Source organism: Pelodiscus sinensis, chromosome 27 (assembly GCF_049634645.1).
Source record: "Pelodiscus sinensis isolate JC-2024 chromosome 27, ASM4963464v1, whole genome shotgun sequence".
Classification (NCBI taxonomy): domain Eukaryota; kingdom Metazoa; phylum Chordata; order Testudines; family Trionychidae; genus Pelodiscus; species Pelodiscus sinensis.
In genome coordinates, this window is record NC_134737.1 from 17,468,458 (window position 1) to 17,540,243 (window position 71,786).

The 71,786-nt window shown below is 47.9% G+C and overlaps 1 protein-coding gene across 4 annotated transcripts; it reads left to right on the forward strand.

The window, feature by feature from the left end:
• Positions 1 to 15,711: 15,711 nt before the first annotated feature.
• LOC102452231 (potassium voltage-gated channel subfamily A member 2) lies at positions 15,712 to 48,363 on the forward strand. Of its 4 annotated transcripts, XM_025185747.2 has the most exons (3): positions 15,712 to 15,963; positions 33,786 to 33,893; positions 34,791 to 48,363. In XM_025185747.2, the coding sequence occupies exon 3, from the start codon at positions 34,954 to 34,956 to the stop codon at positions 36,451 to 36,453; it is 1,500 nt and encodes a 499-aa protein (XP_025041532.1). In that variant the 5' UTR covers positions 15,712 to 15,963; positions 33,786 to 33,893; positions 34,791 to 34,953; the 3' UTR covers positions 36,454 to 48,363. The 4 variants fall into 4 exon arrangements, with proteins under 4 accessions (XP_025041532.1, XP_075766174.1, XP_014430185.1 ...); XM_075910059.1 differs by having other exon boundaries at positions 33,786 to 48,363; XM_014574699.3 differs by lacking the exon at positions 15,712 to 15,963 and having other exon boundaries at positions 32,711 to 34,125.
• Positions 48,364 to 71,786: the final 23,423 nt, after the last annotated feature.

A 71,786-nucleotide genomic window follows, 5' to 3' on the forward strand; every position in this document is an offset into this window, starting at 1 on the left:
GGGACCCAGGGCCAAAGCCTGAGCCCTGCTGCCTGGCCCAAAGTCAAAGCCTGAGTTGCCTCACGTGGGGCCAAAGCCCAAAGACGTCAGTTCTGGGGAGTGTGGTTCTGACTTAGTCTTCAGCCCTGGACAGCAGAACTCAGATTACAGGCTCCCTGCCTGGGGCTGATCCTTAGGCTTGGGCCCCCCACCCAGCGTGGTGGGACTCAGGCTTCCCTCACCTGGGGTAGTGGGTCACTGGCTGGCTCAGCCTTCACTTCTCCCTGGGAGTGTGTTGTGATTTTTGTTGTAAGACGGGGCAATGGAGTTTGAGAACCCCTGCACTCAATAAAGCCCAGATTTTAGGGCAGATCTACACTTACCAGGAGATCGAATCTGCAGTGATCGATCACCCCGAGGTTGATTTAGTGGGTCTAGTAAAGACATGCTAACTCAACCGCAGATCGCTCTCTTATCGACTCCATTGGAATGATGAATGTGTAAGGGAAGTCGAGGGGAGAGTTTCTCCCGCAGACCCCCCACAGTAGAGACCCTGCGGCAACTCTTCACATAGTTGAAGGTGTGAACCTTAGGTCAACATTGCCCTGCAGTGCAGACCTGCCCTTAGTTTATGCCTGAGGAGAATAGGGCCTAAATCAGGGGATGGGGTGTGAAAAGATAGGGTAAAGCTTCCTTTTCCATTCCCACTGGTCTCATTCAAGTTATGCTGCCTGCAAAGAACTTGGGAGCTATTTAGATAGCAAATAAATAGGTAGAGCTTTGTGTGGATACACATTTTGTATCCGCATCTGAGACTGCAGAAATGAGCTGCGACCATCTGCACCGATGTTCACAGATGTGGATTGTCACGGATAGAAAGTGGATTTGCAGGGCTTTACAGATGGTGGTGGCTGGCCCAGATCAACTGACTCTGGGTCACGGGCCCCAGGCTACAAAATTGCTGTGTACCTGTTTGGGCTAACAAGCTGCTTGGGATTGGGAATGCAGAGAAGTCCTGAGTACACCTCCTATGCTGCTGCCAGTGGTAAAAGGGGGGGCCTAGGTGCTGTTGACTGACTTTGTGACCTCAGAGTGTCCCCTACACTGGTTACACCAGCCCTTGCTCTTTTGTCAGCAGCTGCACTTTGCATCTGAGAAACTAACTGAAACCCTGCTCAGTCGCATAGGACGTCAGCGCAGCATCGTCTGCTCTGGAATGTCTGCTCAGATGCCAGCACGGGGGCTGGACTGGAAGGTGTGCTGCTCTGCAAGGCACTTCTGGAATTGGAGCCCTCCGCTTTCTAGCCATGGGTATCTGCATCCATGGCTGTCAGTGCGGAGATCCGTGGATCGGCTCCATTTTGCAGATGTGGATACAGATTTTACATCCGCACAGGGCTCTAACTATAATCACTGCTTGATGGGAAAATAACGACTAGGCTTTCTCCTTCTCTCCTTTCCCCTACTAATATATATCATACCCAGCTGCATTCTAAGCAACAGCTTCTTTGCCCCTGTCCAGAAGCATAGCCCCCTGGGAGATCAGATGCATGGGTGTGAGACGCTAGTTTCTCTCTGCTCTACGATGTTTTTCCCAGGACAAGCAGCGAGGAGTCCTGTGGCACCTTATAGACTAACCGAAGTGTTGGAGCAGAAGCTTTCATGGGCAAAGACCCACTTCGTCAGATGCATGTTCCCAGGACAGTTCAGCAAAATAGCAGCTCTCTGGACTTTTGATTATAACCTTTAAGCAAAGTCGAACTGCAAAGAGGCACACCGACCCAGCCGTGTTGCTTGAAAAGGCTCTTTTGCCGCTAGGCTGCTTTCAGACATCATACATCTGCGTAGCTCCGCCAGACCGAACCCACATGGGTTACGATTGCAATAGGCTTGGAGTTTTGTACGAAAGCTTCGCAGAGAGGGCCTGATCCAAAGTCCATTGAAGCCAATGGGATTCAGAGGAGGAGCTTCATGGCATTACTTAAAAAAAAGGGCTTGTTTATTTGTAACCACATCACAGCAGCTGTTTTCCGCCCCAGATTGGCCTGGTGGATCCGGAGAGGAGGCAGAAACAACCACAGCAGAACCACTGACGCCTGACGAGGAAATAGCAAGAGCAGAGGCATTGAAAGCCCAAGGAGTGGGCTCTCCACTGGGGCTGTTACTCTCTTGTGGATCAGCATCACCAGGGATTTTCAATGTGGGTTCAATTCAGATGTTACAGGAAGCAGATTAAAGACCCAATGGTTCTGTCCAACCGCACAGACAGACGGCCGCCTTTCTGAAGACACGAGGAGTCATTCTTCCTCTCTACCCTGCGCTGGTTAGGCCTCAGCTGGAGTACTGGGTCCGTTCTGGGCACCGCATTTCAAGAAAGATGTGGAGAAATTGTTGAGGGTCCAGAGAAGAGCAACGAGAATGATGAAAACATGAGCTATGAGGGAAGACTGAAAGCATTGGGCTTGTTTAGTTTAGAAAAGAGAAGACAGAGGGGACATGAGAGCAGTTTTCAGGTATCTAAAAGGGTGTTACAAGGAGGAGGGAGAAAAATTGTTCTCTTTGGCCTCTGAGGATAGAACAAGAAGCAATGGGCTTAAACTGCAGCAGGGGAGGTTTAGGTTGGACATTAGGAAAAACTTCCCAACTGTCAGGGTAGTTAAACACTGAAATAAATTGTCTTGGGAGGTTGTGGAATCTCCATCACTGGAGAGATTTAAGAGCAGATTAGACAGACACCTGTCAGGGATGATCTAGACAGTGCTTGTCCCTGCCATGAGGGCAGAGGACTGGACTCGATAACCTCTTGAGGTCCCTCCTAGTTCTGTGAAGATCTCTGTGAAGAGTGCTCAGGTGTGCTTGGTGCTGGGTCAGGCGTGAGAAATGCTGCAGAATTGGGCTGTACGCTGGGAAAAACATTTTCAAACAGAAACATCCTCCCCGTCCCGGCCCACAGGCTGTAAAACCAAACGTTACTTCAGAGAGTTCTTGGGCTGGGAAGTCGGCCAGTTGGTCTGTGTATTTCCATTTGCAAGAGAGCCCTGGAGAGAAACCAAACTCAAGGTGGCATCTGCAAAACCCTGGGTTTGGGCTGGATGGATAGAGGTCAGTCTGTAGTTAATAGTCATTACTCTGGTCTGATTGTGACGTCTGGCTGTGATAGGTGCCTTCTAACGCACAGCAGGTGCTTCATTTATAATATTGGCTGTTGGGGGCAAGGAGTTACTGCCTTGAAGGGATGCTGCCTACCTTGTTTGGGCCTCAACAGTTATCTACCTGAAAACTGTCCAGGCTTTTACAAACAAAACACCCCCCCCCCACACACACACAAAAACCCTTTTCTAAAATTCCTTCGGTCCATCCCACAAAGTAAAGAAATATTCCTGCTAGCATCAGCAAGCCAGTGACCGCAGCACCGAATGCCCATGTACTGTCACCCTCCCCATTCACTGAGGCAGGTCTTGTGGTTCTGGAAGACAGAAGTAGCTGGAGTCGCACAGGTGGCCAGCCGAGGGTGCGAAGGAGCCCTGAGGAGGGTGGGTCAGGATTTTTGGGTTGAGCTAGAGGCCTGGTGGTAGAAACAGAAGGGAGGAAGCAATTGGCCAGGAAAGAGACTGTTTGCTTGGGCATAAAGCTGAAAGGGAAGGAGGGAGACTTTGGGAAAGGATGGGCCCTGCAGGTAACATTTCAAGAGCAGCTGAGTAATTCATGAATCCCACTGAGCTTCAGCACAATGCAAGTTTCCAAATCTCTTAGGTGCTTTTGAAAAATCTCCTTCTAGAGACTGAAGTCCTGGTTAGCCACAGACCAGCATGGCCTAGTGGATGAAAGGTTCTGTTTTCCATTACCAGTCAAGGAAGCATCTAATCCCAGAAACTCTGCTTTAAGTAGAGAGGCCTAGCAAACTTTAAATGCACTGGAGCGTGGCTGATTTACATCGGTGATTTACACCGTCTGGCCTTAACTAAACCCATATCCCTTTAACTTGCTCTATATATTTTATTCCTAGCCATAGATTTCCACTGGCCTTCTGTCAATTCCAGCTCCTTCCCAGGGAATGGCACCTATTAAAGCCCATGGGTCCTTACAGGGTTTACAACAAAGCTGGGTTATGTGATCTGAGCCTGGTAGGTAACATTCCCACCAAGTATCTCACCACAGTGAAGACTTACAGGGTCAGACCCCCTATGGTTCTTGTGTGTAGGATGTTTCAGATGGAAAGGAGGTAGCCCTTGTGCACAGTGGGCAGGATTCTCAGAAAGTCCTAGATCACTTAGCAGCACACACACCATGGGGTGGAGGGGAGGGGAATCCAGTCGCCTTGGATTTAGAGCGGGAGATTTTTCAAAGTGGCCTAAGTGAGGTAGGCACCCAAACCACAGTGAAATGCAGTGAGAACTGCTCACCTCGCACCCTTAGGCTGCCAAAAGCAACTGTAAGATGAAACCTTCCAAGCCCCTGGTATGACTGGTCAGAGGATTTGTGTCCAACACAGAGATTGTCTTGCTCTGCACCCAGCCAACATTACATATCAAAAGATCTGAGGCAGCAGACGGGAGCGGGGGAGGGGGGGGGAGAAGGGGGCAGATTCTGATCCCATTTCCATCAGCATAAGCCAGAGTAAATCCATGGACTTCAGGGGAGCTGCTTCTGATGTAGCTGAGATCAGAACTGGGGCCACAGATCTTGAATGGGTGTAATTTACGACCTCGCTGTCAAATGCTTAAATGAATGTGCTGAAATGTTTGTGTACCATGTTTCCTGCTGCTTAATATGTTTGCGGGGTTGGACTCCAGAGACTCAAAAGGAAAGAACAGAGGCTCCAGCAGATGTGAAAGGTGCCAAATCCCGCTTATAACTGGCTCAGAAATCATTTGTTCGCCCCGTGAGCAGTCAGGAATCAATTGGATTGCAAATCAGGCTGAGTACAAAGCTCGAGTCTGACCCAGCAGCTCGCTAGTCACATGAGCAGTCCCTGTTCACACCCATCAGCCCACTGTCTTAAGTAAGGTTACTCACATGAGTAATGAGGACAGATGGGAGCCACACATGGGCAGCGGGAAAGATTGATTCCTACAATGTATCTTCTCACCAAGTCTGTGAGCCATGGTGACTGCCAATCCCAAAGGGTTCAGAGGGATAGCTGAATTAGTCTGTAACTGGAAAAACTTAAACAACAAATAGTCTTGCAGCACCTTCACAAAACATGTAGATGATATCATGAACTTTTGTGGGTACAACCCACTTCTTCAGATGAAAGATCCCAAAGGGGTTACCTGAGTCTTAAGGGGTTTCTTTTGGAACACTGTAAAGTATTCCTTAAAATGCAGAGAGGAAATCCTTGTACTCGTGGTTTTATTTTTCCGTCATGTTATGGAGTAGTCGTTATCTAACATGTATGTATCACATTATACCTCATACATTTGCAATAGCAGCAAATTTTGTGGGAGTGTCTCTCCAGCCTGGTTTGAAGTATATATTTTGACTAGCAAGGTGATTAAAAACGAGATTCGCTTTGCCTGGGTTTGTTGAGTCAGACTGTTCTATTCAAAACGTTACATTCCAAGAACAAGTCACAATCCCACGTATGTAAGGCTGTGATGGTCTCTGTCAAGTAGCAAATTCACCTGGTGACAGACATCACAGCAGATAAAATCTTGCCAAATTTCATACTATTTTCATTACTGTACATAGAGTTAATGTTGAAACTGATATTTGGTAAATGTTTTCAAGATGTGTTTGATGATGTTTCATTGGGTTGTTTTACAAGCTCGCTGTTGGTGTGCTTTTCTAACTCATCCAGAAGACTTGATACTTAAGTGCAATGTACCACTTGGATTAATGCTGATGATAGCTTTGTGCGTTTTAAGAGAATATACCATTTTAAACACAAAGGCTGTATTGCATTTTGCAAGCGAAGGCAAAGTAAAAGTGTAGCCAGTCACTCCTCCTAAAGGAGATGTAATTACTGCCGATATCTGCAAAAAAGCAGGAAACTAGAGCAGAGTCATTCTACTCATCTTTATTCATAGCCTTTCAAAGCCACATTCTGCAAGAAGCTGGAAGAATATATATTGTAGGTGATCTTTAGAAATGACGCACCATGCAGTTCTCCTTTGAGCCCCAACCAACAATGGTCTTCATCGAGTTTAAGGTCAGAAGGACCATCAGATCATCTTGTGTCATCTCATATACACATACCCGAGGTCACCAATACCACCTCCTCACTATACCCAAGAACCAACATTAGACCAAGGGATCATGGCTCAGTCTACACTACACGCTTCTTGCGCAAGAGCATGTCCACACCTCAAAGCACATTGCAAAAGGGATGTGCTTTTGCGCAGGAGAGCGTCCACACTCCAGGGATGCTCTTGCACAAGAAAGCTCTGATGGCCATTCACAGAACGGCCGTCAGAGAGCCCATGCTTTCTCCCCTCTGGAGTGTCCACACTTGCCTTTTTGTGAATAGCTGTAGTGCAAAAAGGAGTTATGCCCGTAAAAGGAGGTTTACCACTGCCAGAAAAAGCCCTCTCTTCTGCCGTTTTATTGCTGATTTACTTGCAGTGCATTTGAGGTGTGGACGCTCCACGGGTTTTTGCGCAAAAACCTTGCAGTGTAGAGGTAGCCTTAAGGTATAATGGGGGCAGGTGGGAACCGTAGCATGTGTGCAGCCAGCTTTAAGCCCTTGCTCCCCCTCCATTCCCTGCATATAACTGTGAACCCACTAAAATTTTCAGCAGTTACTCAGTTACATAATTAAACACATTTTAACATTCCTACCCTGGACTACAATAAAGTAACGCATCTGAATACAGGCAGTCAAGATGTCCTGTCTGTCACACTCAAAATCTGATCTATGGGGGCAAATGCTTAGCTGTAAGACACTTGTGTAAAGCAAAACATTTCTAAGTACATGTGTCAGTCACCCTATACAGGTTGTGGTAAGCGCTCCCTGGACATAATGTCTCTGATGCTACAGCTACACTAGAAGCTTTTTCCGGAACAGGAAATGCAAATGGAGCGCTTATTTGCATATGTTGCACTCTCATTTGTATTTTCTCTTCCGATCCTTTTTGCGGAAGAGGTTTCTGTGCAAAAAAGTGCTGTGTAGATGGTGCCTTTTCGTGCAATACCCCCCTTTTGAACAAGGGCTACATTCCTCAACTATACACACAGGCAGGGTTCCCTGTAAGATGAGTGTTTGGGCTGCCACCCAGGAGAGTTTTAAATGCCACCCAACTGATTAGCAGAGCACCCAGAGCTGGCAGCACATGTTTCTACTGATGGTGCACATCCGCACATGCCTCAGTGCACATAAACTGTATTCTGCACATGGACAGAAAAGATTAGAGGGAACACTTCTCACAGGTATAATACTTTACAAATGTTAATCAAGACTCAACATACATCCTATTAAAATCCTTGGATTAAACAAATGTTCTGTGTATAAAAGGATTAGATATTTTTCAATTGAAATCAATATTTTTCTTCTAAAACTGAGAAACTTTACAGGAATTCAAGCTTCCACTCAATACGGAAATTTTTTTTGAAGCCAACACATTCTAAATCATCTGCTGTACAGGTTGAACCTCTGTAGTCTGGCACCCTTAGGACCTGACCAGTGCTGAATCAGAGAATTTGCTGAACCACAGGAGATCAATATAATCTAGACTCATTCCCAGCACTGCCACTGTTTACTGATGACCATGGATGTTGCTAGATTAGAGTGCCAGATTACAGAGATTCGCCCTGTAATATCTTTTTTCTAGAAATAGGTCTCTATATTGCTTAAAAGATTGGAACAATGATCCTAGGCGAGTCTGATTTTCTGACCTGTCACCTTTTGATACAGGTGAAGAAGACAATGTACAATTTGTCTTAGTTATTTCTCTTCTCTTCCCCCTTAAAGAAACTCTTAAAAAGTAAATCCCAAACCATTTGATTGATTTTCTGACCTGTCACCTTTTGATACAGGTGAAGAAGACAATGTACAATTTGTCTTGGTTATTTCTCTTCTCTTCCCCCTTAAAGAAACTCTTAAAAAGTAAATCCCAAACCATTTGATAGATTATGGCTATGTGATACCTGCTCACAGTAATATTTGCAAGCTCATATTCCAAAAGTAACTGATCAGCAAAATAAGCTAGAGTATGGATTTAATGTGCAGAAGCTATCCTGTACTAACTCCCTATGCAGGGAGGACCTGGTATTTACCAGGGGTGGTTTTTAACCTGGTAAACACGTGGGAATTATTCCCCCAAGCAAATTTAGACCCAAGTCAAGGTACTTTCTATATTAAAACCTGCTTGATTAACAGGCACCACGTTGCACTTCGGTTCAGTTCCACTATCAGATTGTGGTTGCGCAAGGAAGTAGGCTTGGAGATTTTATTTGTACAACCCTAAAGTAAAGCACAACTGCAATAAGTGTAAGCGAATGCTGGCAATCTAATACCGATGATTGGAATGTCTGCATCCATTTCCGCATGGTATTTTCTCAAGGGAGTGATACTTCTTATGACTCCTATTTCAGTTTTCAGGATTAATATCACATATGCAGCAAAATCAAATGGCTAAATATTTGTCCGTAATATATTCCAATCATCATTGTATTTCCCTCAGTTTAAGCCCGTGTTTGCCAGTGCCCTGTCCTAGCCTAGCGTTTCCCCAGGAAACTGCAACCCTATCCCCATGTGCACACCCTTATTCTGCACAAGCAGGCTGCACTCCAACTAGTCGGCGACGAGCGGTGAGGACGTGGCCTCGGTGTCAGGGCTGCACATGCATGCCTGGCTCCTTGGTATACATTTCCATTTCCAGCCTGTGGGGAAGCCCGCCCTGCAGTGTCCTCACTGCTGCTTGTCATGAGCTAGCCAGATTAAAACCAAGTGTGGCTACGTCCCTGTGAGCTGCAGTGAGCCCCGCACTCCCATTGCAGTGTAGATTTATTTTCAGAGCACGGATTAACCTAAGCCCCACACAGGCACTTTTAGCGCAGAATAAGACAATCCACAGTCAGAGCTAGTGCACAATACCCCTTCTAAGCAACTCCCCTGCCATACAAGCCCTATGAGCGTATTAAGATACAGAAATGGAAAAGACCTGATTTTCAGCAGTGCCGGGTGCCTGATTCTCCCATTTTCCACACAGGGATTTGTGCAAAATGAGAGAGGTAGGTGCTGGAGAAAGCCAGACACGTTCCTGTAGGGGTCTGTGTCTGGAAAAAGGTTGGCTTAAGTGCTCTGCTCAGGCTCAAAGACCTGGCATCAGAGCTAAGGCTAGAACTGGGCTCCTAACAGTGAGTCTCATGTTCTAACCACTAGCACTGGGGTGTGTCTAGACTACATGGCTCCATCGACGGAGCCATGTGGATTAGGCTGATCGGCAGAGGGAAATGAAGCCGCAATTTAAATGATCGCGGCTTCATTTACATTTAAATGGCTGCCGCCCTGGGCCGACAAACAGCTGATCAGCTGATTATTTAAATCGCGGCTTCATTTCCCTTTGCCAAACAAACAAATCTACATGGCTCCGTTGACGGAGCCATGTAGTTTAGACATACCCACTGTGTCCTCAGATACAAGCACATACTTGTACTTCACAATCCAGCCCAGTCACCCATTCTTCCTGCTGCCATTGATTTCATCCTCAGCCCTTAAAGAACTCCTTCCATTATTCCTTTCCTGTATCAGAGCTGCACTAAAGGCCATTGTGATACATACTATCTGCTGGGGATAAATAGCATTTTCACCTGTAAATAGAGCTTTCAAGATAAAGCAAAATCACCACAATATGTTACAGTCCACAGGGCAAAGCCTCCAAAAAGCAACCACTTTGAATGACCCACCTAAAGGGGAGGGGAGAGTCTCGCCCTCGCCGACCCCCCCCCCCCCACTCCAGCCATACTAGGAGCTGGGCCTAGTGTGCAACTCATTGGTGGCCAGACACTTTTAAAAACACCACTTGTAACATCTTATTGCAAAGATCCCCATGTCCCCAGCCAGAAAATACTAACCCTCCAACCACTGAAAGGGTGAAGTTCTCTCTTCCCTTCATCATGCAGAACATGTCCATTGTGCTCTCCTAGGACTAACGACGACTGGATATATTTTTGCCTTTGCTTTCCCTAGTTAGACCTAACAGTCCTGTGATGTACACACACTGAGTAGTATCCTGCAACATCTCTTTCTAGCTATATCTGAACATATATGGATGCATTTTGGCAGAACTTTCAAGCTTGGCTTGAAGTACCGGTACTGCCTTTTGAGATTCTGTAGTTAAGATAGATTAAAAACCAAACATGCATCGTGTTAAAAAAGTTGATCATTCATGAGTAGGTGCCACAAGAACCTTATCGAAACAATGTAATTCAACCCTGTTGTTTTGTTCCGTTTTTTTAACTCCAATTTTGACAGTAAGTCATGTTAAAGTTGTTCCGTTGATACCAAACTGAATCAAGCTGTTACATGCCATGTTCTAAAATGTAAATGCCATTGTAGTATGGGACCTTGTGTTAAGTTACCAGTAAACACAAGTGTTTTTTTGGTTGTGTGATTTTTTTACCTAATGTTGAATTTATTTTTTTAATGTTTTGCATTAGAACTTACAAATATTAAATGATTTCATATGCAAAGATCAATAAAATGTTTAAAACATGTTCCCTGTTGACTCTTTGACTCTTTCATGACCAACATTACTGTAACACATATGAAGTGTGCATGCGTGTGTGTGTGTAAGAATAGCATGGTTACAAACTATCTTATAAGCATTACAGTTGAAATATCTAGTCTCCTGGAAACAGGTACTTACATCCCCTGGGCCCACTCAATTTATTCATGTCTGAAAGATGAGAAGCTGATTACCCTGAAATCCAGTGGGGTGAAGTTTGTCCCTGTATGGCAAGACTTAGTACATCTAGGGTGCGTCTAGACTGGCAAGTTTTGCACAAAAGCAACCGCTTTTGCGCAAAATCTTGCCGCCTGTCTACACTGGCCGTGAGTATTTGTGCAAGAACACTGACTGTGTACTGTACAAAATCAGTGGTTCTTGCGCAAGAGGGCCAGTGGAGACAGCCAAGTTAATTTCTTGCTCAAGAGAGCGTCCACACTGGCATGGATGCTTTTGTGCAAAAGCAAACCTTTTGTGCAAAGGCACATGCCAGTGTCGACGCTCTCTTGCACAAATACTTTTAATGGAAAAACTTTTCCGTTCAAAGTATTTGCGCAAATCATGCCAGTCTAGATGCAGCCCTAGACTGCTTCCCTCTTCCGAAAGAGGAAATGCAAACAAAGCACCGATAAGCATATCTCGCACTCCATTTGCATATCCTCTTCCGACCCTTTTTGCGGAAGAGGTTTTTTCGAAGTCTAGACTGTATTTTTTGGCAAAAAAGCCTCTTCCGCAAAAAGGGTCAGGAGAGGATATGGAAATGGAGTGTGAGATATGCTAATCAGCTCTTCATTTGCATTTCCTCTTTCGGAAGAGGAGAGCAGTCTAGATGTACCCTATAGGCATCATCTGAGTCCCACTTAAGCCCTGTTGGTTAGAGTTCCCAGAGCACTCCACTCCACCGGCACTTAAGTAAATGGTCAATCTTCCAGAGAGCTCCCCAAGCTGAGTGCGTGCTGTAATCCAAGCCCTTGGGACAGTCAGGCCAATTGGTGTCCCAAGCGGAGCTGGTGAGTGCTGAGTGTCTCTGAACATTGCATGACTTATCAAGTGCCTAAACTGCAGCTGAGCTGTTCTGAAAACCTCACCGCCCACAGGCAGGGCTCGCCTTTGGAAATCTGGCCCAGAGCTCTTTGGAAAAGTTGGCCATTCGTGTCTCATAAAGTCAGTGCAGTCCCCTCTGCACATGGATGAACATGGACGAGCCGTGTTAATTGTGACTTAAAAAAAACAGAGTTTTGGGAGCTGTCCTGTCCATGGGCATCACAAGTACATGCCAGTGCACAGGGTGAGCAAGGGCAGAGGAGAATGCAAACAGGCACACGCAACTCCCTCTTCTGAGAGCGATCGTCTCCCCTGGGACACCTGGCAGTGGCAAAGGCCCTTGAAGGCTGAAACGGGCCGTCAGGTGCAGAGTGAAAGCACGCTGGTGTGCACCGGTAAGAGTGGCCGGCTGAAGGCAGGGCACTGGATGTTGCCGGCCACCACACAGGGGAACGGTTCCCATGCATGTGCTGGGTAGGAGCAGACCGTTCCTCCCGTTCTGGCCCCTTCCCCCACAGGAGCCCAAACCATGCCCAGACAGGTGGGCCCAAGGTGAGGTCCCAGCCCTGGTGGGCCCAAGCCAGAACAGGGCAACACTCACAGCTCCTGGAGGCAAGGCCACTGTACACCCAGGCTCCAGCCCTGAAACTCGGGCAGTTGCGAAGCATGGTCCCTGCCACCTGGCCAGCCCCAGGGATCCAGCTGCCAGCATTGTGGTCCCCGCTACCCTACAGATCCAGCAGCTGGGCAGCACAATCCCTGCTGCTTTTGTCAGCACCCCACTGCCTAGGAAAAGTTGGCCATTCGTTCCTAGGAATAAGGGATCTTCCAGAAAAGGGTTTATTTTCCGCAAAATCCCTTCTAGACCGGCGCTTTTCTCCGGCAAAACCACGAGCCGGAAAAAAGCGGCAGCCATGTTCATGCAAATGCCGCGGGGGAGATTTAAATCCCCCGCGGCATTTGCAATTCCAAAGTGTCTCATTAGCATCCCTTTTCCGGAAAGGGGTGCCAGTGTAGACACAGCCCTAGTGTAAATGTATGCTAAGACTTAAGCAGTGCCTAGGCCTGCAGTTAGGACGTGTGATCTGTAAGGGGCTGTCCAAAGGCATCAGGCGATGAAAGGAAGGAATGGAGGGGTACTGACAAGCCCCCTTCTCTGCAGGGAAAGAACAACCCAGTTACAAAGTTCACAAAGCTCCTGCTCTAAATAACTGATGAGTAGCCGGCGATCTCACTCCTCCCCCAGGCTGCCAAGGTGTGTGGGCTGGTGCATTGTCGAGTGTTAGGCCATGTGGAGAGAATCCCAGCATGCAATGCCAAGTGAGCAGGGGGGAGGGGGACCCAAGCTGTAATGTCACATGCAGAAATGTGATGACATGCAGGGGTGATCTCAGAGTGTGATGTCATGTGACAATGCGGGTGGAGGAGACCCCTCAGTGGGGATGTAGGGGGATGCCTGGCGGGGACGGCACAGGTTCTCCGAGCCGCTCCTCACATGAAAACAGATGCACAGTGGGTAGTGGGAGCAACAAGCAAATAGCGACAGGGGAAGGATTCAAGCTTCCTGCTCTGCAGCGACAGTGACAAATAATGACCCTGTCTCTGACCCTAACCAGAGGTGATTTACTGCACAGCCACTGGCGCCTTCTCACCTGGTTTGGATCAATATGGAGCCTGTGCTGCAGGGAATTTCAGTGGCATTTCAGAGACAGTCCACTAGGTCAAAACCAACCAATGGGCTGGTAGCACTTCCTAGACTAACAAAACATGGAGATGGCAGCGTGAGCTTTCATGGCACCGCCCACTTCGTCAGATGACCCGAGTTATGAGTACGGGATTTGAACCCCCCTTATGTCATTTCACAAGGCATAAAGGATCTGCCAACGAAGGGTTCTGGGGTCGGCAGATCCCCGTCTTGACTGCCGCGCTGAGCTGACAATCAGCTGATCGGCACAGTGTGGCGGCCATTTTGATTGAAATGAAGCGGCAATTATTTAAATCCCGGCTTCATTTCCCTTTGCCGTCCTGACTAATCGGAGCCATGTGGTCGAGACACACCCTACAAGTTTTGTTAGTCTATAAAGCGCTACCAGACCATTTGCTGTTTTTTGGTAACAGACTAACTCGGCTGTAGGTCAACGTGGGCAGCCACAAACCAAGACACATATGGTTGCAAAACAACTTCACTTCCTAGAGGTCTTCATGCCTTTAATACCATTAGTAAGATGCCAGGCTTGACCGGACTGCATGTGTCAAATAAATCACTGAACTATCTAGAGGCTCCAGCCAAGATCCGGGCACTAAGTACTGCATAAGACAGTCCCCTTGTCTAATTTGTCAAGGCAGATTTACTGCTCCCCTCTGGCAGATGGGGAACTGAGGCACAGAGAGGGTAAGTGACACAGGTAACCTGTTTTGGTATCAGGGATAGGGATGTAGCAGGCTGCATCTAGACTGGCAAGATTTTGCGCAAATACTTTTAACGGAAAAGTTTTTCCGTTAAAAGTATTTGCGCAAGAGAGCGTCTACACTGGCATGTGCTTTTGCGCAAGAGCATCCTTGCCAGTGTAGATGCTCTCTTGCGCAAGAAAGCTCCGATGGCCATTTTAGCCATTGGGCTTTCTTGCGCAAGAAATTAACCTGGCTGTCTACACTGGCTCTCTTGCACAAGAATTCTTGTGCAAGAGGGCTTATCCCTGAGCGGGAGCGTCAGAGTATTAGCTCAAGAACCACTGATTTTGTACAGTACAAGGTCAGAGTTCTTGCGCAAATACTCGCGGCCAGTATAGACAGGCGGCAAGATTTTGCGCAAAATCTTGCCAGTTTAGACGCACCCATTGTGGAGTTGATTAACTGATGAGCAAAAGCTACATGCATTTCCCTTCCACCCCCTTGCCAGTACATTTTTTAACAGGCTGCTCAACAGCCTGATTTAGTCCTGGCTTGTGACGGGTCCAGGACCTACCCCTGCTGCGGCTCTGCATTTGAAGTGTATTGGGAGCTGAGTGGGCAAGCTGAGTGGGAGCACAGACCCCTCCCTCCTAAACAGGGGCTGCTGTCACCCTGTGCTGCTGCCTCTTTACCAGAGGCAGCAGCACAAGGCAACAGGCAGCCGGTCCGCGAGGGGGGCCGGTTTTTAAATTGGCTCCTCTCATGGACCAGCTCCTGCCTGGCACCCCCGCTGCTGCCTCTGATACAAAGTCAGCAGTGCGCAGTGGCAGGGGCTCCTCAGGAGTGAGGCCGGAGCACCCTGGCTGCTGGCCCCGCCCCCAGGGTCTATAGCATAGACGAGTAACCACTAAGAATTTATGAGGCTACTCGACGATTCAGTTAATCCATATTTAACATCCCTAAGCAGGGACAGAACCCAGAGCTCCCGAGTCCTTAACCACAAAGCAATCCTTCCCCGTCTAGGCCACCCTCCACTGAAGGAGCTCAGAGTGCTCTACAGTCATTGGTTAATACTCACACCACCACCCTTTGTGTGGCAGGGAAATATCTGGATACCTACTTTGGAAGGTGGGGAAACTGAGGCATGATTGAAATGACTTTTCCAAGACCAGTGACAGAACTGGGTGTGGAACTCAAGACCTCCTAAATCCTAGCAAGCCACTGATCTGCGCACTAGACAGCACTGCCTCTCATAAAAGCAAGCTAGAGAACAACTGACTTGGATTTCTTCCCAGAAACCTTCCTCCTCCCTCCACACTTCTGAGACATTTCACACCTGAGGTTTGCCCTTCTTGAGGAGCAGCCTGGCTCTTGCAACCAGCCTGCAAGCAAAGTAAGTGTGTGAAGTGGCAGTTTCCGAAGGAGGCTTGCAGACAGCACAAAACAGGCCGTCAGTATCCTGCTGATACAGGAAACGACCTACTCAGAACAGGAGTGCAGGGGAAGCTACGTGGCTATAAATAGTCACTTGCCAAAGAAGCATCTGAAAATAGCTGAGACAAAGAAAAGGGGTTTCCATGACAACTAGGAAGAGAGGGAGGGAGACAACGAAATAGTAAATAAGACAGAAGAAGGACAAGGAAGCGGAAATGACATAGTGATGCAAACTGAATGCTACCAAGACTAGTGGGACTAGCTGAAAACCACGTGCCAGCTGCACCAGGCCTGTCCGCTGGAATGGGCACATGCTGCAGCTAGACTACATATGCTGCTTTCCTGTTATTACAGAGTGAGCGCTTCTAGCCCTGGTGGGCAGCGTGGCTGAATAACGCACAGGAGGCTTGGGGCCTAGTTCTCCTGCTACTGACTTGTGAGGCCCAGGGTGAGTGACTGTTTCTCTCTCGCATTTGTGTTATTCTAGTATCCCAGTCATTGTGCTAGGGGCTGTACAGACTCAAGACTATGAGATGGCTCCTGCCCCAAAGAACATAAATTCCAGCTCCTCCCCTGCTCCCCTGCCTAGTTTGCGGAGCCTGTCAGCTCTTCAGCGCATCAACTGCTTCTCATTATGCACCGTGCGCAACGGGGCCCCAGTCTCAGTTGGGCATCTTGGTTCTGTCTTAAAACAAATGAATCTTTCCTGTTCAGCTGCGTGATAGCGGCGCAGCTACATTCACCCACCACATATCACATGGGTGACACCAAATCATTTCTGCATCTGCATGCTAGTGGCATGACTGTCAGTCAGACTTAGGAGTTAAGGCATGGCACCTGATCCTGTGCCCTTTGAAGTTAAAGGTGTTTAGGTGCTAGATCCTATTGATTTCAGTGGATCTGGACCATTGAGTGTCTGGGACTTAATGATTAGGGAAAGGTCCCTCAGGGACTTGTTAACACTCTGCTGCAGTGTGGAATCCCGACTGTAATGGCAGATCATGGCAAAGTGTTTCCATATTTCTCTGGGCTGATTTTTCAAAATAGCTCAGTGACGAGAGCTGTGCTGGGAACTTCTGCTGACAGTGCGAGGTGCTATAGAACCCTGCTGCAAAAGACAGAGAGGTTATAGAGGGTGATACAGGTAGCACCTCTTTATTGTCTCATTTGTCTGTAAGCTGTTAGATCTCAGACTTTGGCCAGAAGTAGAGCTGGTGGAAGAATGGTATTTCAATGAACATTTTTTAAAAATGCTCTGGTTTTCCCATGAGAAACTGACACATTTTCATTGATTTTCAATTTTCAAAAACTAAAACATGTTTGGTTTTCCACAGAACATCTGGAAAATTAGGAAAGAAGCAGGCTGTGAAAAAAAAGTGTTTCAACCAAAAATTTTGACCAGCTCCAATGGGCAGGCAGATCCCTGACAGACAAAACTTAAAAAGGGTGAACCCCATCCTGAAAATTTTCATTGCGTAGTGCAAGTCATGTGATCAGAATAAAGCACTATGCTTGTAGTAAGCAGTTGTTGGATTGGATCAAATACCTAAGAACCCAGGATCTTCAAAGGTAGTTAGGTGCATAACGCCCACTGACATCAATGGGAGCTAGGTGCCTACATATTTTTGTTATTTAACACCATATTATTCATCTCTAGAAGACCTTCTGACAAAGTCCAGTAGAAAAAGCAAACATGCAGCCAGCGGGGTTCAATGGAATTTCCTCGAAAAGCGTTATCATACAGGAGAGAGCATACAGCATTTGAGCTTTTCCTTTAACCGTCCTATAGCATTTTACAGTAGGGATATCTTTATTAAACTTTATTGCCTTCCTCAAAAAGCCCCATAGAAATCTCATCATTTCCTCTATCCTTCCAGAGGACTTTTCCAAAAGCAAGTGGTTTGGGGACACAGTTACAACATAAAATTTGTGCACAACACGAGCATTCAAAATCTTGGCAGGAATTTTAGTGCACGCTGCATCTCAGGAGATGGTTTTGTTGTTCAGAGGATTGGAATACAGTGAAGGTTGCGTATTCTGTCCTATTACATGCTGCCACCTCGTGGTAAAGAGCTGGGACAGGGTTGTGTGCCAGGCACACTGAATTAGTAGAGGGGACAAGGAGTTTGATAAGGAGGGTGTGAGGTTGGGAGTAGGGTTCCCTGTAAAGCTGTATGTTTGTGCGGCTGTTCAGGAGAAATTCAAATGCTGTCCAGCTGATTAGCAAAGTGCCCACAGCTGCATTTTTTGGTTTCTATTGGTAGTGCCCAGTCACACATGCCTTGGTGCACATGACACATTTTATTCTGCTTATGGGTGGAAAAAATCTGCATATTGATGGAAAAGATTAGTGGGAACACATGATCTCTGTCAGGCCTGCTGACAGACTTGCCAGGCCCCTGGGCGAAGGGGGTCCCCTAGATCCAGGCTCCTGAAGGGGCGGCACCTTGGACAGAAGGGGCAGGACTGGAGGCTAGCGTCCCATGGCCAGCCCTTCAGTACTGCCTGGCCCGCACCGCCTGGGGCTCCAGCTAGGGTTGCCAACTCTGACTGAAGCTTCTCTGGGAGATTTATTTCCCCATTGTGACATTCCTACTGAAGTACTGATTCCAGAAGACTCCAGGCCAACTCTGGAGGGCTGGCAACCCGAGCTCTGGCGCTTATTTAAAGGGCCCGGGGCTCTGGCTGCTGCCGCAGTAACAGCAGTGGCTAGAAGCCCTGAGCCCTTTTAAATCTCTGGGCCACGGGGCAGTTGCCCCTTCCCCCGAACTCTGCATTACCCTGATAGCATGCACTCGGCCAGGAGAGCCCATCCTAGCTCTCATGAGATGCCCTCCATATTTGATTAAGGCATAAGGAGCCAGGCACATCATTTCCGGGTGACACATTGTGGGTGAGGGACAACAGGTACCTCTGAGCCACTGATGGCCTCTTCCCAGTTTGGGCACCCTGTTCCCCAAAAGCCAGCGAGGATCTCGAGGACATTCCCAAGCCACTACCTCATTACAGCACCCACAGTTGACTTGCCCACGCCAAGCGGGTTAGCCACTGCCCTGCAGCTGAGCCAGCTTCAAAAGGGTAATCGAGTTTCACTTTTGGGACTTGCATGGTCTCTGTGCCTGGGCACTGACGTTCCAGGCTCTGTACACAGCTCCACCTAGTGTCCATCCTCATGCACAAGCTCTGGAGCATCCCAGATCTGTTAGTGGACCTGCTCCAGGAGCACCAATCAGCTAAAGGGGATTCTGCAACCTCCATTGTCTGTCTCCATGTCTGCATTCAGCCTCTGTGAGCACCTTAGCAAGGCATGCTGCCATCCTCTCCGGGTGCAAACCCTCTAACTGCTTCCAGGTGTGCAAAGGGGAGTTGCACTAACACCAGTGGCCAGGACAGTCATAGATCCAGGCCATAGGGCCATCTGGAACAGAGGTCATGGGCAGAAACGAGCCACAGGCTGAGATAGAAGTGTTTTGGTTTACTGAGATGGAGGTTAAGAACACTTCCATGGTGGGAGGGAGGAAAAATGGACAATTTCTCCCACAATACACTGGAAAATAGTTAAGAGCAACACCACTTAGTGCAGCACTAAGAACTATAGGTAGAGTCCTGCAAATCTGCAGCTCATTTTTGCATATACAGATGCGGATACAAATTTTGTATCTGTGCAGGACTCTAACCATAGGATACACCCACTGAAATGCTAGTGCCTAAGCCAGGGTAGCACAATGCCACTGTGAATACATCTATTGAGTTATAATTCAAGTGTGGATGAGCAGAGTGGGCACTCACATCTGGGCATGGCAAAGGTAGATTCCTTTACCCAGCTGGGCAGATTTCAGCAACTCCACAGTGAAGACACAGTGAAGGCTAAGCAATTGATGGTGCTGCTATGTCTGAAGCAGGCTTTAGAATTGTAACCCAGAGGCACTGAGACCACTGACATGGAAATAGTGACCATAATATAATAACATTTAACATCTCTGTGGTGGGAAAAACACCTCAGCAGCCCAACACTGTGGCATTTAATTTCAGAAAGGGGAACCACACAACAATGAGGAAGTTAGTTAAACAGAAATTAAAAGGTACAGTGACAAAAGTAAAATCTCTGCAAGCTGCATGAACAACATAATAGAGGCTCAACTTAAATGTATACTCCAAATTAAAAAACACAGTGGCTACGTCTAGGTTGCATCCCTTTTTTGGAAAAGGAATGCAAATTAGACGTATCACAATTGCTAATGAAGCGGGGATTTAAATCTCCCCCGCTTCATTAGCATAAAAATGGCTGCCGCTTTTTTTCGGCATGGAGCTTTGCTGGAAAAAAGCGCCAGTCTAGACACGGATCTTTCGGAAAATAAAGCCTTTTCTGAAAGATACCTTATCCCTTATTTTAATGCTAATGAAGCGGGGGAGATTTAAATCCCCGCTTCATTAGCAATTGCGATACTTCTAATTTGCATCCCTTTTCCGAAAAAGGGATGCAATCTAGACGTAGCCAGTAAGAGAACCAAAAAAGTGCCACCATGGCTTAAGAACCAGGCAAAACAAGAAGTTACCGATAAAAAGATACCTTTTAAAAAGTGTAAGTCAAATCCTAGTGAAGGAAATAGAAAGGAACAGAAACTTTGTCAAATTAAGTGTAAAAATATAATTTAAAAAAATCAAAAATCAGTTTGAAGAACAGCTAGCCAAAAATTCAGAAAAGTAATAGTAATTTTTTTTTTTTAAGTACATGAGAAGCAGGAAGCCAGCTAAACAACCAGAGGGGCCCTTGAACGATTAAGATGCTAAAGGAGCACTCAAAGATGATAAAGTCATTGAATGAATTCTTTGCTTCAATCTTCATGGCTGAGGATATTGGGGAGATTCCTAAATCTGAGCCATTCTTTTTAGGTGACAAATCTGAGGAATTGTCCCACATGGAGGTATCATTAGAGGAGGTTTAGGAACAAATTGATAAACTTCGCAGTGACAAGTCACCAGGACGAGATGGCATTCACCCAAGAATTCTGAAAGAACTCAAATGGGAAATTGCAGAACTCTTAACTGTGGTTTGTAACCTCTCCTTTAAATCGGCTTCCATACCTTATGATTGGAAGATAGCTAACGTGACGCCAATATTTCAAAAGGACTCTAGAGGTGATCCCGGCAATTACAGACAAGTAAGTCTAATGTCAGTACTGGGCAAATTAGTTGAAACTATAGTAAAGACACATGAATAAATAGAATTTGTTGGGGGAAAGTCAACATGGTTTCTGAAAAGGGAAATCCTGCCTTACTGATCTGCTAGAGTTCTGTGAGGGGGCCAACAAACATGCAGACAAGGGGGATCCAGTGGATCTAGTGCACTTAGATTTCCAGAAAGCCTTTGACAAGTTCCCTCACCAAAGGCTCTTAAGCAAAGTAAGTTGTGATGGGATAAGAGGGAAAGTCCTTTCGTGGATTGGTAACTGGTTAAAAGTCAGGAAGCAAAGGGCAGGAATAAATGGTCAGTTTTCTGAGTGGAGAGAGGTAACTAGCGGGATTCCCCAACAGTCTGTCTTGGGACCCATCCTATTCAACTTATTTATCAATGATCTAGAGAAAGGGGTAAACGGGGAGGTGGCAACATTTGCATGTGATACTAAACTACTCAAGATAGTTAAGACCAAAGCTGACTGTGAAGAGCTTAAAAAATTGATTGGGCAACAAAATAGCAAATGAAATATAATGTTGATAAATGTAAAGTAATGCACACTGGAAAACATAATCCCAACTATATATACAATATGATGGGGACTAATTTGGCTACAACTACTCAAGAGACAGATCTTCAAGTCATTGTAGATAGTTCTCTGAAAACATCCACATGGTGTGCAGTGACAGTCAAAAAAGCAAATATAATGTTAGGAATCATTTAAAAAGGGATAGAGAATAAGACAGATAATATCTTATTGCCTCTAAACAAAACCATGGTACTCTCACATCTTGAATACTGCGTACAGATGTGGTTGCCTCATCTAAAAAAAGATATATTGACATTGGACAAGGTTCAGATAAGGGCAACAAAAATGATGAGGAGTTTGGAATGGGTCCCATATAAAGAGAGATTAACAAGACTTGGACTTTTCAGCTTATGAAAGAGGAGACTAAAGGGGGATATGATAGGGGGCTGTAAAATCATGACTGGTATGGAAAAAGTGAATAAGAAAAAGTTATATACTTAGTCCCACAATAAAAGAATTAGGAGGCCACCAGATGAAATTCATAGGCAGCAGGTTTAAAACAAACAAAAGGAAGTTTTTCTTCACTCGGCACACAGTCAACCTGTGGAACTCCTTGCCAGAGGATGCGGTGAAGGCTAGAACTTTAACAGGGTTCAAACAAGAGCTAGATAGTTTCATGGAGGTTAGGTCCATCAATGGCTGTTAGCCAAGAAGGGTAGGAATGGTGTCCCTAGCCTCTGTTTCTCTGGAGGTGGCTCACAGGGGAGGGATCACGTGAGGATTACCTGTTGTGATCCCTCCCTCTGGGGCATCTGACATTGGCCACTGTCGGCAGAGAGGACACTGGGCTAGATGGACCTTTGGTTTGACCCATTATGGTCGTTCTTATATTCCTATGAGATTGGGGTGGGAGGCAGATTAGGCCACATCTGCCTACTGTGGGGTTCTTGCACCCTCCTTGGAAGCTGACCACAGTCAAAGACAGTACACTAGAGCTGATGGAAATTGAGAGTGATCCAGTCAGGCCCTGACCATGGCTACCCAAGAGCCTTCGGACTCTTTCACTACTGCCTGGGCTCGATTTGAGCTGGTAACAGAGTTAAGGTGGCTAGTGCCCAGCTCCCAGAATACCAGACTTATGGAATGGTATGGCCCTGCCCCCTGCTGGCATGGCCCCACCCCTGCTGGCATGATTTCACATTCGGTGTGGACTTCCAAATAGCATCCACCACCCATGATATACACAAAACCACATCTAGTTTTCTTTCAGTCCCAGACAGGAAACAAAATCACAGGAAAAGAGTCAGATGAATGGCCTGCCTACACAGAACTGCAAATATCTCCCAGCCAGCCAACCTTCAGAGACAGGGAAAGAAATCAGAGTGATTTACATGAAAGTGTCTCTCTCTTCCACTAGAGGGCATTGGTTAGTATCCTGTACACACAAGTCGGTGTCTCACATTCCACTCCAAGTTGGTAACACATACATTGTCCTCAGGCTCATAGTATTGGAAGTTCATGCTAGTTCAAGCTAGCTAGCAGCTGGCAGCAGTCTGGGACAGGCCAGGAACACAACAGCATTATACACAAAAGGTTTCTGACAGGCCAACAACCTCCATCACACTTCAGGTTATAAACACAGGCCAAGGTTTTTAAAATTGACCAGTGATTTAGGATTAGAGTCCTGTGCGGATACAATATTTTTATCCATATCTGCAAAAGTTAGCAGAGATCCAGAAATTTGCAGGGTTCTATTTAGGATGCATTAGTATTTTGATGCCAAATATGAGATACCTTAACACTCTCTGAAAAAATCAAGCCCCTTTAAGGTGTTTCCATTTAAGCTCTGTAAAATTTGGTACTTTTGATTTTTTTCAGCTGAGAAATTCAGACAGGCAGAGCTAGGGCTTTTGAGTGCAAACCTTGGCATTCAACATTTGAATCTAGATAGAAATTAAGACTCACATCACAATATATGGAGTTAACCACTTTAGCCCATGATAATGTGAAAATCCACATTGAAAATACAGACTGAGACTGCACTGAATATTATTGACTTTTGCAAAGAAAACACCTGCTACTTTCCTACCACCCCTGTGGGCAGTGGGATGGTCACCTCTGGGTTGGTGCACCATGGCTAGGACCTCTGCTAACCCTGACAGCTAGAGATGAACCAGACCTGCAACCCTAGATCTGGGCAGCCACAGACGATTCAGATTTGAACTTCATGACTCTGGCCCAACTTTTTTTCTATCTGTGATTCAGCAAAAGGAAGATAAGAGGCTGCTGATGTTGAGACCAGATGCACTGGAGACGGATTATGGTGGACAGTTTGGGAAGAGGAAAATGGAGTGGGATTTGTAACTATTAAGGGTATGGCCAGACTGCAGGGCACGGCTAAACCACCGTGTCCAGGGAACGCGTTTGCTCTTCTGCTTTTTTGTTTTGTTTTGGCGGAACAGCAAACACGCTCTTTCAGAAGCCCCTGTGTACCTCGTTCTACGAGGAAGAAGGGGGCTTCTGAAAGAGGTTTTTCTTTCAAAATTTGGCCCAGTCTAGACAGGCCAAATGTTGGAAAAGCCTCTTCTGACAAAAGAATCGGAAAAAGTTATGCAAAATGCGTATCTTTTTCCGACAAAAACTTGCAGTTTAGCCATACCCTGTAGTGAGTTTCATTTCTACAGTTTTGCAAAACCTCCCTCTTTTTTTAACGATCTCTGGATAAAGGTCCAAAAACTCAGCTAGTGCAAATTGAAATGAATGGGGCTATGCCAGTTTACACCAGCCAAGAATCTGTTACCAAATATTTTCCTGAACCATCAGGGCTTTTCCCAGTCACAGAATTATCTAGACTAGATTTAGAAACATCTACAGAGACCTCTATAGCACCTGCCATATCGAGATCCTGAACCATTTTTGTGAGGTAAGTCAGAATGATTATCCCAAGTAATGCTTAGGGAAACTGAGGCATTGAACAATTAAGTGGCTTGCCCAAGGTCATCTAGTAAGACAGTGGCAGATGCAGGAAAGTGACCCAGGAATGTATCTATCTGAGGTACTTATTGGGCCTCACCACCATAGTATCTGATGTACATCACAAACTTTAAAGTATTTATCCTCACAACCCTCTGTGAGTTGGATAAGTGCTATTATGCCCATTCCATAAGTATTGGCTGTAAATCATTTTCAGTCCACAGCTCACAGATCTCCAACACTGCTGATGTGTCTTCAGCAAAAGGATAAGGCATCTCTGATGATATCAAGAATCTCTCTAGCAACATTCCTTCTGGAGGGTCTCAGCCCTAATAAACCACATAAATAAAGAAAAAAGCTCTTACAAGTACAGCAGTAGTTTAGGACAGGAAGTGAAGAATCCTGTTTCCAATTGTAAGCGCAATGGAATTGAGACAGACAGTAATGCCTTGTCCTAAGCGGAATTTGGCTGGGTTTCACTTTAGCAGTGAATATATTTCTGCTTTTAAAAATGCTGTATGCTCTCAGGCTTTGTCTACACTGCAGAGTTTTTGCACAAGAAGTTTTTTGCAGAAGAGATCTTCCGCAAAATCTTCTTGCACAAAAGCACGTCCACACCTCAAAAGTGCATCGCAAAAGTGATGCGCCTTTGCACAAGAGAACATCCATACTGCAGGGATGCTCTTGCGCAAGAAAGCTCTGATGGCCATAGAATGGCCATCAGAGCACTGTGCTTTCTGTGATAGGCTCGTTTTGTGCAAGAAACCCCTGTTGAGCATCCGCACACACCTTTTTGTGCAAGAACTCTTGTTCAAAAAGGAATTATGCCTCGTAGAAGGAGGTATATCTACACCGCAAAAAGCCCTCTGATAGGCTCTTTTTGTGTAAGAAACCCCTGCAGAGCGTCCACACATGCCTTTTTGCACAAGTGCTGTAGCTCAAAAAGGAGTTATTTCTCGTATCGGGAGGAATAACTCTACTGGCAAAAGCCCTCTGTCCTGTCGATTTATTGTAAATTTTTTTCCACAAAAATATGCTTGAGGTGCAGATGCTCCACCGGTTTTTGTGCAAAAACAGCCCTTACTGAGAAGAGGTCAACAAACATGTGGACAAGGGGGATCCAGTAGATTAGTGTACTTAGATTTCCAGAAAGCCTTTGACAAGGTCCCTCACCAAAGACTCTTACGTAAATGAAGTTGTCATGAGGTAAGAGGGAAGGTCCTTTCATGGACTGAGAACTGGTTAAAAGACAGGAAACAAAGGGTAGGAATAAATGGTAAATTTTCAGAATGGAGAGTGGTAACTAGTGGTGTTCCCCAAGGGTCAGTCCTAAGACCAATCCTATTCAAATTATTCATAAATGATCCGGAGAAAGGGGTAAGCAGTGAGGTGGTAAAGTTTGCAGATGATACTAAACTGCTCAAGATAGTTAAGACCAAAGCAGACTGTGAAAAACTTCAAAAAGATTACCGTATTTTCCGGCGTATAAGGCGACTGGGCGTATAAGACGACCCCCAATTTTTTAGTTAAAAGATAGGGTTTCGTCTTATACCCCAGCGCCCCCCTGCCTCCTTTGCTCCCGGTGTCCCTGGTCTGCTGGAGACGGTCCCCAGCAGACCAGAGGAACCGCGAGCAAAGCCACAGCTGCGGCGGGGTCCCGCGCCTCTGAGGCTTTGCCAGAGCAAAGCCTCAGAAGCGCGGCACCTCGCCGCCGTTTCGGCTTTGCTCCCGGTGCCTCTGGTCTGCGGGGGACCGTCTCCAGCAGACCAGGGACACCGGGAGCAAAGCGTCTGAGGACGCCCCGGCAGCGGGACAGCCCAGGCGCGCCTGAGCTGCCCTGCCGCCGGAGCCCCTCCGCGGCTTTGCAAAGCCTCGGGGGAAGCCGGCAGCAGGGCAGCCCAGGCGCGCCTGAGCTGCCCCGCCGCCGGCTTCCCCCAAGGCTTTGCAAAGCCGCATACCGGCATATAAGACAACCCCTGATTTTCGGGGATGTTTTTTAACATCAAAAGTAGTCTTATACGCCAGAAAATATGGTAGTGAGAACTAAACTAAGTGATTGGGCAGCAACATGGCAAATGAAATGTAATGTGGATAAATGTAAAGTAATGCACATTGGAAAAAAATACCCCAAGTAGACATATAATATGATGGGGGCTAATTTAGCTACAACTAATCAGGAAAGAGATCTTGGAGTCATTGTGGATATATAATCTCTGAAGATGGCAGCAATCAAAAAACCAAACAGGATATTAAGAATCATTAAAAGGGATAGAGAATAAGTTGGAGAATAGCTCATTGCCCTTATATAAATCCATGGTATGCCCACATCTGGAATACTGCATATAGATGTGGTGTCCACATCTCAAAAAAGATATATTGGCATTGGACAAGGTTCAGAGAAGGGCAACTAAAATGATGAGGGGTTTGGAGGTTGTCACAGGGTTCACACCCCCAGCATGCCTCAGTGCCCCCTGACTGTCCTCATATAGCCCCTCTCAGGGTAAGTTACAGTCTGCATGGGTTGCTCATCATAGGCATTGGGGTTGTCTCAACTGCCCTGCTTACCTAGGCTGTATCAAGGTCTGCCTCCAAACCGGGGCTTTGCCTCTAGCCAGGGGAGTCTTGGCTGGCCCTCTTCCAGCTATTGCTAGCTATCCCCAACTTGTCTCCCTCCAAGGAGCTGAGCTCCTGCCCTGCACTCTACCCCCACCCCACCCTTAAGCAACCTGTGCTTCTCTATATATACCTCCCAGCTGGGCTCACACTCACCCTAATGATTACAGCTGGCTTCTACAAGCCACTAGTGCTGTGCTGGATCCTTGTCAGCTGGGCTCTCACTCGCCCTAACGGGTTCAGCTGGCTTCTACAAGCCAATCGTGCTGCCCTAGTTGCTTGCCAGCTGGGCTCTCCCTAGCCCCAAATAGCTCCAGCTGGCCTCTTTCTTTCTAGCCCCGGCTCCGGGCCTGAGTCCTGGTTTTAAAGGGCCAGTGCAGGGCAGGCGCCCTGTCACAGAGGTGATCCCATATGAGGAGAGATTAAAGAGACTGGGACTTTTCAGCTTGGAAAAGAGGAGATTAAGGGGGGATATGACAGGTATATAAAATCACAAGTGGTGTGGAGAAAAGCTATTTACTTGTTCCCATAATATAAGAACTAGGGGCCACCAAATTAAACTAATGGGCAGCAGGTTTAAAACAAATAAAAGGAAGTTCTTCTTCACACAGCGCATAGTCAATCTGTGGAACTCCTTGCCAGAGGAGGTTGTGAAGGCTAGGATTATAACAGGGTTTAAAAGAGAACTAGTTAAATTCATGGAGGTTAAGTCCATAAATGGATATTAGCCAGGATGGGTAAGGAATGGTGTCCCTAGCTTCTGTTTGTCAGAGGGTGGAGATGGATGGCAGGAGAGAGATCGCTTGATCATTACCTGTTTGATTTACTCCCTCTGGGACACCTGGCATTGGCCACTGTGGGCAGACAGGTACTGGGCTGTATGGACCTTTGGTCTGACCCAGTCTGGCTGTTCTTATGTTCTTACTAGTCTGGTGTGCTTTGGTAGTATATTATACTATATCCAATGTGCCTGCTCTCTTCAGGGATGCTCAAGGTTTGCTCAGGATGACTTCTCTTTTTTACAGTTCTCTGACATTTATTTTCTTCATGACTAATTCAGGCTCCTGACAAGTGACATCAGTGGGGCTGCCAGACTCTCTGAGCCTCTGGGCAAGATGGGGTGGAGCCCAGTTCCACACCCCGAAAAGGAAGGGGCAGGGCTGAGGCTAGCCTCCCCCAGGCATCCCTCAGCACCAACCAGAGCATGCCACACCTTCTCCAGGCAGCCCTCCGTGCTGGTTGGAGAGCTCCACACAGGGCTCCAGTGGAAATTTAAAGTGCCCGGGGGCTCTGGCTGTGTCAATAGTCAGGAGTGCTGGAACTTTCTGAATCATGGGGAAGTTGACCCTTTGCCCCTCCCCATTGGTAGGCCTGGATGGGATATTTGTTCTGGAATTTTTGCCCTGTCTCCAGGTTTAGACTCATAGAATCCCAGGGCTGGAAGAGCCCTCAGGAGGTCATCAAGTCCAGCCCCCAGCCCAAAGCAGGACCAATCCCAACTCAATCATCCCAGTCAGGGCTTTGTCCAGCCAGAACTTAAACACCTCTAGGGATGGAGATTCCAGCCCCTCCCTAGGGAACCCATCCCAGCGCTTCCCCACCCGTTTGATAAATAATAGTGTTAAGAGTAAGTTAGTTAGAAATTGTTAAATAGTACAGTTAAGAGTTAAATAGATGTTAAACCTTCTGAGTGAAATTAATGTAAATATAACTGATAAAAATCCCTGGGGTATTATTGATAATTACTTAGACCTAGAGAAACCCCAGGGCATTTTCCTCTATTGTATTGCAGTTTGTTTGTTGTTACTGTTAATAATTATCTGGCACCCATGCATGGAAAAAGTTGATAAATAAAAAGTTATAGTTAAAAGCATTTCAATAAAAGTTAAAAAAAATATTCAATACAAAGCTGCCTGTTCTGCACCTCTCTGGGGCTGGCCACATTCTCAAACCTTCCACAATCACTACCCAGTGAGCTCAACAATCTAGGCAGCTTTCTACCCACCTTACAGCCCATCTATCCAATCCATACTTCCTTAACTTGCTGGCAAGAACGCCATCACCTGTCCCTTGTTTGATGATGTATTAACACTGATAATTAGCCCCAGCTGAAACATTCTACTGAAGTTAATGGGAAGTGCCCGGCATGCTCAAGGGCAGTAGAAATGTATGATTGAGAGAAAAAATCAAGGCTTTGCTATGGGAAATGGTGTTTCTCTAAAACACCCCTTAAAATAAAGCCTCATCCCTCATGTAGCTTTCCCTTATTTCCATCCAGCAAAGGCAGTCACCTTGTTCTCCTCAGCCTCATTCCCAGCAAGTCTCTCCCAGACTCAGGGCTAGGGTTCAGAAGCCCTAACTCCTTGGACTATCCCCTAACCATTGTATCATGCTGCCCTTCACCACGGTGCTGGTCACAGTGAAGGCTGGCAGAACGTGGCCCTGCATTTTATCACCCTAGCATGTTTCTGTCTCTGACGTGCGAGGTAGCTGGGAGGAATGTAAAAAGGGGTTTTTTAAGTAACCATAATATCCCAGCAGTTATATGGCTAATTTGTTTTGGCTGGGTGGAACTAGGGAGGGAAAGATGGTGGAAGGGTGCCCTGCAGCTCCCAGCAAGCTAGCTGCCACCCCGTGCTGTGGGCTCTGCAGCCGGCTCTGGGTGCTCACTGGCTCCTGCCAGCCCCGCTCCTGGGGAGCTAGCTGTGCTACAGGCTCTGAAGTATAAGCCGTACGCTGCAGAGCCCACAGTGCGGGGGGTGACAAAGTGGGCCTTATATTCGCTCTGTTCACTTTGTTATAGGGATAGAGATGCAGCCGTGCTAGTCTGATCAAGCTGAAACAAAAGACAGGACTATGCAGCACTTTACAGACTAACAAGATGGTTTATTAGGTGATGAGCTTTTGTGGGCCAGACCCACTTCCTCAGATCAAATTCTGGAAGGGTATGTCTACAGTACACCGCTAGTTCCACGAGGAGTACAGCTAGTTCGGATTAGAAGCCTAATCCGAACTAGCTACTCCATGCTGCGTGTAGCCGCGCGGCACGGGGTTCGAACTAGCCGGCATTTAAAAATGGCACCGGCCGGCTTCATGCAAATGAAGCCCGGGAAATTCAAATCCCGGGCTTCATTTGCAACTGTGGATGACTACATTACCCCCGCTAGTTCGAACTAGCGGGGTAGTGTAGACATACCCAAAGAGAATTGGCATGACCATATATACCAAAGGAATACAATGAAAAAAAGTGAACACATTATAAAACTGACAAATCAGATTTAGAACAGAAGGGAGGTGAAGGGGAGGGCTAGCATCTATGAGATGATACTAGGGGTGATAATTGGGGAAGCTCTCTTTGTAATGGGTAAGGTAATTAGTATCTTTGTTAAGGCCCATTCGTAAAGTGTCAGATTTAAGCATGAATGACAGTTCTGAGGTTTCCCTCTGTAGTCTGGTGTTAAAGTCTCTTTGAAGTAAGGGTACGTCTACACTAGTCCCCTAGATCGATCTAGGGAGGCTAATGAGAGCGACCGAAATTGCAAATCAAGCCCGGGATTTAAATATCCTGCGCTTGATTTGCATATTCCCAGCGGTCGCCATTTTAGAAATTCACTAGCCTGAAGTAACTGCCCACGTCTACACGCGGCAGTGAAACGGGATTCCAATTTAAAGCCCTACCTCGAATTAGCTGGTATTCCTCCTGCAATGAGGTTTACCAGCTCATTTGAATTAGGGGCTTTAAATTGGAATCCCTAGATCGATCTAGGGGGCTAGTGTAGACGTACCTTATGATACATGTAATAAGGTTGTTAAGACTATGCCCAGGTTGGTTGAAATGAAAAGAAACTGGTTTATCCTTGTGAAGATGTCTGCTGTCTGATTCTTTGGCGAAGAATCTGAGAAGTTTGTCCAATATACATAGCAGAAGGACACTGTTGGCACATGATGGCATTAATTATATTTCTGGATGAACAGGAATATATGTTCTTGATCTTGTAACTGACATGGTTAGGTCAGCAGAGTGAATATGTGGACAAAGCTGGCAACGGGGTTTGTTGCAAGAGTAAGTTCCAGGATTGGTATTGGTGTGGTATGTCCTGTGGTTGTTGGTAAGAATCACCCTGAGGTTAGGTGGTTGTCTGTAGGAGACTATGGGTCTGTCCCCCAGAGCCTCTCGGAGGGTAGTATCCTGTTATGTGATTTTTACTGTTCTGTGCTGTTCTGTAGTAACTCTAGAATCATAGAATTATAGAGCTGGCAGAGATCTCGCGGGGTCATCGAGTCCAGCCCCCTGCCCAAAGCAGGACCCCAACTCAATCATCCCAGCCAGGGCTTGGTCAAGCTGAGACTTAAATACCTCTAGGGATGGAGATTCCACCCCCTCCCTAGGGAACCCATCCCAGGGCTTCCCCATCCTCCTAGGGAAATCGTTTTTCCTAGTATCCAACCTAGACCTCCCCCACTGTAACTTGAGCCCATCGCTCCTTGTTCTCCCATCTGTCACTACTGAGAACAGCCTCTCGCCAGCCTCTTTGGAACACTGTGTGTGCGTGCCTCAGTTTCCCTGGACACTGCACTGGTGTCTGGACGGGGACGGGAATTTTGGGTGTGACTCACTGAGGGGAGGCTGCCCCAGGCAGCCCAGGTTAGCATATTCACAATGGCCTGCAGCAGACTTACTGTTTCCTGGGAGCTAGCGTGCAGTGGGAGTTGGCATGTGCCTGCAGGGCAGAAGAGTTTAACCGTAACAGAAACCGATAAGCTGACGCTTTTCAGGGAACCGGTTAAACGCTTCCATCCTGAGGAGCTGGTTATTCGTCACCCTTCAGAATCTTAAAAGGACAGTTGCAGACTCTTGCATAGAATATGGCCACGGAACCAGGTTCAATAATGGCACAAAACAAGGATTTTAGTATTTCCCAGTGGGTGGAAACTTGGTCTCTGCTTTGGAGGGAGAAAACCCCATGTCGTGTTAACCAGATGAATATTCATTCTGCAGTGTGCGGCGGCTCAGCGCCAGAAGCAGTAGTGCAGTTTTGCCATCTAGTTCCTGCCTCCCGCCTCCTAGCCGTGTCCCCTTTAAGTTAGTCTCTGCTGTTCCCAGGTAAGGAACGCTACCCTAGTGCAGACAGCTCCTTATGTATTCGCTGCATGCCTGACTGCAGAACCAATTGTAAGTCGCTGCCTTTTCTCCCCGTTAACCAGAGGGTTACCACAAGCTGTGAGAACGGATGCTTCCTATTTGGCATGGAAAGGGTTAAGCAAACACGACCTTTCCCCCGTTGCATGCGATCTTCCCTCAGTCCCTCCGAAATCATGCTGAGCGCACTGAAATGTGGGGAACGGCGCATCCTGAGCAGTAAGCTTGATTCTGAATCAGGTCTGTGCATGCAATATTGGTGTTTTTAACATCTCTCCCCAAAAAACCCTCAATGAGCGCGAAGCAGACCAAAGGATGGGGCTCCCATCACCCCACTTATTTCTAACCTTCCTGAGCCAGGAATGCATGAAATCATCCAGCAGTACAGAGAGATGGATGGGGGGGGTCCTATTTGAAAAAGGCTGTGCTGAGAGGACACCATCACTATGTCCGATATGCACTAGCTGTTGTTGTTTTGCTACAGACAGATACAGAATAGAAATAATAATCCAAGTATTGAAATATTTCTGCTGCTACACTAGCATTGATTTGTGGGGTGGTTTTTTTTTGGGGGGGGGGTTGCTTGTTTTAATGGACAAAGGAAAAATAACGATGTAAATCAAGGTTAGTTGGTTTGGTTTGTCTTGCAGAGGAAACTGGGTCCAATAGGAGGCTTGTCAGTTTTGCAGCACTTCCTGGCTTAAAAAAAAGATTCTTGAAAGGGGCTGAAAGGGCCAGATTCTCCAAACAAGTCATTGCAGGGAGGAGGAAAGTGGGGAGGGGGGAGACGTGGTGTAAATGTTAATCTTCCCTAATGCAGGCCTGTTAAAAAAGGGTTAAGTGAAGCAGTTGAATGCTGCAAGCCTTGTCAGGGTTGTACTATTTTCTCTAGTGCCTAAGGAGCAGGGTGAGGAGAATGGGGAGGAAATGGGAGATTTCAAACAAAAGGGGGATGGGGAGCAAAGCCTGCCAGGTGGATAATGAAGAGACAGAGCAAGAGGCATAATTGCCCAGGCTCATGCAGAAATCGCTGCTTAGGAACCTAGGAGCAAAGGGTTATATTCCAGTTGACTCCCCTCCCTAGTTCTCTAATCCTGGCTCAAAGTAGCAAGCCCGGCTGCTGTCTGCTGCTGAAGAAGGGATGCTGGAGATTCTCTCTTTGGGAGGAAAATGGTTGGTTGGACTTCCCTGCAATGCAAAACACTGTCCTCCAAAGCAGCGTCCCAGCTGGCTGGGATTATCTGGGTTTGACCATGCTACATGCAGCCATGCTGTGCTGGGGATTTGGGCATGAAGGTCTCAGGGACAATTTCTGGCCGCAGAAGTTGAGCTCCCGTGGGGCTGAGGGGGCGTTGTTTGGAGAGCAAAGCTCAAGAGACAATGCTGAGCATCACACCCGGCTGTCAACTGAAGCCTCTGCGAAGACGCTAGTGCATGAGAGTCCGGTAGCAGGCTTCACCCGTGGAGGGGCGGCGTGACTGCGAAGCTGGCGCAGCGATAGAGGCGCTGATCATGGCAGGGGGCAGGATCCGCTGGTGAGGAGAAAGACGATCGAGATCACATTGCGCAGCACCCGGTGCCAGGCTGCCCCTGCGACCCCCGGCGCTAATTCCCACGTGCAGGGTGGATTTGTTTTATGCGAGGGGCCGCCAGGCAGGCGACAGACAGAGATGTAGCTCGGTTTTTAACGTGGCCACGGGTGCTCTCAGTCCTTCGCTCTTGTTGCAATCCAGAGCAGTGAGGACTCATAAAACAGCCTGCAGGAGGAAGAAGGTTGCCTCTAGGAACTGGGGCTTTAGAGCAACCTCCAGCTCTTTACCTTCCTGCTGTTTTTTCCAGGCAGCGCCACACCTCCGGAGGACACTGGGGACATCAGGGTTTGTGCTGATCTTAGCATCTTTCTACCATCACAGAGAGAGCTTCAGACAGACACTCATCGGCTGTGAAGTAAGGAGCTGCTACGGCCCTCAAGAGGCTTTTCCTTCTTTGCCTGACCAAACCCACCTCATTCCCAGACCTCTCCGCTCCTTCCCCCCACCCTTCCTACAATGACTCACCATTCTTTTGAACTTCGAAGAGAGGAACTTATGGCGATTTTGGAAGCCTGTATTTCTCTCTAGGATTTCCCCCGAGTCAATTAAGCTGTGTCAGTAAGAGACACTGAGATTTGCTTCTCCAGGTAATGCAATTTGTTTTCTGTACGCAGTGGTGGTTTGCAGAGTATGAGGGGAGAGGAGCCAAAGAAAAGAGCTGGAGGAAGGGAAAGGCAGGAGTCCAACTGTCAGCTAGCACAGGTGTGTGCAAATTAATTAGCTGCACAAATAAATAAACCAAACCGTTTGGCTACAGTGCCTAAAGACAGAGAGAAAAATGATTATAGCAAAGCATGTTGACTTGCAGTTTGATTTACAGTGCAAAAGAACTATGAGTGCGTTTAAGTTAAAGCCATGAATGTGCACCTCTAGGTAAACACTGACTTGCCCGCTGTTGCATGGTTGATTTCTAGCCCTAAAGTGCATGAGCAGAAACTATTTTACATCTTATTCTTTTTCACTGGCATCCAGAGTTTAGTCCTTTGAAAAGATAGCAAGCCTTTTAGTCAGTGATTTTTTCTTGTGTTTAAACCCCCCCCCCCAAATATGAATTTGCCATTGCAAATGTTTCTCTCGATGTCACTAGAAAGGTTTCCTCAAGTGCTTTTTCATCAGCAACAGATATTGGGACAGGAGTTTTCAAACTTTGCACGGAGAAGGCAAATTAAAATCAGCTGAGAAATATGAAGTATATTCTAACAGAGGCAGATTCCTAATACACATGACTTCATTGCATCTCTCTCTTTCTCAGCAGGCTAAAGTATTTCCCTTTCCTGATCATCCCTCTGAATTTTCATGAGCTGCTTCCAAACCTATGAACTTGTCCTTTCCCAGGATAGCAGCCTTCCCCTGGATCCGATCCCACCATCAGGCGCCGGAAGAGCTTAGATTAAGGCTTGCTTTTAAACCTAAATATGACAGTTGCTACTGGAGATCCCACAGATGAAGCAGCAGCCTTGGCAGGCCATCCGCAGGACACCTATAACCCTGAAACGGATCATGAGTGCTGCGAGAGGGTGGTCATTAACATCTCAGGGCTGCGCTTTGAAACCCAGCTCAAGACTCTAGCTCAGTTTCCAGAGACCTTACTAGGGGACCCAAAAAAGAGAATGAGATATTTCGATCCTCTCCGTAATGAGTATTTTTTTGACCGGAACAGACCCAGTTTCGATGCTATTTTGTACTATTACCAATCGGGTGGTAGGTTGAGGAGGCCAGTTAATGTGCCCTTGGACATCTTCTCGGAGGAGATCAGGTTCTATGAACTTGGGGAAGAAGCCATGGAGATGTTTCGAGAGGATGAAGGCTACATTAAGGAAGAAGAAAGACCTTTACCGGAGAACGAGTTTCAGAGACAAGTGTGGCTGCTATTCGAGTATCCAGAAAGCTCAGGGCCGGCTAGGATTATAGCTATTGTCTCCGTCATGGTGATTTTAATCTCCATCGTGAGCTTTTGCCTGGAAACCCTGCCTGTTTTTCGGGATGAGAACGACGACATGCATGGCAGCGGGGTAAGCCACCACCCTTATTCCAACAGTACCATGGGCTATCAGAAGTCCACCTCTTTCACAGACCCTTTCTTTATAGTAGAGACTCTTTGCATCATTTGGTTCTCCTTCGAGTTCCTGGTAAGGTTTTTCGCCTGCCCCAGCAAGGCCGGGTTTTTTACCAACATCATGAACATCATTGACATTGTCGCCATCATCCCCTATTTCATCACCCTAGGGACTGAACTGGCTGAGAAACCAGAGGATGGCCAACAAGGGCAGCAGGCCATGTCCCTGGCTATCCTCCGAGTCATCCGCTTGGTGCGGGTTTTTAGGATCTTCAAACTATCCAGGCACTCCAAAGGGCTGCAGATCCTGGGGCAGACACTCAAGGCCAGCATGCGAGAACTAGGCCTCTTGATATTCTTCCTCTTCATTGGTGTCATCCTCTTCTCCAGTGCCGTCTACTTTGCAGAAGCTGATGAGAGCGAGTCTCAGTTTCCCAGCATCCCGGATGCATTCTGGTGGGCTGTGGTTTCCATGACCACAGTTGGCTATGGAGACATGGTCCCCACCACCATCGGTGGGAAAATAGTTGGCTCCTTGTGCGCCATTGCGGGTGTGTTAACGATTGCCTTACCAGTGCCGGTCATAGTGTCCAACTTCAACTACTTCTATCACCGCGAGACGGAAGGAGAGGAGCAAGCCCAATATTTGCAAGTGACCAGCTGCCCAAAGATCCCTTCTTCCCCTGACCTCAAGAAAAGCAGAAGTGCCTCCACTATTAGTAAGTCTGATTATATGGAGATACAGGAAGGTGTAAACAACAGTAATGAAGACTTTAGAGAGGAGAACTTGAAGACAGCCAATTGCACCCTGGCTAACACAAATTACGTTAATATCACCAAAATGCTAACCGATGTCTAGCCCTTACCGCCTGGTAACCTATTTAAAGCTGAAGTGGAACAATTGCAGTTATTGCATAATACCCTGCATTGTAGTTAATACAGTATGTTCTACAGCCTGCATTTGGTTCTGCATGGGAAGCAATAGTTGTGTAAGTGACTTTCTAACTTTTTATTTAGACAGCGAATAAGCTTTCATGCACAAATTGTGTTTTTTTTAACATCACAAGTTTATGGGTTTCCAGAGATATGGAACACACAGGCATTCAAAACAAAATCACATCACTTGCAATCCCAGGGATCTTGAACAAAAAAGTCTGTGGAGAAACCTCATGTAAACAACAGTACCCATAAATGTCAAGCAGAAAAAGCATTTCATTGCACTCAGCATACAAAATTATATCCCAAGGAAATAGCACACATCTAGCTTCCAAGCTTATGGATTCATAGGAATAGGTCATGCTTGGTTTAATTAAAGGAGCATACAGCCAGGAGTCCGAATTCCTGTAAGGTTCAGATTTCTGCAATACATCATGCAGGCTTGTGTTTCATAACTGAAAATGCTGCATGCAGCAATGGCTTTACCCACTGCAGTGTGAGACCTGGGGAGAGACAATTAGCATGGCAGAACTCTAGTTAGTAAGTCTTCAATTTTCTATGCCGGTGATAGGAAGGGACACATAACAAATCAAGAGCCTGCGTTTTTTCTGGGTTTTTTTTTAAGATGACACTTCCATCTTCACTATTTCAAGGGTCACCAAAGACACATCTACTGACACATTCAAAATGAGTTGAAAAAAGCATCTTTTTTTAGAATACCGGAGCAAACTCTGCTGTGGCCTATAATATATTTATACTGCAGTGAAATGTAATCAGTAATACAGTACTGCTGCATGGATATTTGTTGCATGAGTCTGAATAACGAATATACATACAAATATCTATTTTCTTAGTAGACCATACAGTATTCATGTTTATAGTGTTTATAGATTCTCCGAAGGCTTGGAGGAGATTCATGGAAGTAAAACAAAACAAAACACAGAAACAAGGCTGGGTTAAAGATACTGACTAAATGTAAGAAGCAAGGCAAAGGTTGCTGGGTTCTTCCTGGTATTCACAGGCCTGGAGCACAGAACTGGGCAAGTGAAGGAAGGAGAGCTGAAAGTTAAGCACCTGTGCTCATCACATGAGGTGGAACTAGCAATTAATCTTGGTGTCACAAGCAGGACTCTGCAGCTGACCAGAGATGGCACAAAGGACAGGTGGCACTGTGTGTTAAAGAACTCCTGACGCTATTGTTCTGCAACCATCAGCTGCATTATACAATATTGTGTTGCCTCTAGAATGATCAGGACAGCTTCTCAGCTGGTGTGAATGGGCTCTGTCAGAATCAGAGCCAGGGACACCGGCGAAGGACTGAGCTGGACGTATGTAATTTATATGTGATATCCATGCAAATGTGGTATGAGCTTATGCACTATAACACGGGCACAAGGCAATTTATGGGCCAGATCCTCCCTGGTGGAAACTGGTTTGTGTATATGTGATAGACGAGTTCAGGGTGTACTGGAACGCTGCTGCCCTGTGGGTGACCTCTGCTCCAAAACAATATGCCAAACAGCCAGCAACACTTGGGCAGCATGGCTCATGCGCTGCACTCACTGAGATGGTCAGTGGAGGTGGAAGCTGGCCCCTTGCTTTTAATCACTGGGCAAGAGTTTCCCATCATTCCCGAGCTCTACCTTCTAGCGCATCCTTTGAAAATGCACCTGGGCCCTAACTGTGTGGCAGCGTTGGGCAGCCTCTGCCGAGCCCTGCCAACCCAGAGTAGAACTGCCTCCTGTTGTGCTGGACCATGAATGCCCACCCTGGCTGAAGCATCCTTTGCAAAGAGTCAGCATAAGGCCTGGGCAGCAATTCAGAGCCACAGGCTGAATGTGACGCCCTGCTTTGCACAGGGTGAATGCAGGGGATGGGTCTAACAGCTGGTCCAGCCATTCCTTAGATCTTGGAGCCCCTATTCTGTATTGGCCTAGTCTCCAATCCTACCACCTCCCCATCTCCTTGGGTTGCCAGGGGGTTCTGCCTGCATAAAGACCTCAGGGTTTCCTCTATTCCCTTTACAATTCCCATTTTATTCTGGACTAGATGGGAGCCTCCCACGAGTGTTTCTAGTGGATTATATCGATCAGCCCCTGCTTCATGCACAGCCTTCTTTGGCTCCCATTTTCCCATGGTTTCCGTGGCCAGAAGCGGAGCTGACAATCTCAACAGCAGCAGAAGAGAAGGGAAATTCCCCATCATTTGATAAACCATCCAAAAGAAGGGACCTCCTCCTCCTGTGGGTGCTGTGGCCAGCTGTCAGATCTGTAGAGCAGATCTCAGCCTCTAGCTAGCTGGCCAGCGACGATTTACCTTTTCTCAGGCCTCAGTCCTGGGAGGCATTTAAGGGTGCACGTAACATTACGCACATGCTGAACTGGCCTTAAGGGCCCATCGACTTCAATGCACTTTGGGTCTGGCACATTCTAATGTCCCTGGTCAAATCCAGGTACTACTGTAGTCCACAGCAATGGTTCCAAAGATGGCCCTGATCCTGAGTCTCCTCTCCCTTCCATCAGTGTCAGGCCACTGATCCGAATGAAGTGACTCCTGATTTTCACCTGTACAAGCAGTGCAGATTGACTCAGTAGAACTGGGATGAGAGAACCTTCTGCAGTCGGGGTAAAAGGGCCTGCCAGGTGCAAAGCCCTTCGGTGGCAGTGCATGGCGCTCAGCACCGGGCTGCAGTTGATGGCGCGGGACCATTTTTAAGCATGAGGATGCTGACATACCCTTTACCCCATTCTCTCCCCACCCAGCTGAGGCCAGGAGCAAAGCTCTGGTGTGTGGGGCAGCCCCCGGGACCCTGGGCCCGGTGCTAGCAGCAGAACTCCCAACACACAGGGGCAAAGCAGAGCTGCTGGCAGCGGAGCCCCCAGAACACAGGGCAGCAGCTGGGTCCTCAGGCGCAGGGCTGGCAGCAGAGCCCATGATACGTGGGGAGGCAGCTGGGACTTGGAGCGCTAGGCGAGACCGGGAGCCCAAAGGTGCTGCAGCAGCCCCGCACCCCCATGTATGGCTGCACTAGTGCAAATAAGGGTCTTAATTCTCCTGCTTCATTTGTGCAGCAATGAACAAAAAAAGGACGTATTTTGTCTCCTTCATTTACACCCAGCCATTTTTACCTCTAACAGTGTGATATTAGAAAACAAAAGCAATAAGCCTAATTAAAAGAATCATTAAATAATACGTATTCTGTAGCAATGGTGCTAAAAAAGTGCCACTCACAGCTCAGTGCCAATTCCCCATGAGGCCAGCCGGCTGAAATCAATTGAAGGGTCTTATTCGTCCCCATCGCTGTAGCATCTCAGCACCCGGGAGTCTGTCATGTATTTACCCTGACAGCACCCCGTACGGTAGAGCAATATATTATCTCCATTTTGCAGAGGGGAAACTAAGGCAGAGACAGAGATGTCCAGATTTCTAAAGGCACCTAGAGATCTTGCCATTTGGTGGGATTTTCTACATACTTAGGCACCGAACTCCCATTGACCTCTGTATCTTTGGGTCCATCTATGTGCCATTGTCAGTCCGGTCTCTGGGGACCCAGAGCTGTGAACTTGCTGGTTCCAAGCCTGTGTCTGAGTCCACAGTAAACCTGGATTTACAATTGCTGGACCCCGGACTCACAGCCACGCTAACTTGTCCAGGCTGCATTCTGCAGACTTCTGACTTGAATCTGCGGTGGGAGTTGCAGCTACACTGCAAAATAACAGGGCTTGGACCAAAGTTGCAAGGGGACTCAAACTTTGACCAGCCCTCAGCAGAATCCTAGATGGGTTCTGAGTGTCTAGTGACCTGAGTCAGACTGATTTGTGTGTGGACAGAAAAGGGGCTTGAGCTCAGACCTGAATCAGTGCCCAGGTTTGCTGTGCAATGTAGCTGGTGTCTAAAAACCTTTGAGGTTGTGGGCCTATGTGACTTGCCCAGAGTCATTCAGGACATTTGTGGTGGAGGAACTGATGCCCAGGCTATGTCTAGACTGCAGGGCTTTTCTGGGATAGCAGAGGTATCCCGAAAAAACTCTGCCGCATCCAAAGAAGGCGTCCGCTTTTTCGGAACAGTTTCTGCAAAGGTGGACGTGTTCTTTCGGCTTCCCTGTCTTCCTCTCAGTGAGAGGAATGAGGGATATTCCAAAAGAGGAGGTTTTTTTTTCTTAAATTTGGCCCCATGTAGACAGGCCAAATTTCGGAAAAGCCTCTTTCGGAAAAAAAAGCAGAAAAAGATACGCAAATTAAATGATCTTTTCTGACTTTTTTCTGCAGTGTAGACGTATCCCCAGAGAGACGAGGTAAAATAAAAGTGCCGTAGACTCTAACTTTCAATAAAGCATACGGTACTTTTTTCAAAAGTGCCTAAACCCTCTTGGCTTCCAATGGGACTTAGGATCCTGAGTTACCCTAATTGACTCATCCACGCTATGTGGTCTTGAATACCAGCAAGTGCTGAAGCCAGTATATTACTTTTCCTCTTGGCAGTTTGCTCTTTTGGTCCTCATCAATAGAGCCCTGCAGATCCGTGGCCATCGGCTATATAGCTGTGGGTATCCATATCCTCGGAGGCTGAGGCAAAGATCCGTGGCTCATTCTTGTGGATAGAGATGTGGATACAAAATGTTGTATCAGCGCTTGTCTCTAATAATTAATCTTAATAAGCACATTGGGGATGGCCTTCACGCCAGCCCCCCAAAATAGAAGACGTCACATGGTCTGTACTGCTTTTGTTGAGGACTTAGGTGGCTTAAAGGTCTCATGCTGATCCTTTGCCCAGAGGCAGAGAGTGTCCCAGGTGAGTCAGAACACCAGGAACTGGTCCGATAATTGGTTTGCCCAAGTGCAGATTGCAGACTCCAGTGTTTTGGGCTGTTGCTGTAGAGTGCTGGAAGACATCACAGCGGAGCAGCAAGTGCAGTTCTTCCACATAGCCTCTGTTTTAGGGTGCTGTTGGTTTTTTCATGAGCCAACTGAGATCAAATGTAGATCAGCCCAACCCTTTCTCTAGCAGACTCCATCAATGCCCTTTCTCCAAATAGGCTGCGCATCCAAGGAGTTCGGTGAATATTACAGTAATGCTCCCTGGAGCCAGGAGCTATGGATTCAGCCTTTCTCTTGCCTTGAGCTAGATTAAAATCATTGCTACCTGGCTCAGGGCTCTGAGAGGGAGGAAGGAACCTATATGGTTCATGAGCTGCAATAGGCTAAATTTGAAACCAGGCAAGGTGCCTGCAAGAAAGCCTGGGGCAGCCTGCTCTGGGGGCTTGAAGAGTCTGCAGGGGGCTCCCTGGGAAGAGTGCACTGATGATCAGGGGGTATGGCAAGCAGAAGGCCCAAATGTAGCCCATGCATAAAGAAATTAGACACCTATTGACTTCAGTACTCAGGGACTTGGGTATCATTCCTGGCCACTTGTGTGACTTGGAAGAAGTGTTCAAAAGTGGCAGCTGTTTTGAGTTTGAGAGACTTCAGGCCTGATTTTCAGGGGTCCCGAGTATCCCAAACATCTTTGACGTCCCCTGGAAATGGAAATCAGGCCCCTAGTGTCTCACACTGCACACCACATAATGGTAGCACTAAGTGCACACACAATAGGCTGGCAAACTGGTGAATTCCTGTCACATCCTAGCTGATAGGAAAATATATCTCAGTGTATAGAACTGTGGCTTATAGGCTTTCTCAGAAGTATATATCTCTGCAGTTAGTTTTAGGTCCTTTTCCAAGGCCTACTCTAATACTAGGTCTATCAGGAAAAAGATCCCAAGAATGGTGTTACACACATATAGCATGTGGGTGTATAAATATGGGCATATTTGTGCATAAATACACAGAAGGAAAGAAAAAGACAGAGGAGGGAATATTTCAGAAAGGGACTTGTTTTGTGACCAAGTGGTTCCTAGGTGAAACACTGAAATTACTACCAACATCTCCTAGACTTTCTGGAATTCGCAATGCAGTTAGAGGTGGGCCCAAACTGAGAAAGAAATCTGGATCCAAATTTGAAATAGGTTGAACCAAACACCTTCCCCTCTCAAATAATGAGAGTATTCAGATCCTGGCCTTACAGCTGTTCTTTCTCTTTCTGTAGCAGAGGGAACAAACCCCCCAGTATCCTGGAAACGTTGTGAGATTGCCAGTCTATGAGTTGGGCCCATTTCTAGTGTGTATGTAACTAGGTAGGTAAATCCAAACCAATGATTTAAGGGATTTGTTTGTGTTGCAAGATACATCAACTGCATCAAATTATAGTGGTCATGAAAAAATCTCTTGAGGTAGATATTACTGTGGGTTATTGGATTTATCAGCAACAGAGCATGTGATTTCCTACAATTGTGAATTTCAACCCTGTAAGGTTTGAATGTCTTAATGGTCCCATCTGTCTTGGCGGTCATTCACTAACGAGCGGGACATCTTCCTGTCACCCTCCTCCTTGTGCATCCATTGATGGCTGACCAGCCCGATTCTGGAGCCACAGGTCTTACCGCAGACGGGGCAGGTGCTGGTGGCTGTTGGATGGGCGCAACACAGTTTTTGTCCCTTTTTTCTCCTTCATCACCTCTCTTTCATCTGCGTGGCAGCGAGACCTCTCACATTGTGCCACCCGCTCATGGATTACTGCTCTCCACTGGGGATGGTCCCGGGCAAGAGTCTTCCAAGTGTTGACACCGATGCTGCACTTTTTCATGTTTGCCTTCAGCATGTCCTTAAATCGCTTCCTCTGGCCCCCAGCATGCCTCAGTCCTTCCTTCAGCTCGGAAACAAATGTTTTGGGAGGTGCTGTTCATGCACCCGGAGCACATGGCCAGTCTAGCAAAGTTGTTGGCCGATGATGACTTTATGGTGTCCCATAACACCATAAAGAAGGACGCTCATGCTTCCTTCCTCCGAACCCTCACACCAGGGAGAGTTGGAGCAGAACTCAGGGATGGATGCATATACCTAAGAATGCAGAATACAGCATGGATAGCACATATATAGAGCTGTGGAGAAGTAATCCTCTGGAGCGTATTCTACTCAGGACCCTCAAAATTTTTCCACCTATGTGCAGAATAAATTTTGTTATGTGCACTGAGACATGCACATATACACAATCAGTAGAAACACATGCTGCTGGTTGTGGGTGCTCTGCGAATCAGCTGGGTGGTACTGGACTCTCTCCTGGGTGACCTCCCAAGCACTCAGCTTACAGGGAACACTGCCCAGGATCCTGTGAATTTTCCAGGGAGCATCACTACAGTTTCTAATGCTCCTCAGAGCAGAGTTAGTTACCTCCCCACATCCTCCATCCCTGAAGGGGGTGCAATCTGTGTATGTGCCAAGGAGAGGACCAGTTGACCATGCCGCCAGGGGTGGGGGCAATGAAGAGGGAACTAGCCAAGATCTGTAAGTTTAGGCCTAGTATTCATCATGGATCTGAAAGCTCCACATAAGCAAGGGACCGCTCCTTCCTCACACACCTTGTAGCTGCTAATGTCTTCCCCAGAGCAGAGAACTCTCTTCCCTTTGACCAGCGCTTGTTGCTGCAGCTTTTAATTTCTACTGTGGTAGTGTCCAGGGATTCCAAGCAGGGATCAGGACCCCTTTCCACTACACACTCCTGGAGCAAATACCACAGAGACAGGTCCTGCCCCAGACACCTGACTGTCCCCTAATGGGAACACTAAGCTCTCAATACTTCAGTCCAAGGGAGCAAACCTTACCCTCTGTTTGATCTTATGCTGAAATGCTGCCTGCCCTCTCCCCCTCCCACTGCCTCCCGGGCGCTGTGTGAACTCTAGTGCATCGGCCGCACACTGCCAATATAAGAATCGTCTCCCAGCTGGCTCTGCATTAGAACATGTCTCAGCTCTTCCAAGCTGCAGTCACGATCTTGGCATCCCTCCCAGCATGCTGCTGCCTGGACACTCTCCCTTCCGATCGAGGGGAGCTGCAGGTGCTGAGATCTTGGCAGCAGCGCATCGTAAGACATTCGGTCAGACTCCGAGCGGCTCTAAATTGGTGCCATTGTAGCTGCACCAATTTACATCAGCTGAGCATCTGGCCTGCAGCTCCTGGAAAGGTGGCCACATGTAAATTCCTTCATTCATGTTTCTCTTCCTGGGTATGTTTTGGCTTCAAGGCGATGTTGAATGTAGCAATGTAACAATGGTTTCATTCCAAGGTCTGAATGTGTAGAAATATAGATGGAAACTGCAAATTATTTCAAAACTTGCATGGCTTTTTTTAACCAAGCATAACAACCACAATTAGTAGTTTGCACCTGCTTCCCTAGTGCCTGAGACTTTGTAGATGTTTTACAATGTCAAATTACGATTCAAGCTAAAAAAAAAGATATTGGCTTAAATAAGCATGTGTTGCCTAATTTGAGAGAATCAATACGAAGAGGAAACCCAAGAAAGACTTGTAATAATGATGCTGGAATAGAACCTTTTGTCTCCATGGTTACTGGAGAAATGGCACCAATAATGGAGAGAGGCCTGTAAACTGTGGAAGGAGGGCTCATGGAAATTTCAACTCATTTAACCATGTGTTTGCTAGACAACATTTTAGACACCAGCTGTATCTGATTTGCACAGTCTGTATAGACTCTAACATTTATATTGATGGCCCAGCAGTGACAGGACACTGTTAGCTGAGAGATGCGAAGTCAATAAGAGACGTTTGTATATAGATATACATATATCTGTGTAAATATATATTATGAATGAACATTTGCTGTCTGGTTTATCATGAGTGTACATAATTTATTCTTCATAGAGTATCACAAATTTTGTAAATATCAGCAACAATTAACAAAAAATATGTATATTATTGAGGATTTATTTTGGCATCGGTCCTGGGTGGAAAACAAAGAAAAGCAAATAAATTTTGGACATACGTGTCATTTTCTGTGTATTTTGAATGGTAAAAGATAGATATAGGATTCTCCCTCCTCAGAAATGTTCCTGCAGCAGTCAGTTGCATACTCCTGAAAACAATGGAAGTGGCTTAAATGAATCAAATATTCAGGCCATGCATAAGAAAGATATAGAGTGTGATCTGATTTCCTCCAAAGAGTTATCATGATGTAAAATGAAGGTATGTGACAACTGTGTCTTTGAAAATTTGAGCTGAGGTGTTTGCATTGTATTGTCGCCATCCACCAGAGGTATTTTAGCACAGGTGCTAAGTTGCCTCTTAGAAAGAACCCGTAGGAGAAATAATGTTAGTTCACTGTGGGGATGTCTCGCCTACAGGGTTTTTTCGTAAAAAGTGACCTTTTTTCAAAAAAACTTCCCCTGCGTCTAGATTGCTGCCGCGTTCTTTCAAAAGTAAATCGAAAGAACGCGGCAGTTTTTTGCCTGCGGAAAACCTTGTTTTACGAGAAAGAACGCCTTTTTTCCAGAGTGCTCTTTTGAGAAAAGGCGCTCTGTAATGCAAACTGTGCTTTTTTGACAGAGCATCCAGACTGCCTGGGCGCTCTCTTTCGAAAAAGCGGCTTGTTTTTTCGAAAGTACTGGTTGTCGTCTAGATGCTCTTTTTCGAAAGAGGCTTGCAGTCTAGTCGTAGCCTGCATGGGGCTGTTGCAAGGAAAGTGTTGTCAATTCTTTGTAATATAGTAGAACGTATCGGTCCCAGCTGAGATTTGGCTCCCATTGTGCCAGGCTCTGTACAAACACATACACTGGAGTTTTCAAACAATCCCCAAATTCTAGGCTCATGACTCTATGCTCTATGGTATTAGTACAAGACAGCCTCTGCTCCAAATGGCTTTCAGTTTTAATGGGCAAGACACACAAAGGAAGTGAGAGGCACAACGGTGCAGTAACTCACAGTTCTAGGAATTAAACCTACGATTTCCTGCTTCCTACCTCACAGCCCTAACCATAGGCACACACTGCTTTGCCATGCCAAGTGTTAGTATATGGATCTACTCAGTGTTCTGTTTAAATGGGGAGGGGCGGGTTCTGACATGCTGATCTTGTTCCTAGAAGGAATCACATCTTAGGTGACAAAAGTGCCTGGGACCTTGCAGAGAGTGTGACATTTTATTCTAAAATACTGGTCAGAGGGATTGGAAGAACTTTGAGAAAAGAGCAGATCACAGTGTTAGCCACGTGCCGTCTGTGGGAAAATAAACAGCGTGCTTGTCAGTCCCAGTAATGTCGTCTAACCGGATCACAAGACAGAACTATTTATTTGTGGGGTCCATGTGATGTTTAGATTGATTTGCTGAAGAATGTAAGGTTGGTTTATTAAAAGAATGATAACTCTGGTTGTTAATTCAGTTTATGGGATGTCAATCTAGCAGTATTCCCCACTGCTGGATAACAGTTTGGAAACAGCTGATCCTTACTTGATAAAAAAACTGGGGTCAGAATTTCCACTGGTGTTCACGCTTCAGGGTTTAAGCCAATCTCTACCTAATAGTGATTGGGGGAGACAATATAGGGGGTAGATTACCACACAGCTGTCTCCTGTGAGGATCTTAAGCTTCCTTCTGAAGCATCCAGTGCTGGCCACTGTCAGGTATAAGATGATGGACCTCCGATCTGATCCAGTTTGGCAGCGCATCTAGTGTCAATCAGCTTAGTTCCTCCAAAATTAATGGAGCTGTGCTTGGTTTCAAAACCATTTTCCATTGCTCAAAAATTCACTCTCCTACAACTTTACTCTGCACAGTTGAACTGTATTAATCGTCACTTTGCTAATCCTCTGACCTGTGAATTCTCACAGATAACCCAATAAATCCACCAAGCCAATACTTCATAGCAGAGGCAGAGGGTAGCAATGAGATCAGAGCTGTTTAAGCTCCCAAAGGTGGCAGTGTTGTCTAACAGCTAGCCCACATGACTGGGAGTCAAGAATTCTGGATTCAGTTTCTGAGTTTGCTACTGCCTTGCTGCGTGACCTTAGTCAAATCACTTCACCGCTCCATGCCTCAGTTTCTCTTGGTGTAAAATGGAGATAGTGCTATTTAACCCACCTTTGTAAGGCATGCTGAGATGGAAAGTGTGATATAAGTACAGAGTGCTAGTATTAACTTTACAAAAGATACTGCAGCACATCTACCAGTATGCCAGAAACCATTTATACAAATAACTGCAAATAAATTATACTTGTCAAAAGAAACTAAATCGGTACCATTATTTTGGCTGCCATTGGGTTGATTTTTAAAACTGATGCACTTCTTGATAATTCTCAAAATTCTCCAGTTATTCAGAAGAATTATCAGCTGTCATACAGTGTATTCAGAAGCTTGAACTAAGACCATGTTTAGACTTGTGGGAAGGTTGACGCTGTGGTGGTGGATCTTCTGACATTTGATTTAGCAGGTCCAATAACGACCCACTAAATTGAACACCGAGGCGCCCCCCCCCCCCTCGTCAGCATCAGTACGCCGGGCTGTTGCAAGGAGCAAGGGAAGTCAATGGAAGAGTTTCTAGCGTCAACCTCCCACTGTGGGAAAGGCACCGAAGTTTGACTTGAAGGTACATTGACTCCAGCTACTCCAATTATTTATGTCACTGGAATTGCATACCATAAGTTGACTTCCCCCCATAATATAGACTAGCACCATTGTGCAAAGCACTGCACAGGCATATAGTAAGAAGCAGACAGTCTGGCTGTGTCTAGACTGGCAAGTTTTTCCGCAAAATCATCTGCTTTTGCGGAAAAACTTGCCAACTGTCTACACTGGCCGCTTGAATTTCTGCAAAAGCACTGACGATCTCATGTAAGATTGTCAGTGCTTTTGCGGAAATACTATGCTGCTCCCGTTCGGGCAAAAGTCTTTTTCCGAAAAACTTTTGTGCAAAAGGGCCAGTGTAGACAGCAGAGATTTGTTTTCTGCAAAAAAGCCCCGATCGCGAAAATGGTGATCGGGGCTTTTTTGCGGAAAACCGCGTCTAGATTGGCCATGGACGCTTTTCCGCAAAAAGTGCTTTTGCGGAAAAGCGTCCTGCCAATCTAGACACACTTTTCCAAAAATGCTTTTAACGGAAAACCTTTCTGTTAAAAGCATTTCCGGAAAATCATGCCAGTGTAGACGTAGCCTCTATGTCTCAAAGAACTTTGGCCGAAATCCTCAAATGCTTAACTTCCTGGGAAGCACCTACATATTTAAGATTTGAGTCTCACAGTATAACAAACAAGGCACAAAGACTGTGGGAGGGGAAACTAAAGCAAAGTTCCTTGCCTAGGATTATACAACAGGTCTGCAGGAAAAATAGGGGGTATGTCTACACTTGCCCCCGACTTCAAAGTAGGGAGGCAAGTGAAGCTGTGGGGGAAATCTCGTTCCCCTGGGGTACAGAGCCCCCAGAAGGGACCGAGGCTGGAGGTCAAATCAGTGAGGCAGGAGAGAAATCTAGAAGGAAAAACTTTATGATGCATGCATGCAGGCTGTCACTTCCAAGAGTGAAAGCAGCCCTGAGATACAGGTTTAGGGATCCTTTATACAGAATGCTTAGACCAGGGGTGTCCAAACTTTTTTCAAAGAGGGCCAGATTTGATGAAGTGAACATGCGTGAGGGCCGACCATTTTGCCTGACATTCTTTGAACCATTAAAATTAAACGCAAATTAACTATTTTATGCAAAGTTTATTGCAAACGGCATACTTTTCATTTCGTCACATGGATGACAAATCTAAACAGGTGTTAAATCACTCTGCCTTTCATATCTGAAGGCCAGATGAAAAAAAATCCAGGAAGCTGAAATATATGTCAGGAACATTGTAAAGTACATTACATATTATTGGTAATAAAGGTTGTCTGTCAACTTTTAAGTTCAAAAAATATGAACAGGAACATAACACCAAGTATACATGTTGTGTCCAGATATATTTATAACTGATTTAGACCAACTGACATTAACTGAGATTTTACAATGTATTCATCTCAATACATATGGATTCGTTGGGGGCCATAAAAGATAGATATTGCCAAATTACCTGTGGGGCCGTATTAAACCGGAACACGGGCCGCAATTGGCCCGCGGGCCGGACTTTGGACATGCCTGGCTTAGACAGTTCAGTTGTTGATTGTTTTCTTTAACATATCAAAGTCTCAGCAGAAGTACTCTGAGATGTTTCTGTTCACACCAGGAGTGCTAGAAGTAAGTTTTACAGAACAAAGCCATATGAGAACTTGAGTGGAGAAGTTTACAAGGCAAACTGTGACAAAGATAAGGGGTTACATGACAAATTGTGACAGACTAGGAGTATCCATGAACTTGAGATAGGAGGCATTGGAAGGGTCTTGATTAGAGTTAATTTGATTTCTCTCTGTTACAGGGAGAGAGGCCTGGAAAACTTTTTAACCCTTACAACAGTTTTCTTTTAGAGAGTTTTGATTTCCTGCACAGTCCCCCCTTTAGACACAATTGGAGTTATTTGATTTTTCTCCCACAAAGCATACCGAAGTAGGAGACCGGACTGGCTTACAGGGGAAATCCTTGGTGAACTTAAGCACAAAAAGGAAGCTTACAAAGAGTGGAAACTTGGACAAATGACCGGGGAGGAGTTTAAAGGTATAGCTCGAGAATGCCAGGGGGGTTATCAGGAAGGCGAAAGCGCAGATGGAGTTGCGACTGGCTAAGGATGTGAAGGATAACAAGAAAGGTTTCTACAGGCATGTTAACAAGAAGAAGGTGATCAGAGAGGGTGTGCGGCCCCTAATGGATGAAGGAGGTAACCTAGTGTATGTCTAGACTACAGGGTTTTGTCGACAGATACTGTCGACAAAGCTTCTGTCGACAAAGAGCGTCTAGACTACAGCCAGTTCTGTCGACAAAGCAAGCCGCTTTGTCGACATAACAGTGTGGACGCAAAGGACAGTGTAGATGCAATAATGCTTTCTATTGACAGAACTCTTTCGATAAAAGGCGTTATTCCTCGTAGAATGAGGTTTACATACGTCGACAAAACTGCTGAGTTTTGTTGACGTTATGTCGACATAACTCAAAGGCAGTGTGGACGCAGGTATAGTTTTGTCGACAAAAGTCCACTTTTGTCGACAAAACCCTGTAGTCTAGACACACCCCTAGTGACAGATGATGTGGGGAAAGATGAAGTACTCAATGCTTTCTTTGCCTCTGTATTCACGGACAAGGTCGGCTCCTGGACTTCTGCGCCAAGTGACACAAGATGGGATGAAGATGGACAGCCCTTGGTGGGTAAAGAACAGGTTAGGAACTATTTAGAAAAGCTAAACATACATAAATCCATTGGTCTGGACTTAGTGCATCCGAGGGTACTGAGGGAGTTGGCAAATGTCATTGTGGAGCCTTTGGCTATTATCTTTGAAAAGTTGTGGAGATCGGGAGAAATCCCGGATGACTGGAAAAAGGCAAATGTAGTGCCCATCTTCAAAAAAGGGAAGAAGGATGATCCAGGGAACTATAGGCTGGTCAGCCTTACCTCAGTTCCTGGAAAAATCATGGAAGGGATCCTTAAGGAATCCATATTGAGGCACTTGGATGAGAGGAAAGTGATTAGGAATAGTCAGCATGGATTCACAAAGGGCAAGTCGTGCCTGACCAATCTGATTAGCTTCTATGATGAAGTCAAGTATCAGAGGGGTAGCCGTGTTAGTCTGAATCTGCAAAAGCGACGAGGAGTCCTGTGGCACCTTATAGACTAACTGAAGTGTAGGAGCATAAGCTTTCGTGGGCAAAGACCCACTTCGTCAGATGCATCTGACGAAGTGGGTCTTTGCCCACAAAAGCTTATGCTCCTACACTTCAGTTAGTCTATAAGGTGCCACAGGACTCCTCGTCGCTTCTATGATGAAGTAACTGGCTCAGTGGACATGGGGAAGTCAGTGGATGTTATATACCTTGACTTTAGCAAGGCTTTTGATACGGTCTCCCACAATATTCTTGCCAGCAAGTTAAGGGATTGTGGATTGGATAAATGGACGGTAAGATGGATAGAAAGATGGCTAGAAGGCCGGGCCCAGCGGATAGTGATCAACGGCTCAATGTCAGGATGGCGGTCGGTTTCTAGCGGAGTGCCCCAAGGATCGGTTCTAGGACCGGTTTTGTTCAATATCTTTATTAATGATCTGGATGAGGGGATGGATTGCACCCTCAGCAAGTTTGCGGACGACACTAAGCTGGGGGTAGAGGTAGATACGCTTAAGGGCAGAGATAGGGTACAGAGTGACTTAGACAACTTGGAGGATTGGGCCACAAGAAATCTGATGAGGTTCAACAAGGACAAGTGTAGAGTCCTGCACTTGGGATGGAAGAATCCCAAGCATAGTTACAAGCTGGGGACCAACCGGTTAAGTAGTAGTTCTGCAGAAAAGGACCTGGGGGTTACAGTGGATGAGAAGCTGGATATGAGTCAACAGTGTGCCCTTGTAGCCAAGAAGGCTAATGGCATATTAGGCTGCATTAAGAGGAGCATTGCCAGCAGATCCAGAGATGTCATTATTCCCCTTTATTCGGCTTTGGTGAGGCCGCATCTGGAGTATTGTGTCCAGTTCTGGGCCCCCCACTACAAAAAGGATGTGGACGCATTGGAGAGGGTCCAGCGGAGGGCAACCAGAATGATTAGGGGGCTGGAGCATATGACTTATGAGGAGAGGCTGAGGGACTTGGGTCTGTTTAGTCTGCAGAAGCGAAGAGTGAGGGGGGATTTGAGAGCAGCCTTCAACTTCCTGAAGGGAGGTTCCAAAGAGGCTGGAGAGAGGCTGTTCTCAGTGGTGACAGATGGTAGAACAAGGAGCAATGGTCTCAAGTTGTGGTGGGAGAGGTCCAGGTTGGATATTAGGAAAAACTATTTCCCTAGGAGGGTGGTGAAGCACTGGAATGGGTTACCTAGGGAAGTAGTGGCGTCTCCATCCCTAGAGGTGTTTAAGTCTCGGCTTGACAAGGCCCTGGCCGGGTTGATTTAGTTGGGATTGGTCCTGCCTAGAGCAGGGGGCTGGACTTGATGACCTCCTGAGGTCTCTTCCAGCTCTATGATTCTATGATTCTAAGTTGCAAATCAAGCCCAGGATTTAAATATCCCCCGCTTGATTTGCATGTTCCCGTCCGGTCGCCATTTTAGAAATTCACTAGCCCGGAGTAACTGCCCGTGTCTACACGCATCAGTGAAACGGGAGTCTGATTTAAAGCCCCTAATTTGAATTAGCTGGTAAACCTCATTGCAGGAGGAATACCAGCTAATTCGAGTTAGGGCTTTAAATCAGACTCCCGTTTCACTGCCGCATGTAAACGTGGGCAGTTACTCCGGGCTAGTGAATTTCTAAAATGGCGACCGGACAGGAACCTGCAAATCAGGCGGGGGATATTTAAATCCCTGGCTTGATTTGCAACTTCAGTATGCTTAATTGCCTCCCTACTTCAAAGTAGGGGGCAAGTGTAGACATACCCAGGGAGAAAATCCAAGACACTGGCCCACTGAAGTACTCTAGCCACTAGGTCACACTGCCTTCTTAAGGAGGACAAGGTTCTGATGTGAAACATTTTAACAGAAGCAGCTACACAACAAGGTAAAAATACCATCCTCCAAACCATGTAATTGGATAAGCAAAGTCAAATGCTGTCCCATTTGCAGTGCTGTGCAAACAGAACCAGATCAGGGCTGCCTGTAACAACCGGCAGCTGATCCCTCCCGAGGAGACAGTGAGCTGCCCATAAGAGCCAGTGGGCATGCATGAATCTGGCACCTTCCATAGGGACCCTACAGAACTGCAGCTTTTGTGCTCATTAACGGACTTATATTTGACATTGGCATTCTTTCTACGGAGCTGCTCAGTAACAGATTGAATGAACGCTCCCCCCTACCCCCAAGCCTGTGTTTAACCGAAGTCCGGGTCGTGATGCAATGTGTCCATCACAGAAAGAACCAATCAAGAATTTTTAAGGAGTTAGGCCCGGCTCAGAGGGACTTAGGCACCTAACACCCATTGAAATCATTGGGAGTTTGCCTTTGAGGATCTGGACATAAGACCCAATGTTTTCAAATAACCTCCCCTCTAAGGGTCTCTGTAACTTATGTGGTGGCTGCCAGCTTGGCCAATACACTAACGCTGAACCAGAGACCTCTGGAGTTTAAAGCAGGAGGTAGAGAGCCCAGGACTCATAGCGACAGATTGTTACAACCCTCATCCTCTCTGGATCCATGCACAGGGGACTTGCCATGCACATTCTGTGGTGGTTGACACCTCCAATTTTGAGTGCCTGAAGCCCAGGGCTCAGTTTTCAAAGGTGCTGACAGTGTTCCATGGATTCTGGGTGCTCGTGCAGCTCTTCGGGAGAGAGTCAAATGCCATCCAGCTGATTAGCAGAGTGCCCACAGCTAGGTTTTGTGTTTATACTGGTGGTGCACATCTGCACATACCTCTGTGCACATAAAATTATTCTGCACATGGATGGAAAAAATCCACACATGCATGGAAAAGATTAAAGGGAACATTGCTGACCACCTGCAACAGCAACAAAAAGCCAGGGCAGCTCTGCCCCTGTGCAAACCAGGCCTTAGGCCTCTATCAGCACTCAGAATTAGAGGCCATTTGTGCAAATATTGGCCTTATCCCCTCAGTGCCTCAGTTTCCTCATCTATAAAACAGCAATGACTTGCTGCCCAAGTGCATGATGAGGATTACTTTGTTAATGGCTGTAAAGCACACTGCACTGAACATGTACTTGTCTATATAAATGCCAATTGCTATTCGATCAGAGAAAAGGATGTTGCCCTTATTGAATATCTGACCTGAGAATGCCTGTGTTTTGCCAGATAAATTCAGCTAGCCCACGTCCTTCACAGCATCAGCAAACTACAAAGTAATGTAAATATGCCTTGAAGAGCTTGGTGTTCCTCAGCTCCTTGTTCCTGGTGCCAGCTAGGGGATGGAACAGCAGAGCTGGCACATTGCACAGCTTGCATTTGGAGGTGAACCTATTCAAGGGATTTGGAGGTGAACCTATCCAAGGGGTAGCTTTACCTCTGTCCTGAGTGCTTCTGGCTGACCCATGCATGATCCTGATACGCTCAAGAGGGAGCCGTAACCAGCATCATCTCGAAAGATCTGTGCCCTGCGGCCAGACTTTTTCAGAAGGGCCGAGCATCCACATGGGAAGCCACATTGCAGGGGAGCTTGTCACATTGGGTGCTAAGTCCCTTTGACAATAGGGTTCTACCCATCACCATAAGAGCTGACCTCTTTGGAACAGCTGGCCTGGATTGTGAGTCCTGAGTGCGGGAAACTCTGGCTCTGAGCTCTGTGAGAAACATCCAGGCATAAACCAAAGGGTTCAGTCTAAAGGTGACGTTACCATCCAATTCCACTCAGACATACCGATGCAAGTCCCATCAATTCCAGCAGAAGTCTGACATGGCAGATGAATGGGTCAAACCAAATGTGGTGTTTGCTGGAAAATGAGCCTCAAACGTCATCGCTCCACTGGTGAATGATCACGATCGACAGCCAGATCCTAATGGCAACGGAAGGTAACTTTACTCATTTTTGTGAGTGATGTAGTCAGGAGCCTTCAGAGCAACCTTTGCAACAGCAGCATTATATGTGATCTAGTAAAGGAGCCATTCGGGCCACCTGTTTTCATTTCCCTTCACGGTGGCACCATTCCAAAGTGCTTTAAATGTGGAGGGATCCCCAGCATCCAGCCTTCCCACCATGCTCCTCTCCTTCCCAAAGGGCCTGATCCAGAGACAGCTGAAGTTAATGGAAAGAACCATTGATTCCATTTGGGTTCAGAACATCAGACCCCTGTGCCAGTGGGCTGGTTCTGTTGGGATCTCAAAATCCCGGAGAGGTGGTCGGTACCGTGGCGGAAGAGTTTGAAACCCAAAGGATCCCAAACAACATTCGCACTCCTTTCTTTCCAGTTGATGTAATTCCTGTTCCAAGTGGGTCTAACCCACATGCACCAGGAACAATGTTCCCTCTAATCTTTTTCATCCATGTGTGGAGTTTTTTCCATTCATGTGTGACATAAATTTTTATGTGCACTGAAATATGTGCAAATGTGCACCACCAGAAGAACCAAAAGACCTGGGTGCTCTTTTAATCAGCTAGGCAGCATTTGATTCACTCCTGAGTGGCCGCAAAAGCACACAGTGTATAGGGAACGCTGGTCTTAACTAATGTTTCTTTTAATTTTTTCCACCCACATGTGGAATAAATTTTGTTCTGTGCATCAAGGCATGTGAGGATGTGCACAACCAGTAGAAACACATGGTGCTGACTGCTACCAGCTGTGGGTGCTCTGCTAATCAGCTGGGCATCATTTGACTTTCTTTTGACTCAGCTTACAGGGAACACTGACCGGGACGGCAGATTGCTCAGCCAGAGTGGTATTGAACTGGTTAGTGGGGTTGATTGTTCATTGATGGCTAGATCAGTCAGCTGTCCTGGATGTGCAATGGGAGACAACCTACTTGCAAGGGTCAAGATTCCCCAAATGCCAGGGTACAACAACTCATACCCATTTCTTGTCCTTTTAACAGCAAAGCTGGAGATTCTGGTTGGTGCACAACACCTGTTGGCAGTAATATGCATGACACGCTCTCTAAATCTCAAGCATTGTGTTTCTGAATGGTCATTCCAGTGTATTTTTATCACTGGGGTCACAGACTTATTAATGGGTTAAGGAGCCACTACACATTTTAGATTTATTGGGAAGGGAAGGATTCTCTGTCCGTGCAGGAAATCCACCTCCCGGAGAGATGGTCGGTACCGTGGCAGAAGATAGTTTGAAACCCAAAGGACCCCAAACAAGATGGCCTGACAGCAAGTGTGGGAAAGGGGGTAGCTGCCCCGGGCCATGGGCATTCAAAAGGGTCCAGGGCTCCCAGCTGCCGCCATCACTACTGCAGCAGTGGCCGAAGCCCCAGTCCCTTTCAATGGCCACTGGAGCTCTGGGTGGCACCAGGCCCCCCAAAGGGGAAGGAGGAGGTCAAAGGGACAATTGCCAGAGTGCCAGGCCCTTTCAATCGCTCTCGGCAGCAATGAGGTCTGCTTAGCCCCAGCCCTGCCCTTCTGACTGAGTCCCCACCCCTTCTAAGGGCACAGAGCCAACCCCCCACTCATCTTGCCCAAGAGCTGGTGGTGGGTAACCCCCAGCCTTGTCCCGTCTGCCCAAGACCCCACCCCTACAGGGAGTGCAGAGCTGGTCCTCCCCCAACCAGGCCCAGGGACCCAGCAATTCTTTCGTCCCTACCACCCCCCACCAAATTAGAAGAAGGAGAAACAAATCCAGGTGTGGTAGACATTGCAGAGGATTTGTGTAGGGGATATGGCTCTGTTCAATCAAGTGAGAACATAAGAATGGCCACACTGCATCAGAGCAGTCACCCATCTAGCCCAGATAACCCTGACAGTGGCCTGTAACATACCCTCATGAGAGGTACTAAAAAGGACACGACGGAGGGATTAACCCCATCCTTCCCCTCCTGGTAGTCAGAGGTTTAGGGTTTGCCTGAGCATAGGGTGCCATCTTTGACCATCTTAGCCAATAGCCATAGATGGACTTGTCCTCCATGAGCTTTCTAATTCTTTTGCAACCTGGTGATACTTTGGGCCTTTTCTCCATCCCCTGCCCTTTTGAAGAGGAGTCAGCTCAATACAGCAGCAGTGATGGGGCTAGCTCAATGGGACAAATCAGCTCAAAGTCGTCCACTCCCTAGATCTGTATGCAGCTGAGCATTATACAGCTATTCATTGCTTCTCCATGGATAAGGGGAGATCTTTAGGCGTCCTCAACAACTTTCCCCAGAACCAGCGCCTGATTTCGCCTCTGAGATTTTCATGCCCCTGCGCATGCCACAGCAGAACCACACTGCCAAGGACGCAGACGGACAGAACAAGATTATTTCTGTCGGCACCTGCTCCTTTCCTTGCAAAAATGCAAACTGCACTGTGCTTGGAAGTGTGACCTCTGTCCACTATACTCAGGGCCTGATTTCCCGAACTCTCAGATCCTTGGTTAATTAACAGCAAATCTCTACCCACAGAATGCAAACTCGAACATTCATTATTGCAAAGTGGCTGAGAATAGTCAAATAGTGGCAGCTTTGGAAATCCAGATCAAAATCCTTGAAGCACACCAGCAGTTTTGGCTCAGGGGTAAACAGACTTCCTAGATTAGAAGGTGGTAATAGCAGATCATTGCAAACATTCCTCCAGCATTTATGAAGGGAAACTGTTAGATAAAAACCTACTGCTTCTACCATCAAGTGCTATTTGCAAAGCTGAAGGTCACAGATTCAGCCCTTGCTGATTATCCATGCAGGAAGTCATTGCATATGAATGAAATACTCAGCCTGGGAAGCTGATTAGATGCTGGACAGCTCCCATTCTGTTCTTTCTAGCCAGGAACCAGGCACTCGGGATCAGAGTACAGGGGATTCTATCACAACACATGGAATTCAAACGGTAGCTTTTATCTTCAGAGCTGAGAAGATTTAAATCTGTTCATGTCTTAGTCACTGTAGCAATATTTACTTACAGAATATTATTCAGTCACTGGGTGTTTGGTTGTTGTACTGTTTGGTGCCTGGTAACCAAAGAGATAAAGCTGAAACACGACTTAAGTGGAAGTCTCTTTGTCTGCAACTCGCAATTGTTTTCTTTAACACAAGCCTCCTTTTAAGAAATATTGAGATTCCATGCTTCACAACATTGATAATGCTAAAGAAACACAATAGACAGTCAGAAAAGGCCTTCATTTTTGTCCATGCACCTATTGATATGGGCAACAGCCCAAGTTTGGAAATAGACACTGGCATATGCAATTAGCAATTATTGCCAGTTGGACGACTCAGTTTCGAGTTGGAACATCATTGACCTTTGTGCCTTATGTACTTCTGCACTATTGTTTGATTACCCAATCCAAGGGCAGAAATGGAATCCGAGAGTGGCAGGGGCTTCTGTGAACATCTCAGACAAAAACCTCTCAACGTCCTCCGTATGTCAGACGCAGGCCAGGTTGGTAACATGAATCAGAAGCCATGTAAGTCCCTATGGGAACAAATGTACCAGGGAACTAAAAAGCTCCCAATGGACACAGCAAGATCTGTGATAATCACCCAGTGTTGCAGCAGCAGTAGCTGTGAGCATGGCATTTCCATGTGGAATGCAGCATGTGAGCACCTCCTTTTATGGGGCCTTTTATCACCAGCCCAAAGCAGAGCAGCCTTTGTCAGGACCAATTCAGCAGTGGCGGATATAGGGCAGGGCGAGCGGGGTGGCTGCCCCAGGCCCCACGCTTCAATAGGCCCCGTGCCCTGGGCCCCACAAAACTCTCATCTGCCCCTGCAACTCAGGCTGGTCTCTGTTCTGGTGATGGAACATCTGTGCAGGGGATTGACGTAAGGGGAGATCCTGCAGTGTACCGACACTGGCTGTGGTCTGCATTAGCAAGAGCTCAGCTGGTGCCTCTGCCCTAGTTGTGCGGCAGCCTGTGTGCACTTGAAACACACTTGCGAGCACATACAATGCTGCCACTGGTGACTGTATGACAAGCAGGTGATCTTATGACCTCAGTGGTCATGCAGGGTTTACTGAGAGGCTGCACCTGATTTGTAGATAACTCAGCATGAAACTTTTGCAGGGACTGGCCCCTGGCCCAGAGAAAAGGTTAGCAGAAGCAAGGAACACCAGGGTGTAGTGAGTCCTAAGAGCAGCCTGTGTTGCCATTGGATTGCGTAAGGCTGGAAATCTTTACATTATCAGACATTTGTTTACACACACACACACACACACACACACACACACACACACACACAGGCCAATGCAGGGATGTACACACAAACATGTAACCATATTCACATACACCCTACAGCTGTACACACACTGTGACACCTACATGAGTAGGTGCTGCAGGCCTGTTCTCTGCCCAAGCAGTCCAGGATATGAACCTAGACTGCCCTAACTATGGAGCCCTGGCTCTTCAGGTCAAGTTGTATCAAAGCAGAGCTTTAGCTCTGCAGATCCCCAGTTCAGTTCCTGCTATGCTAACCAGGACAGCAATTGTCACAGATGCACTTACACACTCCTGCGCACTCACACGGGCGTGTGCACACTGCCATCTAAAACCACTGGTGAATGCTGCCAACTCATGCTGGTAGCTTTACATATCTAAATCCAGGTAAATGGTCTGTCATTTGATGGCACTGAGCCCCTGCCCAAGTCCTGTACTACTCTGCCATACATGAAGGTGCCTTGAATGCAAACTCTTTGGTCACTCTGTGATGCTGATTACAACTCTGACCAGTGTGGATAAGTTGAGCCCATACAGACGTGTTCCCAGTAAGCTGAGCGCGTGGGCAGCCACCCAGGAGCAATTCAGATGTTGCCCAGCTGATTAGCAGAGTGCCCACAGCCGGCAGCACGTGTTTCTATGGGGGGTGCACATCTGCATATGCCCAAAGGCACATAACAACATTTATTCTGTATACGGGTGGAAAAAAATTGCCGTACTGACCCTGGTCCTCCTTACAGAGCCAGAAGTCCAGAAGCAAAAGAATCTTTAAAGCCTTGATGGCTACTTTAAAGTGAAGGGCCAGTTAAAGTGCAAACACCAGCCAAACTGAGCTGTGCTCCCTTCAAGACATTTGGTGTCTCAGCGGCTTGGACTTGCTCAATTCCCATTTGCTTTCACAAGAGGTTAAATGGGCAGCTCTGTTCTCTTCTGCAGCTTGTGCTGCAATTTGTGGAGCTCTTCCTCCTCCCCGACGGCACCAGCAGAAAGAGCCTGCTCAGCACAAAATGCAAAGTCATGGCTGGAGGATTAGACACTTGTTTTCCAGAAATAGAAAAACGGGGGAGTGTGTTTTACTGTATTAAATACATCTCAGGATGCTGCTGATGCATGCCAATGTGACCAGTCCATTGATCGCCTTTGTCGTTTGCCAGCCGGAGACGTCCTTTGCTTGTTGGAATCTGGCAACTCAAAGCCAGTCTGGCCTGCTAGCCACTTTTCCAAACCACGGGATTTGCCCCAGTTCCAGCCACTGCTGTCACTGCCCTGAGTGCAGCAGGCAGAAGTCACCTCACTAGTCACAAGTCTGGTTCAGACAGGGGTAGACGCCCTGGTGCTTTGCTGGTATCAGCAGCGTGGGCGAGAGCGAAGGCTGCCCTGCGGAATCTCTGGATGATAAGCACGAACTGTTCTAAGTTGAACTCCTGCACTGCCTCAAGCCGGAAGAGGCTCAGACCCTCTATGGACTGGGCATGGAGGGGGCATGTCAGACTCAGCCCAGTGGGTTGTGTTTACACGAGGGCTACAGCTAAGCAGCCTGCCTTGGTAGCAGCGTGAAGCTTTTCGCTACAGCGATGAGCAGGCTGCATCCACGCCGAGGCACGGAGCTACAGGGGCCAGCAAAGGGCTCTGGGAAGGGAAAGGCTCCGGCAATGGCAGCTTGTGGAAATGTGGAGTAACTCCAGGGACTTTGTCTAGAGCTCCAGGGGCTGAGCTGCGATTTGCAAAGCGTGTCTCATTCAATCACACGTGCCAGGGGCCAGATATTCAAAGGGCTCCGCAGCCAGCAGCCCTGCTGGTATCAGTTGTGGGCACCCAGCACTTTAGACTCTGGCCCTGAGCTCTGCAGAGAATTGGGTTCCATGTATTCCAGGCTGGCTGTCCGTATCCCTCCCCACTAGTGCACCGAGCCTCCCCCGGCAGGTGCTGCGCTGAAGCTCACGGGTCTGTTAACACCCTCCGAGTAGAATTAGTGGAGACAAGCCCCATTCCACCGCTCTGGACACCCTCACGCTGGCGACTCTTCTGAGCCTGGCGGGGAATTCCAAGGCCTCTGGCCTCTCCAGGGTGTCCCTGCAGCCCAGGCAGCTTTTTGGAATGTGGTCACCCCTCCTTGGGTGAAACGCTCAGAGCCAGCACGTGTCATTTCTGCCCTCTGCAGTGGGGTGAAAATCCCGCTGTCTGCATGGCTCCTGTTCGTGTCAATGGGCGCTGGGTGTGCCTGCAGGGTAGCACGCACCTTTGGACACTCGCTTTGAGGGCTTGGGCCTTTCGTGGACGTGGCACCACTTCTGGGCTCCCCACTCCTGGCCATCTGCTAAGGTGGCACCGGGCCCGTTCACATTCTGCTCAGATGGTTTCCAAGCTGGCTCCTGCCAAAGGAACAATGGTTTAGAGGGTCAGCCAGGAAATGACTCCAGGATCTGCCTCCTCCTGGAAGCGGTGGGAGGAACACGAGCTTCAGGGAAAGCAGGGAACTGGAAGTTGAAATGCTGGGCCCCGCATGCGGAAATGCCAGAGAGCAGAGCACGGGTGGCCAGAAACAGGAAGCAGCTTGCCTTTTCCAGGTTTCTGGTGGCAGGCTTTGCTCAGCTTTATGTCCTTGTGTTCTGCACAGTCTGGGAGCATGGAGTCAACATCCCTGCTGTCCTGCACCCATCCAGAGGTCACGTGCATTGGTCATGCCAGGGCATTTGTCCTGCATGGAAATGCCGATCTAGGAAGAGAGGGTTACTCGCCTTGTGCAGCAATGGAGGCTCTTCGAGATGGTTGCCCCTGTGAGTGCTCCACCTTCGGTGTTTGGGTGCCGCTGTGCGCCTAGCTGGAGATTTTTGCTAGCAGTGCCCTCCGATGGGCTGCGCATGTGGAGCAGATGGCATGCACGGTGCCGCCACTATTCATGTACAGCAACGGTCCCCTCAGTTCCTTCGCTGCCCCAGAAGGAGAAACCAACAAGTCCAAAGCAGAGGGGAGGAAGGGTGGGTGGTGGAGCACCTACAGGGACAACCATCTGGAAGAACCTCTGTTACTGCACCAGTATTCAATACCCATCTGTTGGTTGTGAAGGAAGACTACTGATGTTAAAAGAGGGCCAGATGCTGATGGAATAGACGAAGAGAGTGAGGTTGCCCTGAGCAAAGAGATGTTACCAGACTCTCAACCTGATCTTCAAAATGTTTGTCTTGAAGTAGATGGTTGGGACGTGGAGGGTTGATCAGAACTTTGTCTCCTCCTAATCTGGCATTGTCTTCTTCTGTTATCAAATTGCCTTTGTGCTTGGCTAAAAGGAGTGGGTCTGTACCTGTGAATGAAACGTCTTCCCTGTTTGAGTTTTACTACAGGGCCGTGAACAGCATCTCCAAGGTAGCGCAGGAGTCTTTCAGAGAGTGAAGGGAAGCATTGCTGATGTCAGCAAAGAGATTGGATCCCTAAAAGGGAAGATCTTCAACCATGGCCTGGACCTCACATGGAAATCTGGGCAAATGTAGCCATGATGACCTCCTCATCACCACTGCCATCGCAATAGATCAGGAAGCAGTGCATCTAGTGGGGCCAGAAGGGCTGGGCATAAAATCAGGGTGCCCTCATTAATATCGGCCTCTTTTGTTCTCTGGCCTCAATAAAATGTGTCATCTGCTCGAAAATATGATGTGTGTATTTGTCCTACATGGCTGTATAGTTTGATATGCATAGTTGCAGAGATGCAGAGGAATGTGCCTTCCTCCCCATGAGGTCAAGGCATTTCCATTTCTTTTCATAGGGGGCAGTTCTTGTTGCAGCTGACTTGCCCCTTTGGTTCACTGCATCAACCACTATTGAGTTAGGGGCTGGTTGCGAGAACAAAAAGTCAGCGCCATGGGGTGCAACATAATATTTGTAGTGTGACCTTTTGCAGAAAGGTGGTATTGTGGCTGGTGTTTGCCAGAGCATCCTGGCGGGGTCCAGAAGGGCTGGGTCCATGAGGAGCTGCAGTTTGATTGCTGGGGAGGCATGCAATATATTGATTAATTTGTGTTGTGTCTCCGGCAGGCTAAGCAATGATACCTCAAAAACACCAGCCACCCGTCTGTACAGTTCTTGGAAGGATTTAAAGTAATCTCCAGCTGTGGGAGGCGGAGGCATCGGGGTATCGTCGGGGAAGAAGACAATACAGATGTAGGTGGGTGTGAGGAGACTGTAGACTCGTCATCACTTGAAGGATGCTTGTTCGCCTCTTGGCACCAAGAGGTTTCCACGAATGGTATAAAGACAGTCCTTGCTGGTACAGGAGGGGTTGGTTGAGGCTGCTAGACCCCATAGGGGCCCCAAGAATCCCAGTATGGACGGTTGGCTGGCATAGGCATTGGAGTTGGGGGCCACTGGTGTGGTTGCCATTGGGGTGCTGGTTGCTTTGTAAAGCGTTTTTGACTTGGCCTTCTTGGGTGCCAAGTCAGAGGTGGCTTGTCCAGTGCCTCGTCAGCCACCCTTGTGAGGTCCTTAGACCCTCGGGAACCATGAGATTTTGACGGTCCCAGCACCTCTCTGTCCGGTGCCCTAGACTGGGTCGGTGCAGGGGGTAGTTTAGGGGTTTGTCCCCGTTTTTCTGAAGGGGAGTCACCCTTGCTCACAGAAGGAGACCTCTGCCTGGACAGGTGTCAGGAAGAGTCTTGAACAGCAGAGGCTGATGGGACCACTTTGTCAGACATGGCTACCGGAGAGGGCTGCTGAGGTGGGGTGGAATGCCCTGCGTCAGAGGCTGGCCTTACGGTATTGTTCAGGAAGGTCAACTTCCCTTGCCTTCTGAGTCTGAGCCATCAGCTACTTGCAATATTGGCACTGAGCTGTGACGTGCCAGGCCCAGTGCCTGTCCGAAACAGGAATGAGAGTCTGCAGGACAGGCAGCATTTGAAACCTGGGGAACCTGGCATTCCAGAACATAAGAATGGTCGTGCAAGGTCCATCTAGCCCAGTGTCCTGTCTGCTGACAGTGGCCAGCACCAGATGCCCCAGAGGGAGGGATCACAACAGGTAATCCTCACATGATCCCTCCCCAGTAACTCACGTCCAGAGAAAGAGAGGCTAGGGAAACCATTCCTACCCATCCTGACTAATAGCCTTTGATGGACCTAACCTCCATGAATTTATCTAGCTCTTTTTTGAACCCTGTTAAAATTCTAGCCTTCACCGCATCCTCTGGCAAGGAGTTCCACAGGTTGAATGTGTGCTGAGAGAAAAAAACTTCCTTTTGTTTGTTTTAAACCTGCTGCCTATTAATTTAATTTGATGACCCCTAGTTCTTATATTGTGGGAATAAGTAAATCACTTTTCCTTATTCACTTTTTCCACACCAGTCATGATTTCATAGACCTCTATCAGATCCCCCTTAGTCTCCATTGTTCTAAGGTGAAAAGTTCAAGTCTTCCAGGAAAGAGGGCTTGCTAAGGCAAAAAAGTAGCCTTACCAAGCGAAAAGAGAAGGGAAAAAACCCTTTTTTTAAAACAAACACTAACTCTTTTTTTAAACTGTTAACTATAATAACTATGACTAACAGGTAACTATCCCACACTACACGCCAGAATACTAGAAAAAACCACAATTTTTGTTAGAGAGCGCAGCGGTTCTGACCGACGCCGGCAGCGGCAAAGAAGTAACTGAGTGGACGGTTGCTGCGCTTGCGTGCGGTCCGCTCCGAATGCGCAGCCCACTGGAGGGCACTGCTACCAAAAATCTCTGCCTAGGTGCTCAGCGGCACCTAACCACCTAAGATGGAGCACACACAGGGACACTTCTCAAATAGATTGCTCTCAGGACAAGCGCCTACAGAAGAACCAGCCCAGAGGAAGGACTTCCCAGGGAGCTGGATGTGCATCATCTCTAGGAAGATCAAATCCCCAGGAAAGTTGGCAGGAAAATAAACATCAAATTCCTAGCAGGTCAAATCCATGCCTAAATCACGGCAGAGAAAATCCAAGCAACTGATGGGCTGGATCAGAGCAGTCCAAATGACAGACACTGGATGGGGCAGGTCATCCTTCATAACTCCTGTCAGGGCTGCAGAATGGGATACATGGGATGGATTCCCAGCCATATAACTCCCTGCCCAGCCCACTCCGCTCTTTTGTAAGGAAAAATTGGGGTCATTCCCAGTAAGACAGGAGGACACATGTAGGAGAACTACCTGTGGTTCTAATTGCAGTGCTCTCCTCCACACCTGACAGAGCCACACAAATCTAATGGGCAGCCAGGCAGGTTCCCAGCCATGGATCCTGTTCATTTAACCCAGACAAGCTCAGAAGGCAAAGCCAGGCACAGAGCAGCCCTGGCTAGGCCTGCCGACATCGGTTATCTTACCGGCCAACAAGGGGATTTCTGTGTCACACAGCTAGCTAGGGGAAGCCCCTATTTGCATACAGAATGGTGGCTACTATAAATGGCAGTAGAGATGCCTATAAAGATGGAACTGGGTCATCTCCCACTGTAGCCAAGTTAGGATCGTGGCCTATGTGCTAGCCCAGCAAGGCAAAGGCAAATGCAGAAGTAAACCCATGCCAAGCACACACACAAACAATTGACACATGGTAGACAAGGACCAAAAATACAACCCTCCCCACCAAGAAAGGAAGGGTGGAGATGAGGGCCTTGTGTATAAGGAACATGCCAGGGATTGGGTCCAATCTGCAGCTGTGCAACAGGCTGCCTGTGTGCTCGTGGGAAGCCCTTTCCTGGAACTTTCCTTGTTTTGTCGTTCTCTTAGTATTCCAGACCATTCCAATGGAAATGGCTTCATTGCTCTTTGCAAGGAGAATATAATGCATTGTCTGGGCCTGGCCTGCCTGCAGATCTCTGGCCAATATGTGGAAGCTCCACATACCACTCAGGAGTGAAAGATGCAATAGACACCAAGACTAGCTCGCAAGGGAAAGTGGAGCTGAACTAACATCTTGAGAACTCAGAATGCACTTCCTTCTTGTCCTAGCCCAGGGACCTAGTCATCCCTGAATGTACCCCTTGGCTCAGCCACCTCTTGATTACTGCTGAAAAGCATTCTGCAGGAATATTTAAGGGATGAGAGATCTTGATGGACCATAAGAAACTTTATAGCACTCCAGAGTCCTTTTCTTATTGATCCTGTTACCCAGGTGATGCATCATCCTCCAGAAAAATTATTGCCATCAGAATTTATTTCTCCCCTCCAAAAAAACCATCCATCCAACACCCTTTGTGAAGTGACTGGTGTATTTGGCAATGCGCGTCGTGTTTCAGCTGCAATTTGTATAATACATATCTGATCGATTCCCTCCATCTAGCCCCATCCACGATCTCTTGCTTCTTTGCAGTATTATCCTTGACGGATTATTGGCATAGACACTTTTCCTTTCCAAACTCTTCTGGATTGTACCTGAGTGAAATGTACTCCTCACAAAACCTCTTCCCTGCGATCGCTCTCTCCCTTAGGTTCTGTTCTGGCATGTAGCCATTCATTCCTCTTTAGTCTGCTGCTTGCAAACCTCAAGTGAGACCTCTGGCCTAGGATTGGGAATTTCCCTGGAGGGGCAAGTTCCTGCTGCTGAATACTGCTAGTGCTGTACAGCTTCTTACAGGCACCAGCTGTTTGTTACCTCTGCCTCTGCTTTATGCTCCCTGTGCCTGTTGTGTTTCAAGGCAAGGACTGGGTGGAAGAAAGGGGAGGTATGGCAAGGAGAGGCATGGCTGGGGCTGACCTGCTGTGGCAAACAAGCTAGGGGTAGACGAAAACATAAGACGGGAAAGTTCTGGGATGGAAAGGTGGCCAGAATCAGCGAAAACAGATGTCACCCCCCCTTACTCCTTGCACCATTCCTAGCACTGCCACAGGGATGAACACGCATGTTGTAGGAAGACAGAGCTGATCCCTGAACTTCTTGGGATTCTGTCCAAGTTCTTCCACAGCCTCCTCAGCTGCTGGCAGCAGCATCATGAGTAGCTCTGAGAGCTCTCAGTGCTGAAGGATGTCACAGCAGCTCAGCTGTCTATCCAGCCCTCCCCCTGCAGCAGCAGCCGATCTGCTGCTGTGTTCCTAGCAGGGCAGAACAGAAGCATTCCAATGATTTGTTCTTTGTTTGTTCCCCAAAGGGAGCCACTCACTCAGTTGTTATATACTTCCCGGAGCTTTGAAAGGGGAGAGGTGCATAACTGCAGGGCAGCAGAGATCACAAAACACTGAGCAGAACCATCAGGGCAGCCAATTCTCCAAACAAACCAAACAGCAGAGTCCAGATTGGCTTTTTGTTGACAATAAAGGGGAAAAGACAAAAGTCTCTTGCAGGGCTGGAAGTTTTTTGTTGCCAAAACTGGGTGTTATTCCCAACAAAAGCTGCATTGCCGTGTAAATGCTCTCCTTGTTTTGTCGCCAAAGGGCAGGTTTTGGTGACAAAATATGCCAGTGTAGACAAGACCCTGGGTCTCAGGCTGGCTGCTGCACAGGCCTGACTTTCCTCCTCTCACCCTGATCCTTTAACTACTTCATGCAGGCACAGGCCTGTCCTGCCCCTTTGGCTTCTGCAGGGCTTCCTGGCTGTATGGGCACCCATCCATATGGAACCCCCAGCAGGATCCAGGCCTCTATTGACCAGATCCGGGTCAGTGCTGCTTTCCTCTTTATTGCAATTCACACACACTGAAGGAAGGAAACACACCCCTTGTCTACACATATGCTCAGATAATCAATCTTTCAGATACAAACACTGCTGGAGCTATGTGCCCAGGGACAGATTTCCACATACATGCCCTGGAATCAGTTTATAGACACACACCTAAGTAATCCTACAGATAAGCCCACCTCAGGAGCTATGTCTGCCTTTCAAACACACGTGTCAGTGAGGCTAGCCTCACACATGTGACTTACAGCCTGGCAGCCTTTCTCACACTCTGCCTTGCAGACATGTACAAGATTGCATGTGAGGACAGATTTGTGCCCGGAGGAGATAACCCGGTTGGTGTTTCACTTTTGCTGCTCTTGTCAGATCCTAAGGCGGCACCGCAGAGGGAAACCCTTTCCTGAGCATCCCAGATACCAGGCAGACACAGGGGGAGAACTCTCCCAGCGGCTCCCATTGACTGCAGGAGTGGGATACCAGCTGCCCTCTGCCACTGGATGAGCAGCTGCACCAACCCCACCCCCCTTGGGCTTCCAGGTCCCCATGATCACTTTCCTGGAGCATGTCTGTGACTTGGAAACCTACCAAAGGCAGGGTGGCCTGTCACACCTGCTCCTTCTGTATCCAGAGAAGAGGCGAGGGGAGCTTCAAACTCCCCCTTGGTGTCATTTGAAGACAATCCAATGGTAGCAGCATCCCACTTACAGCTGGGATGACAGAATCACAAGGGAAGGGCCAGAGAACCAGCTACCTGCCACAGCGTCAGCCGCCTCGCGGAGAGTGGCGAGGCTCTTCTCTGCTCTCCCCCTGTCAGTTGGGGTGAGAACCCCATGGCAGCTGCTGCTCCTTGGGTGGCTGGCAGGCCCGTCTCTCTGCTCAGCAGGAGTCGGGGGGGCAGGAGGTTTGGGGACACAGTGTAACATCCTGCCATGATGCCCCCTAGGAAAGCCTGGCCTTGTCCGGGGTGCATTGGCTCCATGGGGAGCAGGATGGGGAAGTCACTAGCCCTCCCCAGCTAAGGCTACCATCCAATCATGGCACCTCAGCTCTGACCTGCAGCACTGCCCCCTTCTTCCAGTCGTGGGGCCCATGCAGGTAAGGGGATGCCTGGGGTCCCATCCTGCAGCTCCCTAGCTGTTCCGCTCTGAGCTACCTGTGCTGACAGGGTCCTCCCCACATCATAGCTGTCGAGTTCCTCAGTCCGATCCCACTCTGGGAGGTGGGGCAGGGCTACATCCCCCACTTTCCAGAGGAGCAAGGGCAGCCCCCAGATGTGAATGGCCTTGCCCCCAGTCACATAGTCTACAACAGAGTAGGAAATGGGACCCAAAACATCCCCTCCCATTTCTTACAATGCCCATCGGCCCTGAGCTGCAGTTCCATCCTCTCCCCCATTAGCTGTTCCATTTGGAGTCCCTGCAGTGCACCGACAAGCAGGTCCTTGGAGAGCATTAATGCATGTGGACCTTCTGCATTAACGGGTGGGGAGAAACAAGACAAAACCTAGCAGCTGTAGAATCACAGACTCACAGGGATGGAAGAGGCCACAGGAGGCATCGAGCCTCATCCCCTGCTCAAAGCAGGACCAACCGCAACTCAGTTATCCCAGCCAGGGCTTTGTCGAGCTGGGACCTAAACACCTCTAGGGATGGAGACTCCACTACTTCCCTAGGGAACCCATCCCAGCGCTTCCCCACCCGCCTAGGGAAATCGTTTGTCCTAATCTCCAACCCAGATCTCCCCCACGGCAACTTGAGGCCCTTGCTTTTTGTTCAGTTATGCTGGGCTCCTTCAGGGCCGAGGTGGCCCTTAGCTCTGTTTGATCTGCAGGGTATGTAGACTGTCTTGGTGGGCCATGCATGCAGGGGAGAGAATCAGGTGGATAAGTGAATGGAATCCCCATTTCCCTTTTAAATGGAATCCAATTTGCCTCTCCCTTGATGTACCTCACTAATAGTAGCATCCATCTATTAAAGGAAATCTATACGCCACTTAGCGCAGAGAAAACTGCTTTGAAGGCTGGCAGTTTATCTTCAGAAAATTGACCAGAGAGTTTTCATCTGTAGCTGTTTTCTTTTTGAGGTAATTTTGAGAGTCGAGCAGGCCGCTTGCAATCTATGTGAGGAGCAGCTAATGTAACAGCAAAGTGCAACAGAACTGCAGAACAGCCTTAAGTGCTTTAAAGGAGCTCAAGGTCCCAGACCGGTTTCTCCTCTTGTACAAGTTTTATGCTGGTGTAAGTCTGCTGAAATGGATTCTCTGTTCCCCTCTGGCCTTTCTGGACTGCTCCTGCCTGCTGAGAATCCCCCTACTCACAGGGCCGCCTTAGCTGGTACACAGCTGGCATAAAGGCTGTATGCAACCCTGGAGAGGGTAGGACTGGGACAAGGAGGGGGCCTTGCCGGAGAGCTCTGCATTGGAGTTACTCTCTGCTTCCCACCACTGAAAGTGGACAATGGTAGCAGAGAGCAAGACAGAACAGGCTTGAGGCTGCTTTAAGCGGCAGATGGGCTGGACAGTGAGTACACAGGTGACTGCAGACATAGTCATTCCTAACCGCCCCATGCAGCGAGGCACTGAGAGTTGGGGTGCGTGTGGAATTTGCCTGATTTACCCCCGTCTGGGAGCTCAGAACCAAACATGCACCACCTGGAGCGGAGAGAGGCAGAAACGTGTCTTTCTCTTTTCGTTGCAGTTTCTCTAGCAGAGAAGGGCTGGTGTCTCGACACTTGTCTCAGCTCGTTCACTTCCCGCCGCTGCTATCCGAGCGCTGCGCGCCAAGGGCGGCAAGAATGAGTCAAGCGCCCCGCGTCTCCCGAGCTCGGCCCGGTGCCGGGTCCCAGGGCGCCTGCGGCTGCCAGCCCGTGGGCCACTCCGGGCCCCGCCCCTCGCAGTGCGGGCGCGTTACGAGCCGGGCCCTGCTCCAGCGCCATGCAGGCCCCCCAGCGCCCCTGCCGCGCGCGGCCCCTCCTCGCCGCCGGCTGCCCCTGTGCGGCGCTGCACGTGGGCGGGGGGACGTGACGTCACAGCCCGGGGTTTGGAACCCGCGCGAGGCACGTGGGCGGGGGGACGTGACGTCACAGCCCGGGGTTTGGAACCCGCGCGAGGCACGTGGCGGGGCTGAGCGCGGACCCGGCCCCGCAGCGGGGAAGGAGAAGGGGCTTGGGCGGGGGGGGCACCCAGGGGCAGGAGAGAGAGACAAATGCCGGGGGGCCAAGTGCAGACCACGAGGGAAAGGGCGGGGGGGGGGCGGTGTCCGTGGGAGGGGTAGGGGTGATGCTGGGAGAGGAGGGGGAAGGGCACTGGGGGCAGGGGGGAGGTGTCAGTGGGAGGGGGTGATGCTGGGAGAGGAGGGGGAAGGGCACTGGGGGCAGGGGGGAGGTGTCAGTGGGAGGGGGTGATGCTGGGAGAGGAGGGGGAAGGGCACTGGGGGCAGGGGGGAGGTGTCAGTGGGAGGGGTAGGGGTGATGCTGGGAGAGGAGGGGGAAGGGCACTGGGGGCAGGGGGGAGGTGTCAGTGGGAGGGGTAGGGGTGATGCTGGGAGAGGAGGGGGAAGGGCACTGGGGGCAGGGGGGAGGTGTCAGTGGGAGGGGTAGGGGTGATGCTGGGAGAGGAGGGGGAAGGGCACTGGGGGCAGGGGGGAGGTGTCAGTGGGAGGGGGTGATGCTGGGAGAGGAGGGGGAAGGGCACTGGGGGCAGGGGGGAGGTGTCAGTGGGAGGGGGTGATGCTGGGAGAGGAGGGGGAAGGGCACTGGGGGCAGGGGGGAGGTGTCAGTGGGAGGGGGTGATGCTGGGAGAGGAGGGGGAAGGGCACTGGGGGCAGGGGGGAGGTGTCAGTGGGAGGGGGTGATGCTGGGAGAGGAGGGGGAAGGGCACTGGGGGCAGGGGGGAGGTGTCAGTGGGAGGGGTATGGGTGATGCTGGGAGAGGA

Bases quoted from the DNA above. Each gene is read 5' to 3' on its own strand.
- LOC102452231 (XM_075910059.1), top strand. From the start codon at position 34,954: ATGACAGTTGCTACTGGAGATCCCACAGATGAAGCAGCAGCCTTGGCA.